At 32.7% G+C, this 72089-nt stretch overlaps 2 long non-coding RNA genes and 1 other non-coding gene across 3 annotated transcripts; 2 read left to right on the top strand and 1 right to left on the bottom strand.

Annotated features, from left to right (window-relative positions):
• The first annotated feature begins 7310 nt into the window (after window positions 1-7310).
• LOC127901684 (small nucleolar RNA R71) lies at window positions 7311-7414 on the top strand. The gene has a single exon (XR_008053928.1). It is a non-coding gene; the product is annotated as a small nucleolar RNA R71 (small nucleolar RNA).
• A 21395-nt stretch (window positions 7415-28809) lies between these two features.
• LOC102616771 (uncharacterized) lies at window positions 28810-29389 on the top strand. Its single transcript, XR_372801.2, has 2 exons — window positions 28810-28954; window positions 29041-29389. It is a non-coding gene; the product is annotated as an uncharacterized LOC102616771 (long non-coding RNA).
• A 26087-nt stretch (window positions 29390-55476) lies between these two features.
• LOC112496774 (uncharacterized) lies at window positions 55477-57614 on the bottom strand. The gene is made up of 3 exons (XR_008053271.1): window positions 57037-57614; window positions 56579-56641; window positions 55477-55691 (listed from the first exon to the last, which is right to left on the bottom strand). It is a non-coding gene; the product is annotated as an uncharacterized LOC112496774 (long non-coding RNA).
• Between the last annotated feature and the right edge of the window lie 14475 nt (window positions 57615-72089).

Below are 72089 nucleotides of genomic sequence, written 5' to 3'. Positions count from 1 at the left end.
AGTAAAAGGATATTTACAGGTAGTTGCGACTGTGGCTCACATCTTCCAATGGTTTTACGTCCAGAAACGGCTTGAACGCCCTCTATGGGTCGAGGATGGGCTTCCCATCCAGTTTTCTTATAAACTGGCAAACAAGGTCGTTTATAGTCAGATTCCCGAGACTATATCGTGCATGCTCTTTCTGAAATAATGGCCATAACTGGAGAATCGCTCCTTGCATATATCCACTAGGATGCGTTTCAAGAGACAAAAGAATATCATCCACTGACTCCTTATTCAAGCCATCCCTAATGAATTGAATCTTATCTTCCCTGTTATCAGACACCATTCCTAAAGAACATGGGTTTTTATCGCAACTCATTCTGGCACACTTATGACAAGTAATAGAAATTCTTCGAGCTCGTCGTTTTCTTGCATAATCTCCTTTACCACAACTAGGTATGTATGCAATAAATTTTGGAGGTAACTCACCTGCCAATCGTACTTTAGCCTCGATTAACCAACGGATGTCCGCAGGTATGTTATTCCTCATGAGCAATCGCATGCGTTCGGACCGAGCTTTATAGATTGTAAGGAGGGCATTCTGAAGAAGTGAAGGGAATCACTTGTGAAGCTTTGCTAGAATCTCGGTCTTGTCCATACCTTCGCCTCAGAATATCAGTTATTGTACGAAACTGAAGTAACCGACTTGATTGTCACGGAGTACCGTTATCCGCCACTTCACCGGGGTAACAAACTAAAGCACACCAACAGAAAAATAAATTAAAACACACAAAGAAAATCAAAATCGTCCTCTTATTGAATTTACCTCAAGCTCCAACTGGATGTCATAAACACTTCTCTCAATGTCTCTGAGTTGGCTTTCTAAACCCTCAACAAATGATACTAACTCTGGTGGTTGCAGAGCCCCAATACGACGTGTCTTACAAAATCGAATCTGCCTTTTGAGATGAGATTTTACACGTTGAAGTGGTTTAAGAATGTTCAGGAGGAACGGTTTAAGTATGGTACTCATGATTAACAATGATAAGAGAAAACTTAATGGTTAAATAAACACACTTATGCAAAAATAATTTCAATTAGCAAGAGAATAATAAAAAGAAAGAAAGAAAGAAAAATCAAATCACCGAAAAGAGAAAAAAAAGTCAATTCAAATCTGGTGGGTCACTCAAATTTATTTCAGTGTCTTCTCCATGTGGTTGGTTGGTACTCTAGATATGGCTTTAATCTTTGACCATTAACTTTAAACGTGACACCGTTCTTTGGGTCCTTAATTTCAATTGCCCCATGTGGAAAAACAGTATGAACAATAAAGGGACCAGACCATCGAGAGCGTAACTTACCTGGGAATAGGTGCAAGCGAGAATTGAATAAAAGCACTTTCTGACCTGGAGTGAAAGATTTTCTCATAATTTGCTTATCATGGAAGACTTTCATTCGTTGCTTGTAAATCTTGGCATTTTCGTATGCATCATTGCGAATTTCTTCAAGTTCTCTCAGCTGTAATCTTCTTTCTGAGCTGGCTTGCTGCATGTCAAAGTTGAGTTTCTTGATAGCCCAATATGCACGATGCTCGAGTTCCACAGGTAGGTGGCAAGCTTTTCCATACACTAGCCTGTAGGGTGACATCCCAATCGGGTCTTGAAAGCCGTTCTATATGCCCATAATGCATCATCAAGTCTTAATGACCTATCTTTTCTGTCTAGCCTCACCGTCTTTTCTAATATGTGCTTTATTTCTCGATTGGAGATCTCAACTTGGCCACTGGTTTACGGATGATATGGGGTTGCCACTTTGTGAGTGATTGAATACTTTGTCAAAAGAGCTTTGAATGCTTTGTTACAAAAGTGGGCACCACCATCACTGATTATCGCTCGAGGGAATCCAAAGCGTGAAACAATGTTGCTTTTCAAAAATCCTATCACCACCTTATGATCATTGGTTTTACATGGAATTGCTTCTACCCATTTCGATACGTAGTCAACAGCAACCAATATGTATTGATGGCCAAAAGAAGAGGGAAAGGGTCCCATGAAGTCGATATCCCATACGTCAAAAATCTCAACCACTAAAATTGGATTTAGTGGCATCATGTTTGTTGTGCAAATTTTAATGAACTCGCAAGCGCACAAATCTATTGTAGTATAGATCAATGGTGACGAGTGTCGATCCCACGAGGAGGTGGATTTTAATTGTGTGTAGAATTAATTTTGTAAATGGGTGATTGGATTTGTGGTGGAAATGATTTGGAATATGCTAAAACTTAAATTAAAATGGCGAGAATAAATTCTAAAACTGGAATTGCAATGGCGAGAATAAATTGAAGATAGATCTATTGAAATGAAGCACTTGGGTATCCGGATCCGTATCAACATGCATCATGGGCTAAATAATCCGTATTAATGCCAATTAAATCATGAGGGGGGAATCCACACCTCATGAACCACGCTCTAATCAATATGGTGCTAAGGGCTTATCGTGCCAAATAATAATAACCTTATACTAGAGAGCCGGTGTAACCAAGGCGGTATCTAGACAAGATTATTATTATTTGTCGACGAGAAGTCAAAACATCCACAAAAACTAGAGGGGAAGAGAAAATAAATTTACCAAATTAAGCCCATAACACATGTTGAGAGTTCACCTTCAACCCAAGCTTGAAAGAAAATTAGCTACTCATAATTGAACTAGGGGCAAAATGGAAATTTATTAAAATACGAAGAAAATAAAAGATGGAGAAGGAATTACAGAAAATGGATCCCAAAAATGGATTCAGAGATATCAAATTAGGGGGGGAGGCCCCCTTTTTATAGATACATGGAGTAAATCATGGTCATCGGATTAAAAACAGTTTGGACGCTCAGGATTGCGCCACATCATCAGTCAACAGTCCACGGTTTGACCACGCGGATGAATAGTAACACGGTTTGACTCGGATGAACAGTAATGCGGTTTGGTTGAAAATAATCCTGTGTGATGCATGCACCGTACGCGAGATTTTTCGTCCACTGATATACTGCCACGTCACCATCAACAGTACATAAGAATTTTAGTCCAACAGGATCGTGACACCTCATCAGTCAATGCCACATCATCGGTCAATGCCACGTCATCGATCCGTCTATGTGAACAGTGTCATGAACAGTAACGTAGACAGTACCGTACACGTGAATAGTACCGTACATGTGAATAGTGTCATTTTTCCTTTTATGCTCCTCCTAAGGTTTTCGACCATCCTGAGTTCAAAAGTGATGTCCGTTTTGCCGTCTGATCTCTCATTTATTGTGAAATAACTATAATGCCCCTAAAATATATAAAATACTTAATTAAAATAAAACACATGTAATTAAATCACAAGAAGGTTAAATACATAAAAGTAAGGGTTGTTAGTAAGACTTGAAATGTAAAATGACGATTTTCTCCTTTATAAATATGCATTTTCTAACACTCAACAATGTTCCTTCGTGTAATGCTCCCCATTCGTTGACACCTATCACATGAAGAACATAAAGTGTAAGCGTCTCGAAATATAGTTGGCCAATAGAAACAACATTGTAAAACTTTAGTTGCTGTTTTCTTAGTGCTGAAATGGCCTGCACAAGCTTGTTCATGGCAGAATGAAAGGATATTTTCAATTTCACTTTCTGGGACACATCGTCTAACAATTTGATCTGCACAATACTTGAACAAATACGGGTCATCCCAAAAGAAATTCTTTATTTCCGCAAAGAATTTAGCCTTGTCTTGCTTGGTCCAATGCTCTGGAAGTTGACCTGTAACAAGATAATTAACGATATCAGCATACCATGGTAATACTTCCACACTCATCAATTGTTCAGCTGGAAATGACTCATTCAATGGTAATGTTTCCATAATTGTGTCAAAATGGAGACGAGAGAGATGGTCTGCCACAACATTTTCTGTGCCTTTCTTATCTTTAAATTCCAAGTCAAATTCCTGCAAAAGTAACACCCAACGAATTAGTCTAGCTTTTGCATCTTTCTTTGTGATAAGATATTTAAGAGTAGCATGATCTGTGAATATAATTATTTTACAACCAATGAGATAAGATCGAAATTTTTCCAATGCAAACACTACTGCTAGCATTTCTTTTTCAATAGTTGAATAGTTCAACTATGCATCATTCAATGTCATACTAGCATAATAAATAACATGGGGAATTCAATCAACTCTTTGTCCTAATACTGCCCCTACTGCGTAATCAGATGCATCACACATGAGTTCAAATGGTAAGCTCCAGTTTGGGGCCTGAATAATGGGTAATGATGTCAACAATTGCTTTAATTTTTCAAAAGCCACAAGACATGAATCATTAAAGATAAAAGGTACATCCTTAGCAAGTAGATTGCATAACGGTCTAGAAACTTTGCTAAAATCTTTAATGAAACGTCTATAAAAACCAGCATGCCCAATGAAAGATCTTACTTCTCTGACTGTTTTGGGTGGAAGAAGATTAGAAATGAGATCCACCTTGGCTTTGTCAACCTCAATACCTTTGCTCGAAATGATGTGACCGAGAACAATACCTTGTTTTACCATAAAATGGCACTTCTCCCAATTCAAGACTAAGTTCTTCTCGGTACATCTCTGCAGAACTAGTGTTAGATGATGTAAACATTGATCAAACGAGTCACCAAAGACAGAAAAATCATCCATAAAGACTTCAAGGAATCGTTTAACCATATCAGAAAAAATGCTCAACATGCATCGTTGAAATGTAACAGGTACATTACATAATCCAAATGGCATTCTCCTATATGCAAATGTGCCAAAAGGGCAAGTGAAAGTAGTTTTCTCTTGATCTTTTGGTGCTATGAGAATCTGATTATAACCTGAGTAGCCATCTAGAAAGCAATAAAATTCATGGCCTACTAATCTATCAAGCATTTGATCGATAAATGGTAAAGGAAAATGGTCTTTACGTGTGACAGAATTCAACTTTCTATAATTAATGCATACACGCCATCCTGTAGTCACTCTAGTGGGTATCAATTCATTATCGGCATTCGTAACTATTGTGACTCCTGGCTTTTTGGGGACAACTTGCACAGGACTGATCCATGAACTATCAGAAATTAGTAAATGATACCTGCATCTAATAGCTTAAGAACTTCAGTTCTAATAACCTCTTTCATGTTAGGATTTAACCGACGTCGCATTTCCCTAGTAGGTTTAGCATTTTCATCAAGGTGAATGTAATGCATGCAGTCTACTGGGTTTATACCGTTTATGTCTGCTATGGTCTATCCTAATGCTCCTTTGTGCTCTTTTAAAACATTCAACAACTTACCTTTTTGTTCGTCATTTAGGGATGATGAGATGATTACTGGCAGAGTACTTTCTTCTCCCAAAAATGCATATTCCAAAGTGTTGGGCAATGGTTTGAGCTCGAGTTTCGGTGGTGATTCTGATAATGGGATGAGTTTCTTTTCTGATGGTGCTAGTTTTTCAACTCTTGACTTCTATTTATTAGTGTCCATGGATGGTGCTGAGTCAAGTAGGGCGTTGACCTCATCGACCGATCTGTCAATATTAAAATCCAAACCAAAGTGAGTTAAACATGTTTGTAAAGGATCATCACTAAGGTTTGAAAGAAAAGTATTATCAACTATTGTTTCTATTAAATCCACATCAACAATTCCATCATCTGCATTGTGAGGCTGTTTGGCAATGTTGAAGATGTTCAGCTCTATAGTCATGTTGTCGAAGGACAACTGCATATTTCCAGTCCTGCATTGAATGTGAGCATCCGTAGTTGCCAAAAAGGTCTGCCTAGAATAATGGGGATGTGCTTCCTTGAATCCTGTATTGGTTGAGTGTCAATTACAATGAAATCAACAGGAAAATAAAACTTGTCTACCTGGATAAGCACGTCCTCCGCAATACCACGAGGTATTTTTGTAGACCGATCTGCAAGCTGTAACACCACTGGAGTTGGGTGTAATTCTCAAAGTCCAAGTTTCAAAAATACTGAGTAAGGCAACATATTTACACTAGCTCCTAAATCCAACACAACATTCTCAATTGTGTGGTTCCCTATGCTACATGAGATAGTGGGGGAGCCTAGGTCTTTGCATTTTAGAGGAATTTTATGTTGGAGGATAGAACTAACGTTTTCTGTTAAAAATGCCTTCTTTTCAATATGAATGTTTCTCTTTTTAGTACAAAGGTCTTTAAGAAACTTGGCATAAGATGGAACTTACTTTATAGCATCAAGTAAAGGGATGTTAACACTTACCTGTTTGAAGATTTCAAGAATCTCACCTGTGGATTTTCCCTTCTTTCCTTTAGCTAACCTCTGAGGAAATGGAGCTTTGGGAACATATTCTCGCGGGCTGGTTTCTTCTTTCTCCTCCGATGATGAGTCTTTAACATTCACGGGTACAATTTGATTTTCTTTTGTCACCGGCATCTCCACTTTGTTGTCAACTTCTTTTCCTTTTCGCAAAGTCATGACTGCTTTGACTTCTCCATGCTGCTGTGGTGAACTGGTACTTGCTTCATGTACTCCTTTAGGATTAGACACTGGTTGACTTGGAAATTTACCTTTCTCAACAGTCATTGCTGAGGTTTGAACTGAAGAAGCAAGTTGTCCCACCATCTTCTCGAGGCTTGAAACTGATTGGGCTTGTGAGTTGAAGCCTGCTCTCAACTCATTTCGTAGTCCATCAATGGTGCGGTTCTGTTGCTCAATCGTAGAGTGAGTAACATTAATGAAATTCTGGAATGCATCCTCCCATGGTCTAGGTTGAGAGTAGTTTTGGTTATGATTGTATGGTCTAAATGATGGCTGAGAGGCTTGAGGATTTTGAGGAATTGGTGGAGCTGGAGCTGTTGGTCCATTCTATTGGAATCCTTGAGACCATGAAAAATTAGGGTGGTCTCTCCATCCAAGGTTATACGTGTTGGAGTATGGGTTGTAATTCGATGGTTTTCTCATTACACCTATGGCATTGGCTTGATCTGAGTATGAGTCATGGTCATGTGGCTCTGTTGATTTAGCAGTTGATAATGATGCTATTTGTCGAGAAAGACCTTCAATTATCGATTTGACTTCTTTAATTTCTGAACTTGACTCGCCAATGTGAACCTCATTTACTCCCCTAATTCTTCTAGTATTCCTGAGTGATCGACTCTGTTGTTGGGAATTATCCGCTTGTCGCTGGAAGAATTCCCAAATCTCTATTGCACTTTTTGACATTAGCTCTCCTCCACTTGTTGCCATTAGCCATTCTTGCACATTCGGCAATAATCCCTCAAAAAAGTATTGGCATTGGTGTCATTTCTCATACCCATGATGTGGACACTTCAAGAGTAGCTCATTGAATCGCTCCCATGTTTCGAAAAATTGGTCGTCTTCTCTCTGGGTAAACTCTGAAATTTCCCTGCGAATAGCATTGGTTTTATGCACTGGGAAATATTTATTCAAAAATTTTGTAACAATTTGTTCCCATGATGTAATGCTATTAGCAGACAATGTATTGAGCCATGAACGAGCTCTATCCTTTAAAGAAAATAGGAATAGTTTAAGTTTAACATCATCATCTGAAAAATTCTCATATTTAAATGTTTGACAAATAGCATGAAAATCATTGAAATGATTATATGGGTCCTCATTTTCTAGGCCATAGAATGTTGGGAGACAATTTAGCACACTAGGTTTTAGTTCAAAACTCCTAGCAGCTACATTTGGGTATCTTATGCATGATGTGCTCAAATTAGCTAAAGGATTGAAGTAGTCCTTAAATGGCCTCTCCTGTGGTTGCAAATCCATTTTATTTTTAACTTGTTTGTGTGTGCGAAGTGTTTTCTCAAGTTCAAGGTCTATAGGTTCAAGATTAGGTAATAATGACATTCGACCATGCATGCAAAACAAATAAAATAAAAATAAAGATGGGAACAAAACAAATAAAAATAAAGAAGAGGGAGAAATTATAATACTAACCTTATTACGCTGTTAAAACCTTTCTATAAAAATACACAAAAACAAATACGTGAAATAAATTAACTAAAAATAAATTAATAAGATAAACAAAAAAAAATTTACAAAAAAAAATAAATTACAGAATTTTAAAGAAGAGAAAAAAGAAAAGAAATACTAACCTTTAAATGTAGATTCACTTTTTTTTCGTTTTTTTAAAGAAAAATCATTAAATGGAATTATTCACAAAAATTAATTCTATGAATTAAAATTACTTACCTCCTCGGCAACAGCGCCAAAAACTTGTTGTGCAAATTTTATTGAACTCGCAAGTGCACGAATCTATTGTTGTATAGATCAATGGTGACGAGTGTCGATCCCACGAGGAGGTGGATTTTAATTATATGTAGAATTAATTTTGTATGAGGGTGGTTGGATTTGTGGTGAAAATGATTTGGATTATCCTAAAATTCGAATTAAAATGACAAGAATAAATTGAAGTGGAAATCTATTAAATTGACGTACTTGGGTATCTGGATTCGTATCAACATGCACCATGGGCTAAATATTCCTTATTAGTGCCAATTAAATCATGAGGGGGGAATCCACACCTCATGAACCACACTCTAATAAATATGGTGCTAAGGGCTTATCGTGCCAAATAATAATAACCTTATACTAGAGAGCCGGTGAAACCAAGGCGGTATCTAGACAAGATTATTATTATTTGTCGACGAGAAGTCAAATCATCCACAAAAATTAGAGGGGAAGAAAAATTAAATTTACCAAATAAAGCCCATGACACATGTTGAGAATTCACCTTCAACCCAAGCTTGAAAGAAAATTAGCTACTCATAATTGAACTAGGGGCAAAATGGGAATTTATTAAAATACGTAGAAAATACAAGATGAAGAAGGAATTACAGAAAATGGATCCCAAAAATGGATTTTGAGCTATCAAATTAGGGGGGGAGGCCCCCTTTTTATAGATACATTGAGTAAATCATGGCCATAAGATTAAAAACAGTTTGGACGCTCAGGATTGCGCCACGTCAACAGTCAACAGTACGCAGTTTGACCACGTGGGTGAACAGTAACACGGTTTGACCCGGCTTTGAACAGTAACGCTGTTTGGTTGAAAATAATCCTGTGTAATGCATGTACCGTACGCGCAAGTTTTGGTCCACTAATATGCTGCCACGTCACCATCAACAGTTCATAAGAATTTTAGACCAACAAGATCATGACACCTCATCAGTCAATGTCACATCATCGGTCAATGCCACGTCATCGATCCGTCTATGTGAACAGTGCCATTTTTCATTTTATGCTCCTCCTAAGGTTTTCGATCGTCCTGAGTTCAAAAGTGATGTCCATTTTGCCATTTGATCTCTCGTTTATTGTGAAATGACTATGATGCCCTTAAAATACACAAAATACTTAATTAAAATAAAACACACATAATTAAATTACAAGAACCTTAAATACATAAAAGTAAGGGTTGTTAGTAAGACTTAAAATGTAAAATGACGATTTTCTCCTTTATAAATATACATTTTCTAACACCCAACAATAGTGCAAACTTCCTTTGTTCAAAAAAGATTCTAATTAAAAGTAAATTACTACCGAAATACACAATAAAAGAAAAAATAAAATAAATCAATGTAGTTATGAAACAAATTAAAAGAATTGCGTAAAAAGATTTCAATGGGAATGAGGTAGTTAAGTAATCAAACTCTCTCCATGAACTTTGTCTAAATTAACACCAGTTGCTACAACAATTCCTACGACACTAGGCATAATTATTTTGCATCCTCAGCTATCGCTTATCAGATTTCTCATACCCTTAAGCACCATAATAATGACCAATTGTTAACCCACATACGGTATGATATTATGAGCATATACTCTCTCTACCATACAAGGTGAATTCCTATGTCTAGTTCTTTACAAATCTTAACTCAAATATATCCCTTTTGGGACTCAAGTAATCTTAGTCCAGGAAACTTAAATTAAGATCAAGTATTACTCTAATAATTTCCACTAAGACAGGCCCTTTTGCGGCTCTATCTTAACTTGAACCATTAAATAGGTGGTCAACCGAAATATTGATTATAATAATAGCTATTAGAGTAAAATGCTACAACAATCTTGCAGCAACTCATAAGAACAGTAAAAAACCCATTTAGATTGTTTATCACTCAATTACAATCAAATTTAGTTCATACTTAGAAAAAGAAAAATAAATAGCAAAATATCAGCCATGAAATACATCGGTTCAATCAAAGAATAAGTAAAGAAACAAGTAAAGAACGATGAAAATTGAATCCACAATAGCTCTGCTGGTTTATCTTCACTGGTGCAAACTTGCTTTCCCGTGAATTCTGATTTTGTTCTCCTTTTCCCTTTGATTTCTCCAATGTTAATTCGCGTGAATTCATATGATGCGTGCTCTTTTTATATATGAAAACTAGGGTAAACAGAAGCTTAGGGCGCGTATAAGCTAGATTAGGAAACTGCAGATATCGATTCTACATATATCCCGCGCTAAATTTTCTCTGTCGTTGTTCTAGGATTGCTACAGCAACGGTTGCTCCAGCAACGACTACAACACCACATTTTTCTAGATTTTGTTTTAATTCTTATGTAGCCATGTTCTTCCTCATTTTTGCGAGCCTGTTGCAACAACATCCCTTTCGTGAAAGATAAGCTTCTGGACACCTACAGTTAAGCACACAATTTGGGCACGAATTACTCTAAATCAAGCAAAATTTATTAAGAGTAAATTAAAATGAATGTTTATGCAAAATATAACAAAAATACAATGAAAACACCTCATTTACTCTCTAAGTATTATTGATTTAAGTCTAAAAGTGCCATGATAACTCTCATTTCATAGAGTTATCAGTACCCTGCCCAAACATCTATTGGAGACTTTCTATTATTTTAGCGACTATTTCCATGTTCTGATGTTTGGTCTGCAGAATATTAGAAATCAATGATAAAATGTAGCATTTTGCCATTTCTCATAAAGCCTCCTCTGATTTCTACTAGAATCCTCTATTGGTTTAGAAGGGCATGGTTGGGTTAAGATATATTTATAATTTTTAACAGTTAGGACTATAAATAGATTTCATTTCCAATCTATGTTGTTCTCGCCAGTGAGTTTATTTCGACTCAGAATAATGGTGAGTGGGCTTAGGGAAGACATTTTCTGAAAAATAAAATAGACATGCATAAACACTTTGAAGCAAATAATGTCCACAATAAATAATTTAAAATACAAAAAACCATAAATGCATTTTATTTTATTGTAACAATAATCTAGTACCACTTTGACAAGATAGTCGTTGGGGAAGAAATGCCTACACTTATTAGACACAATTAACCACTAGATTATTTACTTTCATGTCAAAAGCATGATAAATAATTATCGTTATCTTTTAGGGCCAAAATTTGTTAACAGAGCTTCATTAGGAAGGCTAATAACAAATTTTTGTTGAGTGTATAACCATTGTTTCAATATACGTATCTTTCATATCATGCAGCCACCGTTAGAGTGATCAACAATTTGAAAAATATTTCGATCTTATCTGTAAAGAAGTTCATCAAATAAAACGTCTAATATATATACCCTCCGTAGGGAGTAACACTATATCATGAAGTCGAGGTATATTTATATAATTTTATTATTGAACTAATAATGAAGCCCGTGGAAAAAATTATCTTGAATTTTCCTTCTCCCACTCAATATTTTGAAGGTTTTTTTTTTCCTTTCAAACATATACAGATTATATCTATATTGTTAATTGCATGCTTCCCAAAATAATATTATCTAGACGAAATATAATATTATTAAGCACATGCAAATGTCAAACAATATATATATATATATATATATATATATATATATATATCTACATTCATAATTTATAGATGCCATATATTTTAATATGATAAGCCCAAATTTATCTTCAAAAATTCTTGAGCCAAATAATTTTTATTATTGATCAACCAAATTTTCATTTATATAACCCAAATTTGAAATTCCTTAAATGGGCTTGGGACCAATATAAATAAATTTGGACAAATAATAACAATTGGGGTTATCAAATTTCTATTTATATTATCCAATTGATAGCCAATAATGGGCTTGCATCCAATATAAATAATTTTGAATTTTTCTGTCCAAAACCCAAAATACTTAGTCTGAACCGTAAAATAATGAAATTGTAGGGTGCCATGGGGTATAAACCCAAAACCCTAAATCACTTATTTTTCTTCCAGCCGCCACCAACGTATACTACTGGACTTAAATGCAACAAAATTTCAAACTTTGGCAACAAACATAAATTAGTGAGAAGTAGGGTGTCTAATGAAAAAAAATCCAAAAGAAACCCCTTATTCCTTTATGCTTTTCGCTGCCAATTCCAGAGGTGCTGCCGTCAGGGATGACAAATTTTTTTGGACCCGGCTGGGACTCGAAAATGCTTGAATGATCTGGTCCGGGTTCAACCCGTACCAGATGCATTAATAATGCGGGTCCGGTTTGTTTTTTTAAAACCCGGACATATTTGGGTTTGGTTCCGGGTTTGGGTGAACCTGAATTTTTAGAACCTAGACCCAGACTACACTGTTTTTGTAATTCATTTATTAATTAATTTTTGTTGCAAAGCTTAAAAGCAAACAAAACAAACCTAGAAACCCTAAAACAAAACAAAACAAACACACCAGTCGCCACTTTAGGGGAAAAAAATTGAGTAAAACAAGCCCTAGTCGCCACCTCAATCTTCATCTTCCTCATCCCCAACGCTCAAAATTAATTCAATGGTTCCTCAATACATCATCAATTTAAATCATCATCAGTTCATTATCCATTATTATTAAAAACAACAAACAACAACCAAGCTCCACCACCATCAAATTTGATATTGCCTCTTGCCAAAGAGCAAGCTTTGCCGCTAGCCGCTAACCCCTTCTCGTCGACGATCACATTTTTCACCGGACTTAACCACCCATTGCCGCCTTACCTACGACCTGATCAATCAAAGATAATTTTCATTCCCTTCTGTGTATTTCTTTTTAAATTTTTTACTTTTGCTTATTTTTTGTAATTATTAATTTTTGTTGTTGTTGTGAATAGCCAAATGTAGCATAACACATAATGTCGATATAATTGTAAATTTTATTATTGAAGCAAGCAAATTTAGTTGAAATCCATGAATTTGACCTACTATTTTGTTGCTTCTGCAATTCCAAAGAGGCGAAAGTGGCAAGCACTAACTTTGCCTTCATCCAAGTACCGGGTTTAGAACTCGCAATTCAAAAACCAGGATTTTTCCGATTTAAACCCGGTCTGGACCTGCAGTTAAATAATATGGGTTTATATCCGGATCCGAGAAGATAAATTGTCATCCGAGCCTGGAACCAAAAAGGCAAACTCGGACCCGAATTTTACCATCCCTACCTACCGTTTCTTCTTCTGTTTGCCACCGTCAACTTTTCTTTGTTTTCTTGGGTTCTTTGCATTATTTTATAATAAAAATGATATTTACAATAACTCCTATACCATAAATGGCTTACAAAGAATCTGAGCACACCGGGCTTGAGGATTTCATTATCCAAGCCTTCCAAGGTTTCAAACGCTTACAATTGACTTCTAAGGTGTCAATGGACTTTTACAACAAGAGATTATCCCCAATCTCTTAACCCAAGTGTATCCCAACACTTACAACCTCTTAATTTGATTTTACAAAAAGGATTACAAAAATTTCTCTCATACAATGTGTTTGAATACAAATGAAAGCTCAATATATGTGAATAAATGAAATAAATACATAAAGTTTATTCTCTTAGATTTGTAGAGAAAATGCTCAAAATATCAATGGTTGCACCATCTTGAATGAGTTTGATTTGAGCCAATTTATAGGTGAGGAAGAAAACTAGCCGTTATTGACTTTCTGGTGATAACCGGCTAGCCGCTTTTGTGAATTCGGTTAGCCGCTTCAAGTTACCTTTATGTTCAAAAATTTAAATTTTTGCAATTTAAATTTAAAATTAAAATTACAGTTTGCCCCAAATCTTTATAAAATTATATTATGGCTCAAAAAGTCATAAAACTTTACAAAAATGTCCAATTTCAAAATTTCTAAATATTGCTTGTCATTCCCAAAACTTTATGAAATTATGATATGACCTAAAACACTATGAAACTTTTCAAATAAGTTCCTTCTCCAAAATTCCAAGCAATACTTGTTGATTTTAAAGTTTTTAAAACTCTTTTAATTAAACCATAAACTTCAAAAACAACCAATTTCATAAAATCATTTTTCTATTAAATATAAAACTTTTATTATGTGAAAATAATGATTTATTAAAAATATATAAAAAATAATTTGAGCTTTTAAAAACTTAATCATTCTTAATCTTGTTTGTTATCATCAAAATCAACATTATGGAAACATATATGTTAACAATCTCCCCCTTTTTTATTATGACAAACCTTTCATGTATTTAAAGAATGATTCCACAAATTGCTCCCCCTAAATGTAAGCTTCTCTTACAATTTGCCAATTAGCTAAATTAACAAATTTAAATACATGTATTCTTCTCCTCCTTCATCATCAAAAAGAAAACTTAGTAGAAAAGAAAAAGAGTAGCAAATTTATTACCCATGTTGTCCGAGTAGAAATTTGGATAGAATCTCCCCCTAACAACAAGCATCACCTCAAATACAAGTTTAGTAATATTACTCTCAAATTATTATAAATCATGATACAAGTCAACTCCATATACAAATCATTGCACAATCCATTAACCATAAAAAGATCATGAACCATTATTCTATCAATTACCAAATCAACAACTCATAACATAAAATTATCATATAAAACAACCGTGTAATCAAATCATCATCACATCCCAAAATCATCAAAATCATCACCATAATCACATATCAATCATCAAAACAATATTCAAAGTGCATATTATTCTTCTCCTTTTGACAACATCGAAATGATATATTACTTTGTCTCCCCATTTGAACAACAAAAAAGTTCAAAATGCATATTATCCAAAATCATATTGTATGCTCCCCCTAAATATATGGCCAATTTAAAATTTTAATCAAAATAATTTTATCCAAAAAAATCATATTTATCTCTCCTTTCATCATAAAAAAAAAGAAGAAAAGATAGATAGATGCAATCGAAACAAGATCATAAAAAATAATTCGATGAAGATATTACCCATTTTGTGCGAGCAAAAATTTTGGCAGAGTCTCCGCTTAAAAATGAACAAATCCTCAAATATACAACATGGTTAAAAACACTTCCATATAAGTTTAAAAAATTACAACAAACCAACAACTCCATCAATTTATCAAGGAACACACATATAATCATCAATCATCAAAATCATTAAGAAATCAATTTTAATAGTATTAATAACATGATTAGATATATTAGTAAATTTTATCATCCCAAGTTCATGCCGAATTTTTGAAAATTGTTATTAGCAAAGAGGTTTTGATTTTTTTACCAAACTGGCATGCAAAAGTTATAAGAACATATTATCAACTATCCAAGCTCCATACTTACTAATCACGTTTTAGAAATCAAGACAACTAAACTCATCAAGACCTAATGTGCCATTTCAATATAACTTAAAATATCTTATATGCTTAAAATTCTTGAAGTATATGTATTTTTCCTCCTTTCGGCATCATTTAAAACAAGTAATGCATAATCAATAATACATCGATAAAAGACAAAAAATACATCCATTCACCAATCATAGATTGCATAAGATCAAATTTCATCAAATACAATGTAATCATCAAAGCATATTATTTATCATCAAAACTTAAGTAAAACATAAGTACATAATGGTAATATATAGATCATCAAAATCAACATATGGCAATATATAGATCATCAAAATCAACATAACTATTAAGAAAAACCATCATTATGAGCTAAAGAACAAGTGGTCAAATCCATTATTACAAATGTTCACATAGGCCAATTTAATGAATGATGATATAATACAATATATGACATATGCATATATACATAAGTGATGAACAAATAAGGAAAATGAATAAATGACATAAAACATGATGATAGACAATTAAAAAGCTGAAATCAAAGATCATACAATTATCAAAATCAAACAAAGGCATCATGATAAGTTGACATGCTATCATCATATATATCTATCCATACATCATGATTACACACAATAATAATTCAATTATGTAAACATACTAGCATGCTTTCGCAAATTCAAGCTATTATCCATTCATCATGATCCATCCAACAAAATCAATATGGCAAAATTGTCACCAAAGTAATTAAATCATCTTACTCATCATTTTCTCTTAGATCATGATCAAGTGATTATCCTCATAAGCTTTTATCAAGGAACTCTCTACCATTCCTTGATTGTGGTACCTACAAAGAAAACATTCACGTTGTGCCCTTTGGTATCCAAATGCTCTTGGGTCCTTGAGTGTTAGTAATGGTTCCTTTTGGAACCCAAACATATTTTATTCCATAATATGCATTTTTTTTAACTGGACATCTATTCTTCATGTGACCATCTTGATTGCAATGGTGGCATACGACTTGATTGTTAATGAAGCTACTCTTCACAAAATAATTCTTATAATATTTTTGTTTCAAATTTGACTTATAGCCAATACATTCTTTGTCAATCACACATTTTTTGTGAATTAAGCAAGTTATCCAATATCTTTTTCCCATTTGTGAATTTTAACATAACATCACTAAGTTCAATGTTCGTTTTCTTGAGCATTTCATTTTCTTTTTTCAAATCATTTACATGTGGCTCTAGATGCTCATGTGAAATGTTTGGTTTCTCATATGATAATGCAACTCTATTATGCAAAGTTTTATTCTCTAATTCTAGTCCTTTAACCTTTTCATTTAATGAATCATTGTATTTTCGTAAAGTATCATTTTCATTTTTCAAGTCTTCTACATGTGATTTTAGATGCTCGTGTGAAGTGCCAAGTTTCTTATTTGATAATACAACTTTACCATGCAATGTTTTATTCTCTAATTCTAGGCATGTAATCTTTGCACTTAAATATTTATTTTCATTTTTGAGCTCTACCATTTTCTTTTTAAGACATACATTCTTTTTACCAATTTTCATCAACTCATCATACAATTCTTTGAAAGCATTATGTAATTCATCATATGTAGGAAGATCACTTACCTCATCATGTTCATCATCCGATTCATCTCCAATTGCCATAAGTGCCAAATTTGACACTTCATGAGATTCCTCCTCATTTGTAGTCTCCTCATACAAAACTTCAAGTTTTCTCCAAATTTCATAAGCATTAGAACAATTTGAAACTTTATGAAATTTCTTTTTATCTAAGGCACAAAATAAAGCATTCATTGCCTTGGAATTTAAAGACATATTTTTCCTATCCGACTCACTTAAACCATTCTTCCTAGGAATGAATGAACCATCACAAACTATTTCCCACATTTCATAGTCTAAGGCTTTTAAAAAGACTCTCATCCTAGTTTTCCAATAAGGATAGTCATTACCATCAAAGAATAGAGGTCTAGTGGTAGATTGGCCTTCCATGAAGGTAAAACTAATTTCGGTTGCTATGAATCTTTAACTCTAGACGGTTAAGTCTACACAAGAGCACTTTGCTATGATACCAAATGAAATATAAGTTATGCAACCCAAGAGGGGGAGAATTGGGTTTTTAAAATTTAAGTTAAGCAAATCACACAATAATTCAATCTAATGCCTTAATGAAATCGAAAGCAATAAATTCAATAAATCACAAAAATAATAGGGTAAGAGAAGAGAAAACAAACACAAGGATTTTTACGTGATTCGGCAATCTCCGCCTATGTCCACGCCTCCAAGCACACCGGGCATGAGGATTTCATGATCCAAGCCTTCCAAGGTTTCAAATGCTTACAATTGACTTTCAAGGTATCAATGGACCTTTACAACAAGAGATTATCTCCAATCTCTTAACCCAAATGTATCCCAACACTTACAACCTCTCAATTTGATTTTATAAAAAGGATTACAAAAATTTCTCTCACATAATGTGTTTGAATACAAATGAAAGCCCAATAAGTGTGAATAAATGAAATGAATACACAAAGTTTATACTTTTAGATTTGCAGAGAAAATGAATACACAACTTCCACAAATTTTGAATTTCACGTTGAACATATCTGCTCGGATGCGTCTCAAGAGATCGTAAGATATCATCCAACGATTCTTTACTCATGCCATCCTTAACGAATTTGATTTTATCTTCACGATTTACAGAAATCATTCCTAAAGCTTTACAACGTGGATTTTTGCAAGCAAGTCTTACATAGTGAGAACATTAAGAGCCAAGTCACTTACCTCTTCTTTTCTTAGCAAATGTACTTTTACCAAAACCAGGCATGTAGGAAATGAATGGATCAGAAAACTCACCTGCCAATCGGAACTTTGCTTCAATTAACCAGCGAATGTCAGCAGGAATGCCATTGATCATTAACAAACGCAGTCGTTCACAACGAGCTTTGTAAATCTTCTTAAGAGCATTTTGAGGGAGAGAAGGAAAATATTGATGCAAATTTTGTTGTATTGCTTCCATGCTTGACATTGAGGTTTCAGTTATTGTGGGAAACTGAGAATACCGACTTAAAAAGTCACGGAGTACCGTTATCCGCCATTTATACGGAAGAGTAATATCAAAACAAAACGAATCAAATCTGCAAAATCAAATCAAATCAAAAGTGAAAAAGAACAATAAAACAAAAACACACAAGGAATATAACTCACCTTCGTCCTTTTATTGAATCCAGTTCCAATTGCAGATTATAAATACCATCCTCTATTTTCTTGAGTTGTCTTTCTAGATCTTTCACGTGAGATACTAACTCTGGTGGTTGCAGATCCCAAATGGGATGTAATTTATAAAATCGGAGCAATTTCCTCAGGTGAAATTTTACATGAAAAAGCGTTTTAAGATGATCGAGAAGGAAATTTCTCATGGAGGTACTCATGACAAGTATAAAAATTTGGTGAGCTAAATCAAAATTGTCAAACAATACATAATTAAAACAATGCAATGCACTCCATTCAAGACATAGGGAAAAGGAAAAAAAATTAAATTATTCAAACGATAAAGTGACGGTAAATCAAATTCACAAAACGTTAAAATGAAAAGGCTTAATCAAAATTTTGGTGGGTCACTCAACTGGATTTCGGTATCTGCTTCATGTAGTTGGTATTCCAGATATGGTTTCAATCTTTGGCCATTAACTTTAAATGTGACACCATCCTTTGGATTCTCAATTTCTACGGCTCCATATGGATACACATTTTTTACAACAAATGGACCATTCCACTTTGACTTTAACTTCCCTGGAAATAAATGAAGACGAGAATTATAAAGCAACACTTTTTGACTAATTTCAAATGTTTTCTGAAAAATTCTTTTGTCATGAAAAAATTTAGTTCTTGCCTTAATAATTTTGGAATTCTCATATGCATCATTCCTTAATTCCTCAAGTTCATTTATTTGCAATTTACGCACATTGTCAGCATTATCAAGATTTGAATTAAAAGCTTTAATGGCCCAAAATGATTTATGTTCAAGTTCTACTAGTAAGTGGCAAGATTTTCCATAAACAAGCCGATAGGGTGACATTCCTAAAGATGTTGTAAAAGCAGTACGATATGCCCAAAGTGCATCAATTAGTCGAAGAGACCAATCTTTACGGTTTGGATTAACTGTCTTTTCTAAAATTTTTTTATCTCCCTATTTGCTAATTCAACTTGACCACTTGTTTGAGGGTGATAAGGGGTAGCAACCTTATGTGTAATTTCATATTTCTTCATTAAGGACTCAAATGGCTTATTACAAAAATGCTTACCTCCATCACTGATAATGGCTTGAGGTATTCCAAATCTGCTCAAAATATTTTCTTTTAAAAAGCGGATCACAATCTTGTGATCATTGTGTCAACAAGGAATCGCCTTGATCCATTTTGAAACATAATCAACAGCAACCAAAATGTATATAAATCCAAATGATGATGGAAAAGGGCCCATAAAATCAATTCCCCAACAATCAAATATTTCAATGACAAGGATGGGGTTTAAAGGCATCATGTTTCGCTTTGAAATAGATCATACCATTTGACAATTCTTACACATTTTACAGAATGCATGTGAATCTTTAAATAATGTAGGCCAATAAAATCCACACTGTAATATTTTTGCAGTTGTCTTTTTTGAAGAAAAATGGCCACCGCATGTTTCAGAATGACAAAATTTAATAACCCTACTTACCTCGTCGTCTGGTATGCATATTCGAAAAATTTGATCAGAGCAGTACTTGAACATGTATGGTTTATCCCAGTAAAAGTTTTTTACTTCTATTAAGAATTTCTTCTTGTCTTGGGAACTCCAGTCACATGGCATTTCACCTGTTGCAAGATAATTAACAATATTAGCATACCAAGGCATTTTGTTTATAGAAAACAAAAATTCATCAGGGAAAGAATTATTGATGGGTGTTGTTTCAATTGAAGACTCATTTGTAAGTCTTGAAAGATGATCTGCAACAACATTTTCAGCGCCCTTTTTGTCCTCAATTATCAAATTAAATTCTTGAAGTAGCAAAATCCATCGTATCAACCTTGGTTTGGCATCGTGTTTTGACATTAAATATTTCACAGCAGCATGATCAGAATAAACAACAGTAGATGAACCAATTAAATACGAACGAAATTTATCCAATGCAAATATTACAGTAAGTAGTTCTTTCTTAGTTGTAGTGTAATTCATTTGAACACTATTCAAAGTTCTACTTGCATAATAGATGACAAAGGGCTTACTTTCCTTTCTTTGACCCAAAACAGCGCCAACGGCATAATCACTAGCATCACACATTAGCTCAAAAGGTAAAGACCAATCAGGGGGTTGTATTATTAGGGCTGATGTCAAAAGACTAATTATCTTTTCAAAAGCTTGTTGACAATATTTAGTCCATTCAAATTGTGTATATTTTATTAGGAGGTTACAAATTGGTCTAGATAAGGCACTAAAATCTTTTATAAACCTCCTATAAAACCCTGCATGTCCTAAAAAAGAACGGACTTCTCTAATTGTCTTTGGTGAGGGTAATTTCGAAATGACTTCAACTTTGGCTTTATTAACTTCGATTCCTTTTAAAGATACAATATGGCCTAAGACAATTCCAGAAGTGGTCATGAAATGACAATTTTCCCAATTTAAAACTAGTCCTTTTTCTTTGCACCTTTTCCAAAACGTTTTCTAGATTATCAAGACATGTATCAAAAGAATTACCAAATACAGTTAAATCATCCATAAAAACCTCTAGACAATTTTCAACCACGTCACTAAAAATGCTTAGCATGCACCTTTGAAATGTTGTAGGAGCATTACAAAGTCCAAAGGGCATTCTCCTAAATGCAAATGTTCCAAATGCGCATGTGAATGTGGTATTTTCCTAGTCTTCTAAGGCTATAGGGATTTGATAATAGACAGAGTAGCCATCAAGAAAGCAGTAGTAGGGATGTCCAACTACTCTTTCGAGAATTTGGTCTAGAAATGGAAAGGGAAAATTATCTTTTCTAGTGGCATAATTTAATTTTCTGTAATCAATGCACATGCGCCAACTAGATGGAATTCGTATTGGGATTGGTTCACCTTTTTCATTTTTTACAACAGTTATTCCAGATTTCTTTGGTACTACTTGAATTTGACTTACCTATTTACTATCAGAGATAAGGTGGATACTTCTTACATCTAGTAGTTTAAGGACCTCATTCTTTACCACTTCTTTCTTATGAGGGTTTAGTCTTCTTTGTGGTTGACGAGTTGTTTTGGCATTTTCCTCTAAGTGTATTCGGTGTGTGCAAATTAAAGAATTAATGCCTTTTATGTCTTTTAAGGTCCAACCAAATGTAGTTTTATGCCTTTTTAGTACAGATAACAACTTACCTTCTTGATCATGCGTGAGCTGAGAAGAAATTACCACTGGATATATCTGCTGCTCTCCAAGATAAGCATACTTCAATTCTTCTGGTAAGGGCTTTAATTCGAGCTCTGGTGCTTCCTCTTCGTTTGGTTCTTCAGGTTGCACCGTATCTTCAAAGTTCGATTGGTAATCGTCACCTATAGGTACCTGCATATAATCAAGTGTAGGACATGTGTTAGCAGTATCATAATTTAATTCTTTACTTGATTCAAAAGAACTAGCAAAACAAATTTCAACAGAGTTTGTAAAATTCTCATCCTGAATGTGTTCCTCAATGATTGGCTTGATGAGATCAATTTCCTCATTCTCATGATCATCATCTTCTTGGTGGTGAGGTTGTTTACACATGTTGAACACATTGAGTTCCAGTGTCATGTTGCCGAAAGATAAGTTCATTAATCCATTCATGCGAGTTATCAAAGCATTAGCAGTAGCTAAAAATGGTCGACCCAAAATAACAGGAATTTGTTTGCATTCATTAGCAATTGGTTCCGTTTCCAGAACAATTAAATCCATAGGATATTGAATTTATCAACCTGGACTAATACATCTTCAATTATTCCTTTTGGAACCTTAATCGATCTATCAGCAAGTAAAAGAGTGGTAGAAGTTGGTTTAAACTCACCGAGATTGAGTTATTGGTACACTGAGTGAGGAAGCAAATTAACACTAGCACCAAGATCAAGTAAAGCATGTCCAATTTTATGATCCTCAATAGTGCAAGAAATAGTTGGACAACCAGGATCCTTGTATTTCAAAGCACTATTGGTTGAGAGAATATAACTTACCTGTTCTGCTAGAAAAGCTCTCTTTTGCACCTTATGTTTCCTTTTCACTGTGCACAGATCTTTCAGAAATTTAGCATAAGAAGGCACCTGTTAATGACATCCAGTAGAGGAATGTTGACCTTAACTTGTTTAAAAACTTCATAAATTTCTAGACCGTGGTTTGATTTCTTTGGCTTGATCAGTGCTTGAGGAAATGGGGGTACAAGAGGAGAGTTGGTTATTTCTTCATAGTTTAAAGGTTCGACAGACTCTTCCCTATTTTCTGAAATTGAATCTTTACTAGTTTCACGAGGGTCCACAATGTGTTTTTCGACTACTTTACCACCACGAAGGGTTATAACCGATTTGACTTAACTCATATCTTGGTTTCCTGAATTTCCCATTTGAGGATGTTGTTGACTCTTGGGGTTTGGTTAAGGTTGAGCATGAAACTTTCCTTTTTCATGTATGGTCAGAACAGATGTAAGTTTGGAGATAGTTTCTGTCAAATTGGTTAAGGTTTGCATCGTTTGGTTATTGATCGACTCTTGTTTTTCAATAAACGAATGCAATGCGTCTTCTAGAGTTTTTCTTGGTGGTGGGACCTATGGTGGGTAACTCTGGGAGTTTTGAAAATTTTGACGTGGAGGAACTGATTGTGAAGGTTGTGCATGATTGTCATTTCTCCAACCAAAATTTGGGCGGTTTCTCCAACCAAAGTTGTAAGTTTGGGAGTATGGATTTGGATTTGGCCTTTTGAAATTGTCAATGACATTTACTTGTTCATGCAGACTTTATCTCAGAGCTAGTAAAGTTGGACAGTCTTGCGTAGAATGGTCAGTAGAATCGCAAACATAACATGAAATATTTTGAACAGACTTTACATGATCATTTTTTTTCGACTCTAATGCTTTAACTTTTCTAGCTAATGATGCAAATTTGGCTTGAAAATCATGGTCTTCCTTAAGGTTATGCATGCCTCCACCAGATGGAGATGACTTGGGTTTACTTGACGACTCATAAGAACCAACTGTATCCTAGTGTTGTGCATTTTCTGCTATATAGTCAAGATAGTCTAATGCATCTTCAGGACTTTTATCCCTAAACTCACCATTACACATCATTTCAATTACTTGTCTACCTTGGGATGTTAATCCCTCGTAGAAATAAGACACTAATCTCCATGTTTCAAAACTGTGATGTGGGCAAATGTTAAGTAGTTCTTTAAACCTATCCCAACATTGGTAGAGAGTTTCTCCTGGTTTTTGAGTGAAAGTGGTGATTTTTCTTTTGAAAGAATTTGTTCTGTGGGGTGGGAAGAATTTTTTTTAAAAATTGTGCTTGCAAGGCTTGGTCATTTTCGTGCTCTGAAAAATTTTCAACTCCTATGTCAGCCATATTTAAGGGTGGTGAAGGTGATTTTCTAATTAATCTACCACTATTTGTACGAGACCAACGACGCATGCAATGCTAATGATGTGTGCTAAACTAATGATGCAAAAATGCTAAAAGAAAATTACATAAATAAAAATAAACTGGAAATTAAATAAGCAAAAAAAATGCGAAATAAAAATAAACAAACTGAAAATTAAATAAATAAATTAGGCGGTGAAACCAACCATTAAAAGAAACAGTTTAGGCGGTATTTTAAAACCAGCCATATAATAAAACATAAAATTAAATTAATTAATGTACAAAAATAAATAAACTGAAATTAAAATGCTAGGCGGTAGAACCGATCGTATAAATAAAAATACATAAATTAACAAAATTTAAATAACAGTTAGGCGGTAGAACCGACCATTTAAAATAAATGCGGAAAGTAAATTGCAGAAATTTAAAGAAATAAATTTGATTTGGGGACTGATTTGCAAGGGTTTTTGGGCTAAGATGAAGTTTCTCACAAATTTTATGGATAATGTTAAGGTTTGAAAAGAAGAGGGGTGCTAACTGAAGTTTTACAAAAAGAGAATAAAATAGAATTACGGAAAGAAGGTAATGACAAAACAAAAAAAATATATTAAAAAAATAAAAATAAAGTAAAGACAAACTAATACCAAATTTAGAAAACTCCTTGGCAACGGCGCTAAAAATTTGACACGACTCAAAAGTGTATTATTCTCAAGTATAAGAGTGTCTAGTTATAATATAATCCGGTGAGACCGGGGTCAAACCACATGGAGTTTTAAATCTAGTAAAACTAAGAAAATTAATTGTGGGGAAAAGAAATTATTTGAAATCAATTTAAAAATAAGCTAAGGTTTAGGATCCACTCTCTGTATTCAAACTATAATTTTAATACTCTGTCATTTATATTTTGCCTCACTTTTACCAATTAATTATTATATCATTTAATTTTATGTATGTGGATAAATATAGAATAAAGTACTTAATGTGTCACACTATATTAATGTGTCGATATTATGTCAAAATACTATAAAATCCAGTGAGATTTATAAATTAATATGATATAAAATAATTCGAAAAGAATTTAAAAAACTCCTTTGAGAAAATAATAATAATTAATAGTTTGAAACATTGAGCTTCACCCTTCACCTCAGCTTAATAAAATTAGTTACTCATATTGAAAGAAAGCACAACACTCTTTTTATTTGATAAACTTTTTGAAATATATTACAAAGAAAATTGATACAAATAGAAACAAGGAAAGAAAGAAAATCTTCAGTCTCGGCTTCCGCTTTCCAAAATTTGCTCTCTCGGCTTTTTGAAAAAGATCCCCCTCTGGCTTGCATCCCCTTGCCTTTTATAGGTAAGGGAATCGTCTTCTTTTCTTTTATTTTATTAATATTAATATTTTATTTTATTTTTATATTATATTATATATATATATATATATATATATTGAATTGTGTGATGGTCAGGAGGCGTGATGGCCTCCTGACCATCACCAACATGCTTTTGTTCTTTTTTTATTTTTTATTTTTTATTTTTTTATTTTATTTATTATTTATTATTACATCTCTTTAATTGTGTTCCAGTAGTTCTTCTTTGTTCCCGCTTTCAATTCTAATTCCATCTTTATTCCTGAAAAATATTTACAACATAAAAATTAACAAATTACGAATTAATTTAACATAAAATATATTTGGGGAGTATTAAAATAATTTAGAAATAAGGAACGCATTAATCGACACAATAAGTAAAAAATTAATAATTTTATCCTTATTAAATGTACACTTTTTAGTGTCAATCAGTAGTGTCAATCACAAAAAGTTGATTTAGCGACGATAACAATTTCGCCGCCATAGTGTGCTTTTTGCGATGGCTCTTTTTTTCGTCGCTATAAAATTTAATTCAAATCCATAATTAGCTACGAAGTGGTTCATTGCTAAAACTATGTTTGCAACATATGGTTTTTCATCACTATAGGTGTCTTTAGCGATGAAATAGATCATCGCTATAGAGTGATTTTCATCGCTAAATATGTACTTTTTGCGACAAAAATATTTATCGCAGTCTGTCAAAATTTTGTCACTAAAGATTTGGGCACCAAAATATTTTTTACCACTAAAATGTTTTGGTGACGAAAAAAATTTTGGTTGCAATCTGTTCTCTTTAGCAATGAATCTTTTATCGTTAAAAATGACAATTAAAAATCTTTTGTCACTAAACACCAACATTGTTGTAGTTTAATAAGAAGACGTCTCTATTTATAATAGAGCAAACCTATTTCCCTATATTAACTTAAACAAAAAATCTAAATGAGAATTATATTAGAAATAAAAGATTAAAACATAAACAACAATTGTCCCTAATTAAAATAAAAAATCCTAAAATAATAAAAATGCTAAAATCCTAAAATAACATCCTACATCAATGGATGGATATGATTACATTGATTTAATAACATAGATTTTTAATAATAATTTATTAATTGTATATAATCAGTCATTCTTAATTAACATTTCTCTTTCCTACTTATTTACTTATCCCTCCATAGTTTTTATTTTATTCTTTTAACTTATCTCTTACCTCGTTTCTATTTCAACTTCTCATTAGTTGTTTCACTTCCAACCTATTGACAGTATTTTCAAGCATTTGTAATAGAATTCCTACTTTCTATTTTTCTGAAGCACATATGCAATGTTCGGTCTTCAAAGTGTACTAATGGGAAAAAATTATTGATTTTTATTCAAGCTAATATTAATTGATTCACAGTTCCTCAACTAAAATTATAGATCAATAATGAAGCTTTTATCTTCGAAAGCTTCATTGTGTTTAATTTTATAATAATAGAGATTGAAAATAAATATTTTTTCTTCGAAAAAGAAAAGGAATAACAGATTATTGACTTTTGAAGCATTCTGCAGCTTTTCTATTTTTCAATGCAACAAGCTTTTGTTATACTGTGAAATCATGAAGAAGATGACAAAGAGAGAATAAAGAAAATGAATTAAGGAATGAGTAAATTGGAGAGAGAAAATATAGGCCTAAAAATCTATATTATTAACTATTTATAAATGTAGTCAGCATAATTAATTACATCTAATCCTGACCATTGATTAATCATTTATCCAAGGTTGAAAAAATCAGTTAAAATTAAGTGTAAGTTTATCTCATATATATATAATATTATATTTGGAAGCAGTAGCCCGAAACGAGATTACAAGAAATGGTAAGAAAGTACCCAATAGAGCCAACAAAAATTGCATGCACAATCACTAGCGATCTTCTAACTTTCTTAATTTGAATTTATAAATCAGGAAATCTGATTTGGTGCTCCCTGTCATGTACGTTATTGTGCACATTAGGCCATGTGTCACTTGATCATTGATCAAACTATTAGATGCTAATTAATAATTAATTGACACATGGCTTAATGTGTACAATAACATACACGACTGTGCGCACCAAATCAAAACCTATAAATAAGTAATTAAAACAATTATACATTAACAATGTTGAGATTAACAAATTAATTTGGTGAAAACAGTATTTCAGCTGAGGCATAAAATACAATTAAGTCTGCTACGAATATTCCATGGCCTATTGTAATAATTAAAGAGATTTCATGTTTACCTTCCTAATTAATAATCACTGAATTCATTTCATTGGCATTTAATGACTTTATAACCCCACACTATTTTATTTGCTTACCTAAGCGTTCCTTCAAAATATATCTACCCTTCCCTTTTAAATATATAATTATCTTTTGGCTATCATGAGATCTTTTATAGGGTGGGAATTTGCCCTATATAATAATATTCTTTATATTATATATATCTATATAACCTTAGATACTATATTCAATTAATGTATATATAAGATGAGTAGTTCAATTAAATATAACTATCAATTATATAGTTATTTTTCAAAATAATATGTTTATAACATACATACATTAATTAAGTGATTATTAATTAATTAATCATGTTTTTCAAAATAATTTTGGGAATCATGTTTTGTTGCAGTAAAGTAATGATCGTTTATCATCAATTGCTTTGTTTGTCTTCTTTTTGACAATTATAATTTTGGGAACATCAGATCATGTGTTTCACACTTGTCGCAATCATTTAAACAGCATATAAATATCTAAAAACTTTATTTTAAATTGCATCTCGAATGGTATGGGAAATAATGTGTCATATATTTACCAATTACTTAATATTTGTTTATAATTTTAGTTACATTATCTTATTATTTAATTAATTAATGTCATATCATTTGAGATGAAATTTTGTATTGTGATCATACCCGTTAATCTTACTCAATTATTTTGCGAAAAAACTTCAACCGTTGGTCCGTTGTCTATACATGCACTATTGCTTCCCTTCTTTTTGGTAGTTGATAATGGTATTTAATCAACGAGTTCAATGGTATTTATAACTTTGTCCGTCTTTTTTATTCCAATTATTTGTTTTGTGGACCATGTTGCGCACATGCAATAACTCTAGCCGTTAATCTTACCTACTTATTGTAGGATGAAAACTGAGCCGTTGATCCATTATCTAGAGTCTTCCATGGATTATATATATATATATGCTACGTTGGCAGTGCAGTGTCGGCTACTTGATCTATATATAAGATCAAACCAGAAATTAGAAATCGCTCAAACTCAACTACTTACCTTTTGAGTTTTGAATACGGTTCACCCGAAGCTAGCAAAGATCTTTTCTCTTTCTGACTTGAAGATCATGGAAACTCCTTGCGCAGGTTTATATATAGGCCATGCATTTTTAATTGAACATCATTTATAATTTTTATTTTAATACGTGTATTTTATAATATGAACTTTTCAGGTAATAACGATTGGACTGAAAGTTGGGGTGACCCATATCTTGGAAGTGTTGCTGATGATGAGGTTGTGGATCACAATCTTGATTTTCTTCTGATTTCTCAATATAGAGGGAACCCTAATCACGCTGGTTAAATATAAACAGAGTTACTCTTTTGGATGTGTTATATGTAATAATTGAATAAATGGTGGGCACCGTTCGTTGTCATTACCAGTCGATGGTTTCGCGTGAATGCCAGTTTGTTTTAGTTTAATTAGTAAGATCTCTTGAGATATGCAAGAGATTTTCTTTGTTTGTATTCATGCAATTTGTCTTTCTTAATAAATAAAATTATTGTGCATAGTATGTAATATTTTGTTTGTGCCATATCTTTTTAATTATGCTTTCTCTTTTCTTGAATATTTTTGTGAAACAAACTCTGGATATTTATTAGTAATCAACTAATGTTGTAGGTCGCAGCGGACAAGATCTTTATAATTAACGAAGAATGTTTTATTAGTTTAAATAGCACGTATCATCGTAAAAAAAAATGGCATTACAACTTTTTCTCCCATTTTTAAGAAGCATGTCCCTAATGACAACTTCCTCTCTGCTAAAATACAATTTCATCAAGGAATACTTTCTCTCTACTATCTAATAAAATTAGTGAAGACATCAGTAATATTTCAGGCTACGACTATTGGGAAAATATATTCTTTAAAAGCATATGTGTTTATTTAATTGTAATAAATATTTTTTTTCTGATTAATAAAATTAATGGGGTATTTTATTCAAATATCTTAATTGCATTAATATTTTTATTAAAGTCCAATTAATCATATTATATGTATTTATGTGATCACCATGTGGATTCACAGAAGACATAAATACAAGTTATCTTATGATTAAATAAATTTAGTTCGCAGTTGAATAATAAAGTTGGACACTTTATTTAGGTATAGACTGTAATAAATTTATTGAATGATTTATCTTAATCATGTATGAATTTATTGATGTAGTACGACTACATTGAACAGGATCACATATGAAATTTAATTAACTTTATAATAACTGTCAGACTTATTAAATCTCATAGGCATTGATTTTACTGTAATCTTAATCTTGAGTTAATTGTGATTTCATGATTGTAATTGTTATTCCATTTGAGTTACCAATGGGCACGACACATACTTATGATCAAGATTACCTGGTATCTTGGTGGGAGCAATTATGAGTATTGGAGTTATGGATTAACAATATAGAATTTGTACAACACATCTCTTGATGGGTTTTCAGCACTTGATCATAGAATTCTCTGGCCAGAGTGTGTCAACATATTTAGTATGTTGAAAATGATCATTAGAGAAAACCAGTAAGTATCAAGGAACAAGATGTAATTAAATTGATTGGACAGTTAAGATATCGATTTAATTAATGATGTGGTATAAAGGATTGTGCAGTAAAGAAATTAATGTGGCTTAGGACGAATTATTAGTCGAGCATACAATTATGGAGGTCAATTCCAATCTTTTAGTAGAGTAGATTTGGAATTAAATAATTAGGCTAGTTTAATTACAGGCCTAATTGTTATAGCCACTATTGTATGTTCACAATTGATCCCCGAGTTAGCTTATTTAATTGACTGCACCACTACTGGATTAATAAGTAAGATAACTAGTTATTTGGGTCAAAAGCCTAATTATATCATTTAGTGGGAGGCTCTATTTAATTAGCTTATGTGTAAGGGGCCTTATGTTATTTTATATGGTGGGTCCCCTATAGAAAAAATAAGTAACGTGAGTTTTTTGGAGCCTAGAGTTTTCACTAAAGGGAGATATAAAAGACTTATTTTCTCTAAAGAAAAAGAAAGTAGCCACTTTATACAGATCAGAGAAAAATATTTTTCTCTCTATTGTTGAGAGAAAAAATTTTCTCGTGCTAGTTGCTTTGGTAGTGATAAAGGCACCCACACGTCAAGTGCAGATCGAACCTGAGTCATAACCTGGAAGATCATTGGTGACAATTCGTAATCTAACAAGTGTGGTGTTGACGGATTGTGATCTAACAAGCATGGTGTTGACGGATCGTGATCTAGGAGCCTAAATCACTTCAGCGGAAAAAACCAAATCGGATTTTCAAGGTACGATTTCTAGATTATAAATTCTTATATATTATCTGAGAACGATCTTAAAAGGTTTTATAAAAATTTAAAAACTCGATTTTTTCCCAACAACGACATCAATTAATCCCCCGAATTAAGATTTTCGGGGCGGAAAGGAAAGCAAGTCACGACTAATACAGGCACGAGCAGCTACTAAAATGTGAATGCACAATTTTTTTTTTTTAATTTGCAGATACTCATCGTTAGAAAACGAAAGGTTTACTCTTGACTAATGAATTATGCAGTAGAGGTGTGCGTTACAGAAAGCTAAACTAGAAAATTAAATATATACGATTATGCCATAAATCTAGGGATTATGGAATTAGTTATTTGCTGTTTTGCTTCTTGATCTATATTACTTATTATGGGATTAATTATGGAATTACATGAATGGGAAGAAATCACGAAATAGAGCCAACAAAAATTGCATGGACAATCAGGAGCGATCTTCTAATTTTCTTAATTTGCATTTATAAATAACGAAATCTGATTTGGTGTTTGCCATCGCATATGTACTTGTGCGTGTCTGGCCATGTGTCACTTGATCATTAGTCAGACTTTTAGATGCCAACTGATAATCAGATGACACGTGGCCTAACGTGCAAAATAACATACACGACTATGCATACCTGCCCAGAGAGTTATAAATAAATAATTAAAACAATTATATATTAACAAGATTGAGATTAACGAATTAATTTGGTGATAACAGTATTTTAGCTGAGGAAGAAAATAGAATTAAGTCCGCTACGAATATTCAATAGCCTATTTTAATAATAAAAAATGTTGATCGAAAAAAGTGATCTCATGTTTACCAACCTAATTATTAATCGCTAAATTCATTCCATTTGACATTTATTGACTTTATAAACACACACTATTTATTTCCATATCTAATTCGTTCTTTCAAAATACATCTACCCTTTCTTTTAAATATATAATTATTTTTTGGCTATGATGAGATCTTTTATAGGGTGGGAATTTTTGCCATATAATAATCATGTTTATAGGAGAATTTTTAAAGTACATTAAAAATACTTTATTCAAAATATATATGTATATATAACATGCCTAATTTAATTGTATGACAAATGCTATGTTACATGAAATGTAACATACACACTCCACAACAACCACACAAATTATAAATAATGAATTGTTGTCGAATAATAAACTACTGTAGAATGTATATGTTACATTTAATGTAATATAGGAACTCCCTAATTATATACAACCATCAATTATGTAGTGATTTTTTATATTTTTTAATTAAATACAGTAACACTGGTGCACTCTAAAAACTCTTTTCTTTAAATACTGATTGCAAAAAGTGTGAATCATGCTGTGCAGCAATAAAGTACAAGATGGATAAGTGTGAATCATGCTGTACTGCAATAAAGTACAAGATGGTTTATCATCAATTACTTTATCCGTCTTCTTTTTGACAATTATATATTTTGTGGACCATCAAACCATGTGTTTCACACTTGTTGCAATCATTTAAAAAGCGGATAAATATCTAAAAATTTTATTTCGATTTTGTTTCTTTCGTGGTGAATAATGTGTCATATATTTATTAAATACTTGACGATTGTTTATAATTTTAATAACATTATCTCACTATTTAATTGATTCATGTCATATCTATGGGTGTTTTGAATTTAATTTAATCTATCTAATCCATTAAAAATTTCATTTATGGATTGATGGATTGGATTCAATTGATAATTTAAAAATTAACAGATAGTGGATTAGATATGGATTTACTTATGTAAATCCACAAACAAAAATATTAAATTAAAAAATAAAAATTGTAAATGTGGCATTACTACTTACTAATGAATAAATCAATTAAAATATAATTACATTAATACCATATTATATCTTATCCAATAATAATAAAAAAATTTAATAATCAAATATTTAAATAAACAAATATAACTTCTTAAATAGTTAATTTTAATAATTTTAGTTAATTTTTATATTTTAATCTAAACAAATGTGATCTTTTCTCTTTGCTGTGTTATATTTTGAAACTTTAAATGTATTATTCTGGTTTTATTTAAACAATTAATTTATTTAAATATTATTCAATTTTGAATTTAATTAGTAATAAAATTATTTTTATATTAGATTTTCTTATTTAATGAATTCATGGATTGGACAAAATTAAAAATTGTTAATTCACAAATCAATCAATAAAATGGTGATTGAATATGGATTAGGTCAAATTTATGTCTGATCCACAAACTTATTGATTGGATTTGAATTAAATTTCACCAATTTGTGAATTGGATTGAATTGAAAATTTATAATTCGTAAATTCGTGAATTAGATATGAATTTATATCCAATATGCAAAATTTCATCCGCGAACACCCCTAGTCATATCATTTAAAATGATATTTTGAGTTGTGTTCACAGCCGTTAAACTTAATTATTTTGCGAAAAACCGTCAACTGTTGATTCGTTGTCTATGCCATGCATTTTGCTTCGCTTTTGTTCGATAGTTGATAATGGTATTTAATCATTTTCTTTGTCTTCCTTTTTACAGTTACTGATATTATTGTGGACTAGACCTTGCATATTTCGCACTTATCACAATCTTTTGACCATGGCCCTTAATCTTGACAATTTATGTATTATAACAAAACTTCAGCCGTTGATCCGTAATTAATGAATACCATGGCACTGTTGACTACTTGATTAGGATCCCTGACTTTATTAAAATCTGAAAAAGTTATTAAATTGTGTAGTTTAATAGTATTGTGTAATTATGCCATTAAACTTCATAATTTAATAATTTTCTTAGATTTTTATAAAATTCTAGATTTTGGATACATACATATATGTATGTATGTGTGTGTGTATCATATCATATCAAACCAGCAGAAATGGAAACTCGTTCAAGTCTACAACTTTCTTTTGATTACAGTTCACCAAAAGCTAGCAGAGAACTTTCCCTTTCTGATTTGAAGAATATATGGAAACTCGTTGCGCAGGTTGTTTTTTAAGCCAAGTTCATTTGAATATCACTTATAATTCATGTTTTAATTTATGTACATGTGAATAAGCATTGTTGTTGACAAAGACTTAAAAAATGACAATTTTAATCTTCTTGTGGTTCTCAAATGAAACGACCTGCCCCGCAACCTCCCCCAGGGCGAGTCTATCTAAACTCGTAAAATCGAATTAATAACAAATCTATAAAAATTTCGGCAGAGTCTCCCTTATAAATAAAACATATCCAACCCTGCAAATGACAAAATAACACTCCCGAAATAATTTAATAACCAAACATCCTCCATAACCAACTTCTCAAACCAACTTCTCGAATATCACCAAAATCATCCGAATATTAAAATACAACGATTATCCTTAATAACATAAAATAATAACACAAAATTCGAATATAATAATAAAATCCACGACTTCTAGCACCATCACGTGACCACAATATCAAACTAACGTTCACTACTGGGTTGACTGATGTACCTGTAAATCTCCTGTGGGGGGAAAAAATATAATAAAAGAGGGGTGAGTATAAAACTCAGTGAGCTCAGTGAGTGGATAGTAGGTGCTGATACTTTAATAAATTATTCAAAATCATTTAATCTTTCTCAAATCTTTTCTTAAATCAGTTTCAATTTCGTAAATCAATTCTCAAATCAATTTCTCAAAATATCATAAACTCATTTAATTCAAATTGAATAACTGCAATAATAAATCTGCATAAAATCGATGGAATCACCATACTCATATTAAATACTGAATACTAAAAACTGTCATCAAACAAGTACCCAGGGGATAATCTGATCATATCCGGGCTACAACGGCCAGGCAATGACGCACTATCTGGGTAACGTCACGCCCCGGAGCCACAACGGATAGATGAGGACGATCTCATCTCATATCTCATATCTCTTATCTCATATCTCTTATCTCATATATCTGTACTGTGCATGCATAAGCCCCCAAAAGGCAAAAGCGCCCGAACACACGGCCCAAAGCCTCTATGTGTGTCCCGACGGGCCCTAAAGGCCTCTATCTCATCTTATCTGTATCTCTTTTCTGTATCTCTTTTTATCTATATCTCTGTATCTGGAGGGAAGGGTACTGTCTAATGATTTCAAAACTGATAGTAAACATATGATCCCATCTGAAATCTCATTTTCTTTCTATTCAACATATCTCAAGTCTGCTCAATTCTAATATCATGCTTTTACTCAAAAACGCTAATAAAATCATAAATCGAACTCATTCTCAATCATAATAAATATCAACACATAAATAAAAGTCAATTCGCTGGAAAATCATTAAATCAACGCATTAAACATTTATTTCTCAAACATACTGTACTATATAAGAAAATCAGCATATACTATGAAAATAGGTTTTGTATATTCCACTCACAGTGATGATGTCTAGACTCAGTATCAACAACGTCCGCGGGTAGATTCTCGTTCGCGGATGCGGATCCTCCTAATCACGGAAAACACCATAATTATTCTCCGTAAAAACCAATTAATATAATAAATCTCGAAACAAATATCTATTAACGATAAACTAGTCCCGCATGTATAAAATTACCAAAATGCCCCTATAGGCCAAAATTGCCAAAATACCCCCAACATCAATATTTTACCAACTTATCCTCAAACTTCATGATTTTACCAAATTATCCTCATATTCGTTAATACCCATATTGTCCTCAATTCAGATTACATAAATTAATCACATTGTCCGAAATTACGAAATTACCCTCGGTTCGTAAAATTACCGAAATGTCCTTAACGAGTTAAATCACCGAATTACCCTTAAAATCACAAATTACTTCACTGCCTTCAACCAACATTACCAAAATGTCCATTATTTACATAAAATTACACAATCACCCCCAAAAGTCCATGAATTTACCGAATTGCCCCTCGCCGGTCAACGGTGACCGGACTTCAGTCAACGACGATGGGGAACTTAGGTCTGCTAGTTCCGGCCTCGGTGAATCCAACGGTGGTGGCAGTGAGTCGCCACGCGCGCTACCGGCGGCGGATCGAAGTTCCAAAGTTCTGCAAATTTTCGGAGATCATTCGGCGAGTTCCGGGCGTCCCCGGCGGTCGTGGCTGGTCGGGAAATGTTGCTGGGGATGTGAGGAACCAGTTCCAAGTGGTGGCGCGTCACAACTCCGGCGGGATCAACGGCAACGAAAACGGGTCGAAGCCGCGACTTTTCGAGCTCGATCACCGGCGTTCTGGCCAGTTTCCGGCGACGATAACGGCAGGGATACGACGGTCTGCTTCCAAGCTTCAGATCAGTACCAAGCACGGCCGGTAAAGTGGCTGGAGTTGGGAGAAATCGTCGGGTCAATCCGCGGGTTACTGGGTCGGGTTCTCGGGTCTACGGGTCTGACTTCTCTCTCTATCTTTCTCTCTCTTCTCGGGTTCTTTCTCTCTAAAATGGAAAACCCGTTTCCCTCTTTCCAGTTATACAATTCTACCCCTCTTTTTCTTTTTTCTTTTTTTTTTTAAGCTTAATACAAATTAAGCGAATTTCAGACCCGTTACGAAAATAAAATCCGACCATCGGCGCGTATAATCGAGCTCAATTTATCCCAATTAAACTATAGTGACGAAATTAAAAATTAATAGAGAAGAGGAAAATAAAAATCTGCACTTTATTAAGAAAGTCCAAGTGCGTATATTACACCAAATCTAGAAAAATAATTTATTGGGGGCTAAATAACAACAAAATATAAAAACTTAAACTTGAATATATAAAATTTTTTATAACACATTTACAATTGTTCTCTACGCGATTTCATATTCTGAAAACATTATGCAATAGATTCATTATCAACACTATTAAATACATCCTTTATTACATAAACAATTAAATTATTATTTATCCATTCATCTCTCATCCGATTACGAAGTTTATTCTTCACAAATTTCATTGTTAAAAATATTCTCTCTTATGTGGTTGTAGAAACTGAAAGAACGGGGTTATTTGATAATCTGACAGGGATTATTTAAAAATTTATTAACTTTTCTTTTAAACAAAAAGGATTTTTTTTTTCATTTTTTTCAGTGGGAGCTTGAGCCCCCACTAGTCCTACACTACATCCGCTTCTGAACTGGTTCCTTAATACAGGAGGAACCCTAACCATATTGGTTAGGTGCATGTTGTGTTCTCTTTTGTCTTATGTTTAATTGAATAAAAATATGAGTATTGTTGTTGTCTGTCATATTATAATATTATATGAGTGTAGATTTGTTTTCAGTTGACATAAAATTGTATGACTTTGCTCGACTTTGTTCATATTAGTTTAGCTATTTATGCTCCAGTTCTTCTTCAATATTTTTATTAAACAGACTCTACATGTTTATTAGTTAGCTAATTTTTGCAACTTACAGAGAACTGAGACCTTAATAACTCATTAACAATGTTTATGTTTTATAAATAGTGCTTATCATCGTGATAATGGCAAGAAAACTTCCTCTCTGCTAAAACCAATACATCAAGGAATATTATCAAAGTCACAAAAAATAAATTCACTACAAGGAAAAGTGATTTATATGACCGTTATTTTGCAGTTACATATGACCTTTTGTGATGCCTTTGTAACTGTAAAGAGGAGTTAGAGTATCTCCAAAAAAAAGTCTATTAATTTTACTTTTCAATTATTTTATTTGGTTAATTATGTGACAAAGAGGGGAGTGAAAAAATATATTATTTTTTAAAAGACTCTTCAAATAGAAATAAGTTAATATTATTTTAATCAAATAAATATTTTTTCAAAGGAAAAATAAATTCTCTCTCTCCAATAAAAGGTAATAAAATATAAATTGAAGAGAAAGAAAACAACACTACAAGTTTGAAGAGAGAATTATTTTTCATTTGAAAAATCTTAATTGGAGTGTATTTTGGGGTCTTAAATGCTGATGTGACTCTTCAAATAAGTAATAAAATCTTATTTGGAACGCGGTTAGTCAACTTTTAGATTTGAAATGGCAAGTAGTGTTGTTATCTGAGGAATCGCTCCGGCTTAGTTATTTTAAAGCCGATATTTAATAGCGCTTTGGACCAGTAGCCCTCATCCTCAAGTGTCCAGCTGATATACCAAATCAATTTTTCTTTACCATATAAAAAATTAAATTCTTTAAACGCGGTTGTTCAATTTTAACAATATTTTACCAAATATTAATTAGATTCTTTAACAAGCCTAGCAACAAACATACATCTAAAGGCTTGGGTACAAACACAGTACCAGATCCGGTTCCCGGAAATGGTGCTCTGAAGGGATGGAGGGAGAAGAGAAGATTTACAACTGAGGATCGAGATCTGGTCTCTTTGCCTCAGAGGAATGTACAATTTGTATGGCAGATCTGATACAGATCAGTCTGCAATGTATGCATAAAATTAAAATTGCTTTAAGTAAATGCTTTAAAAATAAATTGCTGAAATTTAAATGTACATAAAATTAAATTGCAGGAAAGTAAATTGCAGAAAATAAAAGGACGGAAATTTAAATGTACATGAAATTGAAAAATTGCTTTAAATTATATGCTTTACATTTATTTCTTTTGATTCGACAGCTTTATGAATGGAAAATCGAAAAATAGTCTGAAAACAAGGAACTTAGGGAAAATTCCTTGAATACAGAAGATTTTCTTTAATCCCGAGAAGAAGAAGAAGAAGAGAGAGAAGGGTGTTTAGAGAGAAGGGAGAGAAGAATAGAGAGAAGTTCTAAATCTAGAAATGAAAAACCTGAGGAGTCTAAGTCTTCCTCTCGGTTTATATACAAAATTTTTGAAACTGTTCACTGTAGCGGAGCTTTGAGTGCACAGTAATCTTTGGAACTCTGCACTGTTCACTGTAGCGGAGCTTTGAGTGCACAGTAAACTTTGGAACTCTGTACTGTAGCAGGGCTGTTGCTTTATACAAAATACAAAATACAAAATACAAGATACAAGATACACTCCGGGTGAAGAGACATGTGCGCTCTCACTTGTGTCCAGAGGACCACCTGAATTTTTTTTTTTTTAAGTACAAAATTGTACACACATACAAATAAGTAAGACTTTAATTTGGCTTTAATATACCTTTAATGCTTTATAGGAGAGAAAATGCCAAAGCAATCATCTTCATTTTCATCACCAAGAGAAATAAAAAGTTCTTCATCGCCTGAAGTGCTTGAAGAGGAACTTGCAACAGAAGTCTCTGATCTTGTGGCGAGAAGCTGCTGCATAACATTGAAGTATTCTTCTTCAGTTTTAGCACTGGCCAAGAGAGATTAGGCTTTAGACTTTTGAGTCAGAAAGGTCTGTTGGGCTTTGGAGTTTTTTATGTTGGGTTGAAGGAGTCCTTTGGCAGAGAGCCAAGTTTGGACCAAGGCTTCAGTCAATTTTGACTGTTCATCGAACTTTGACCACCATTTGACTTTAAATGTTCTTTGTATGATAAGCTGGGCATCTTGGGTATGATATCGGAGATTCCACATCCATACCCATGGGAGGAAGAAATTTGTACAGAAACAGAGAAAGGGAGGAAACCTTTTCTCGGAATCAGAAGGAGTATAATGGGCTTTGAATAAGTTTAAACAGTTAATGGCATTTAGTGTCAAGATATCGGGGATAGGGCCAAAATGAGTCCACCAATGTTTAAACCAATTGGGAAGGCTTTTAACGGTTATTTTTGAATTGAAGAAAAATAACCATGAATGGGACATTTTAGGATTTTGTAAGAAAAATGTGTTATACTAGGCTTGTTGATAATCCCAGCAGGAGAAAGTCAAACAATGTGGTAAACGCATTTGGAAATTGGAGGGAAATCTTTTTTTATTATGGAGTAGGTCACCCCATTGTTTTGGGTTCAAAACTTTTAATATGGTGGCTGTGGAATAAGCCGGATCAGAATGGGAATCACTGAGATAAAAATGTTTAAATTTAATTGATTCAGTGGCTTCCAAAATGCTTTGATAATAAGGCTGGGGTTTTGTTAAATCCCATGGTTTAAAAAACTAGCCTTGAGGAAAAAACTTTGCAAGTGTTTGAAAAGGATCAGAATGGTAAAACCCATCTTCTATAGTTAAAACATTTTGGAAATGGGTGTTATCAAACCAAGCCGAAGTTGTCTTTGAAAGAGTTGGCTGGGAAAGTACAATCTGAGAAGATGAACTTTCACCAGATAAAACAATATTTTGACTTTGGGAAGAAGGTTTTGTAGTGATTTGTTTCTCGGGGATTTGAGAAAGGGCTTTGGATTGTAAAATGCCTTGTAAGGAAAGCATAAGTTCAGGGGATTTTGAAATGGATTCCATCCACTCTTTTACTTGTTGTTGCGAGGAGGTTGCTTTGTATTGGGTTTCTTGTGTTTCTTCGACCATTTCAATCCAGGATTTAATAGGCACGGCTGAAGAAAGTAACTTGTCTTTAGAAGGAGTAGATTGAGGCTCAATGGGGGTCTTTGTAGGTTCGGTATCTTTAAGAACAACAGCTTTACCTTTGTCTCTTCTCTTTGGTGGCATTATCTGTTTTGCAAAAATTCCCTGGTTAGAAAATCAGGAATAAAATTTGTATCACCTTTAATATATTCAATATCAAAATCAAAAACACTTAAAATGGCTTGCCATCGTGCAAAAATCTGTTTTGATGCAATGTTTTGAACATCTTTTTCTAAAACATGTTTTGCAGCTTTGCAATCTATTCTAAGTAAAAATTTTTGATTTAATAAGTCACTTTGAAATTTAAATATGCATAAGACAATGGAAAGAATTTCTTTTTTGATGGTCGAATAATTCTTTTGACATTCATTCCAATGTGCAGAAACATATTGAACTATTTGTTCTTTATCATTTTCCTTTTGCTTTAGTATGCCTCCATAACCTAAATCAGATGCATCAGTTTCAACAATTTTAGGTAATGCAGGGTTTGCAAGAAATAAACATGGAATGTTTTTTACAGAATGCTTTATTAATCTAACAACTTTTGTATGTTCATCTGTCCATGGGGCAGGATTCTTTTTTAACCTATCATGCAAAGGTTTAGACATCCTATTTATGTTAGGACAAAAATCAAGAACATAATTTAAACTTCCAAGAAATCTTTGTAATTGGGTTTTGTCAAGAATTTTATCGGGAAATTTATCAGCAAACAAAAGGGATCGCTCTATTGGGGTGATCGTTCCTTTAGAAATATGATGACCAAGGAATCTGACTTTTGTTTGAAATAAAGAAACTTTAGAACTAGAAATTGCCAATCCAGCCTTTCTGGTGGCAAAATAAAAAGTCTTTAAATGTTTGAAATGTTGATCAATTGAATTTGAAAATATCAATACGTCATCAATATAAACAATGCAAAAATCAGAATAAGGATTATAAATATCATTCATCATTCTTTGAAATTCTGAGGGTGCGTTCTTTAAACCAAAGGGCATAACAGTCCACTTATACTGTCCAAATGGAACAGTAAAGGCAGTTTTGTAACGGTCTTTTGGATGAATTTGAATTTGCCAAAAACCAGATTTCATGTCGAATTTTGAAAAAATAAGAGCAGAACATAGTTTTTGAAGCAAATCCTTTTTATTAGGTATGGGATACCTAATCCATTTTAAAGCTTTGTTTAAAGGTTTGTAATTTATTACAAGTCTTGGTATGCCTCTTTCAATTTCAGAGTTTTTATTCACGTAAAAAGCAGCACAAGACCACGGGGATTTGGACTTTACAATGAGTCCCTTTGACTCTAAATCTTTTATTTCATTTTTGCAATATTGTTCCAATTCCATATTCATCTGGATTGGACGGGCTTTAGTGGGTATTTGCTTTTCATCAAAAGAGTTTTCATAAGGTAAATCAACTAAGTGTTGTTTCCTATCCGAAAAAGCAGAAGATAAATCAGCACAAATTTCCTTTTCAATAAGGGTTTTGAAATCAGAAATCTTTCTTTTAATGAAATCATTTTGTAAATGGGTCTCAATTCTTTTTAAATTCAAATCCTTTTGTAAAAACATTAAATCATTTTGTCTTGATCTAATAAGATTATTAATTTGATTATGATAAACAGAACAAGCTTTAACAATATTTAAATTCCTCGTTTTTGGCTTTTCAATAAATGGGAAAATTTTTTTTTCATTTTTTGCTTTGAAAGATATACTATCATAGTTGACAGTATATGGGGTTACAAGATTTATAAAAGGGGTTCCCAAAATGATAGCATGATGAATATCATTTGTAAGAACAAAAGAAGTTCTAAATTCGAATCCATTATTATGAACAGAAGCCTCAACTTTAGAAGCCTCAAGTTCTAAATTCTAAATTCGAATCCATTTTTTTTTCTTTTAAATCCTTAATCTCAAGTTTAATGTCTTTGATTTCTTTTTGAAGATCTTGGATAGTGGGTGTTGACTTTTTTGTTTTCTTTTTATCTAAAATCTGAATAAGATCATAAGAACTCCTTTTAACAATTGGGACTTTAGAAGTCTCTGCTTTGTTAAAATCCAAAGTTTTCAAAAGTTTATCAAGATATTCTTTTTGAAGATTTGGATCGGAAATATGCTTTACAAGTTCAAGAAAAGTTTCTTGGTCTTTAGTCAAAACATTGATTTTCTTTAAAAACGAATCAGATTCAGATTCACTACTGCTAGATGCAGAATCCTCTGAATCAATTAGCTCATCAACTTGGTAGGGGTCCACTGTCTCCCGACATGGAAGACTCAGAATCAGAAGACTCAATAAGAAGAGGGGCCAATTTGGAAAGGACCTCTTCATCAAGGTCAAGCTCATGAAGCCTTTTGTTCATTCTGCAATATTTTGCAGTATGACCTTTTATGCCACACTTGTGACATATAGCTTCTTTGTAATTGAAAGGAGTCTTTGGTTTGGTTCTAACTTCTTTCTTTTTAGAGAAATTAGGCTTCTTATAAGGCTTCGAGGGTTTCTTATAAGAATGTTCTCTAAAATCACGAAAAGGTTTCCTATAGCTTTTAGAATTGTAATGTTTCCTGCGAGGTTTAGAAGAACACTCACCATCACAATCTTTAGAGGTAGAAGTTTTAAAGGGGTCATAATTGAATTGTTTACAGAAACTGCCTAACTCTTGTTTAGACCTTTTAAGCTCCCATTTGAGCCGTTTCTGTAATTTCAAATCTTGACAAATCTTTAAACCTTCCTTATTGACAAAACTGACTAGTTCACCATAGGTGTGTTCATCATAAGAAATACGATTATTATAAAGGGCTTTAATAGAATTTCTTACTTTTTCACCTAGAAGGGTAGGTAATCCAGCAAGAAATTTTTCTTTTCAAGTAGTATGATTTGCATCATCTCTTAGAAAGAGTCTAGTGAAGAAGGAGGTTTTGTAGCTTTGAAATTCACTAAGTTTCCTACACCTCAAATTGTATAGTAACTCAGCATTTTTATCACAGAGGTGTGAAGGGTCACCAATGAAATGGAGAGAAATGGTTAAAATAAGAGTAGCAACAGCATCCTGAATCGGATTGTTGAACTCATCAAGAATAGGTGCTCCATTTTCATCAACTTGAATGGAATTTAGAATGTCTAATTGTTGCTGAGTAGTGAGAAGATGATCCCACCAACCTTTTAGTTGACCAGTAAAACCGGCAATGAGAATTTCTGCAATAGCTTTGTCAGAAGTTCCCGCTTGTGTTTTATAGGCATTGGCTGCCATAGTCATCTGTTGCAACAATCCTAGAATATTGTATTCGGACATACCATCAATATTCCACTCATAGACTGAAGATGCATTAAATCGAGATTGATTTAAGACACTTGGTCTATTATCTATTGCTAGATCCGGTGGAGTCTTGACAGTGGGAAGGGCTAATTCCCAATGAACTTTGTTGGCTTTAGGAGTAGGTGGTTCTTCTTTGAAGGCCTCTATGTTAGAAGAGGATATAGACATTTGGTCTTGTTTTAATACTCCAATCTTGCTAGATTGGGGAGTATCAGGGGCTATTTGGACTTTGCTAGATGAGGAAGAAGCAGCTTCTATCCTATCTAGTTGTTCTCTAATGGCTTTAGCAAAATCTGATTTTGACTATTGGACAAGCTTTTGGCTAGTTTTCGAGACCTGAAAAGGTTTGAAAATAAGTTCCTTAAGCTTTTTGTCAGAATCTGACTTTGATGGAACAGGAGAAATAGACGAAACAGTAATGGTTGACTTTTGGAATTGGTTTTTGATTCTAGTCAACTGCTTTCCGATCGTATTTAAGTTAGTATTACAGAAATTATTCTGTTGGATAATACTACTTAAATTCGAATCAGAATCATTAGGTTTTGGAATTTTGTAAGGCGAAGCTCTAATTTGGACAGGAGGTTCACCGTGGTCAACAGTTATACTCCGAAGAGGTGGGTATTCAGACTCTATGGTTCTATCATTATCATAAAATCTTATTTGAAGAGCATTTTAGAGATACTTTTATATGCACCGCGTTCCAAATTAAATGTTGTGTAACCGTCTCTTTTGACAGGGAAATTGCAGTTGCAAAACCTAGTAACAGCCACCAAAATAGAAGATCGCAGAATAAGATGAAGAAGAAGATCGTCGGCATTTTCCATTTACTGGCGACATGTTAGTGTTGGGATTAGGATTTTGGTTTTCAAAATGGACAGGAGCAGCGAATTTGGGATTTGGTTTTCAAATGGAAATAGTTATTTTTTTTTGAATTATTGTTAATATTTTTCTAATTAAAAACAAATTAACAATTTTATTATTAACAATTTTCAAGAATATTTTCATTATTATGGTATAAAATGATTTAGTAACTTTACTAATTGACACATAGTTAGTATATATGTGACGGCTGTCTGACCGTCATATAAGAGGCCACAAAAGCCGTATACGGTCACGAATCACTCTGTAAAAAGCCGCTTTTGCGGTCACATATATCCAAATTTCTTGTAGTGAAAAACAAAAGTTAAAAAGACATTAATGAGATATAATTTTCAGCATCATATATGTAAACATAGAAATTTGACGTTTTAACTATGAAATATGAAATGATATTTTTTTTTAATAATGCAATAAAATATTATTAAAGGAAGAAAGGGGAAAAGAAAAATAACAAGTCAGTTAATGTGTAACGATCTTTCGAAAGCCTCCGTAACCTCTCTTACTTTGATTACGTAAACACATGAACAGTGGCGGACCCATAAATTTTATCTAGGAGGGGCTTAGTATAATACAATTAAAAAAAATTCACTAACAAGTGCTAATATTAACCGGCATGCGGCTGTTTTAACTTAACAAAGGTACTCAGTTCGAGATTTGGGAATGCAATTACGTTAAATACTTGTTGGGAGAATTTTACCGCCTTAGTGGTTGTACCCGGCTCGAATATAAATTAGTCAGGGCTCAATGTGGTCTTTAGATACCAGATGATTTAATAAACTGAAAAAAAATTCAAACAAAAACAAGTGCCAAATTATTGAACTTCATTGAATTAATAATTTTCAACACATTAATGACTATCCTCGACTCATTTTCAGTTTTTAAAAAATTACATACTATAATAATTTCATTATCAGCTTAATCAACAATTTGAAATTTTGTTGTTTTCATGCAATGACTTAAATTAGAACAATTATTTGAGGCAAAAAAAAAAGGTTACCACAAATAGTAAGAAATTTAGTTGATCAAATAACTCTAACTCAACTAGTCGTGTTTAATTCATATGAGAAAATCTTAATACTTCATTCGTTTTTTATTTGAATGTGATAAAAAGACCGTGCAATTTTATTTTTGAAAGAGTGATGAAACCAGTTGGCTAATTAAAAAGCTAAAAACCAATGAATTTTACCTTGATATTTTTGAAAATTTAAAGTTATAAGATGACACTTATGTCAATCAATTAAATATTCACTTAAACACTCCTTTCAAGTCTAGTACATATATAACAAACTAAAAAATGAGCCAAACATAAAAAATATTTTCAAAGGAAATTTTTTAAATCAACCACTTATAATATATATTTAAATAAATTTCAAAGCTCAGGAGGGGCTGAAGCCCCTCCTGGGCCTACACTAGGTCCGCCCATGCACATGAATGTGATAATTAATCATGAGTTCACACGTGAATCACGTTTAACTTCCATTGCAATAATGTTTACACGTGAATCGCGTTTCAAAGATGCATCGCCCAAAGAAAAATTAAAGATAATTAATGAGTTCAATTGAATATTGGTAGACAATTATTTATATAGCTAGCTACACAAATTCCTATATATACTTGGAAGCAATAGCCGGTCGAGAATGGAAAGAAATCACCAAACAGAGCCAAAGATTGCATGGACAATCACTGGAGATGTAATTTCTTTGTTTACGGTTATAAATAAGTAAAACAATTAATTATTGACAAGATTATTGTTATGGGATTAACAAATTAATTCGGTATTTAATTGTATTTTAGCAGGGGATCAATAAATAGAAGTGTGCTACGTATATTTAATAGTCTTCTGTAATAATAAAAAAAGAAAAAGGTTGATTGAAAAATTAAAGAGATTTGATGTGTATTTATCTAATTATCAATCATTAAATTCATTCCATTTTACGTTTAACAGACTTTCACAGAATTTTATTTCCACACCCAACTCTTTCCTATATATAAATCCTCCATTCCGTTCTTTTGTTAATCCCAAAATCCTTCGCACCTCTCCAACTCCAAGGCTCCACGAGTGCGTCATCTCCAAAATACTGAAACAAGTTAAATATTTTATTTTACTCGATATCACTGCTTTAAAAATAGAGTTGATTTTTTTTTTCAATAATAAGCGTATATCTGTTTATTTATGCTCAACGACCAAAAAAACAATGACAAGTTCCAGAAAAAGGAGTCCCTAACAAGGCAAGCAACGAAAAAAAAGGTTAAAAAGCTGAACTAAAACATTTATGTTATAAATATAAATAAATAACAGAAAAATTTTGAATTAAACAAAGTACTTAAAAAGTACCTTATTGCTAAGCTTATTAGTGATAAGCTTTTGAATTTTATTATCACCAAGACGAATGAATACGTTACATATATATAGAATTGGAAAGCTGAGGGGTAAATAATGATTTACCAATGTGGGATAAATGGTGGAAGTTCATCATTATGTTTGTAATCATCACTTGCCGATGTGGGACATTTTTCACTTACAAAATGGTGAAAGTTCACCTACTAGTTTATAACACTCCCCCTTGAACTTTACCATTTATGTACTTAATTAGGTTTGTTTAATACTACCTCGTTAAAACTTCGCCAGTAAAATTCAATGGGACAAAACCTGGTCGAAGGAAAAAGAGTATAGTACACATTTGTCTATATAGATGCAAGAACTCCTATCTTCAAAATATGCTCCCCCAGATGAAATATCTCCTCAACTATCAAGTATCAGTTTGATAATATGTTGAGTCGACGCATGCCAATATTGTGAACTAACTTCTTGAACGTCGATGTGGGAAAAACTTTAGTGAAAAGATCATCAAGATTATTAATGGAGTGTCTTTACTTTACATCAATTTTCTTGTCCTGCTATAGCTCATTAGTGTAGAAAAACTTTGGTGAGATATGCTTAGTTCTATCTCCCTTTATGTATCCTTCTCTAATTTGAGCAATATAGGTAGCCTTGTCTTTGTGTATAATTGTTGGAACATCTGTTGCGAAGGCCAAATTGCATGTGCTTTGAATATGATGGATAATAGACCGCATCCAAATACACTCTCTACTTGCTTCATACAATGTACGGATCTTTGAGTGATTAGAAGAGGTGGCAACGAAAGTTTGCTTTGTAGATCGCCACGAAATTGTTGTTCCATCGTAAGTGAAAACATATCCTATTTGTGAGCGGGCTTTATGGGGATCAAATAGGTAACTTGTGTCTGCATAATCGATAAGACTAGGATTCTCTGTTGGCTCGTTTGAAAGAACCCAAGTTTGACGTTCCATGAAGGTATTGAAACATATGTTTGATGTCATTTAAATGTCAATGTGTGGATGCTAAGCTAAATCTCTCCAATAAGTTCACAAAGAATGCAATGTCTGGTTTGGTGTATTGAGCTAGATATAATAAAGCGTGCCGATTGCATTTAAATATGGCACTTCTGGACCAAGTATCTTTTCGTCATCCTCTTTGGGCTGGAATGGATCCTTTTTAAGATCGAGAGATCGAACAACCATAGGAGTGCTTATTGGATGAACATTATCCATATTGAATCGTTTTAATATTTTCTCAATATTAGTTGATTGATGACTAAGTACTCCGTTTGTTTTATGCTCGATCTATAGGTCGAGACAATATTTTATTTTTCCTAAATATTTAATTTCAAATTCTCTCTTTAAATATTCAGTAGTTTTTAGTAGCTCTTCAAGATTTCTATTTAAATTCATGTAATCAACATAGACTGCTACAATTGCAAATTTAGATTCTGATTTTCTAATGAATACACATGGGTAAATCGAATCATTTTTGTATCATTCTTTAATCGAATATTCACTCAAATGATTGTACCACATGCATCTAGATTGTTTTAATCTGTATAATAACCATGGTAATTTGCCTGAACATAGATTATGATCTTTTTATTTAAATGCTTCAAGCATTTTGAATCCTTTAGGGATTTTCATAAAAAAAAAAAATGTCGAGTGACCCATACGTATATACGGTCACTACATCCATGAGACGCATGTCAAGTCTTTCAGAGACTACTAAGCTGATTAGAAATTGAAACATAATAGCATCTGAGAATATGTATCCTCATAATCAATACCAGGTCTCTAGGAGAAACCTTGTGTGACTAGTCGCGCTTTATATATGGTAATTTCATTATGCTCATTACGTTTCCTTAAAAATACTCATTTGTATCCAACGGGTTTGACATCTTTAGGTGTCTGAACTACAAGTCCAAAGACTTTATGTTTAGCCAGAGAACTTAATTTTGCTTGAATCGCATCTTTCCATTGAGGCCAATCATGCCTTTGCCTACATTCATTGTCAATTTTATGCTCGAAATCCTTTGTAATTTCAATAGCTACTGTGAATGAAAACACACTGTCGATGTTTATTTTATTATGATCCCATATTTCCTTTGTATAAGTAAAATTTACGGATTTTTCCTCATTTTTGTATTCTCCTACCTCTTCATGGGTTACTGTCTCTTTAGGAACATGTGCCTCTTAAGGAACCATCAGTTCTTCTAGTAGTTAGATAATGTGGGTATGTCTATAGCTCGAGCTTTATTTTCAACAAGATCCTGATTTTTTATTCTCTTCTTTCAGGGAGCACTGTCTTTGGAACCAAGTGGTCTACCACGTTTTTGTAGCCTAATAAATAAGTTACCACTTTTACACTTGATTATTCAACAGGAACAACCACCCGGACTGACATATTAGCAGTTGGAATGTATGACTTGGTTGCCTTCGCTATATATGTAAAGGCATCTGACAATTATTTGTAATTTATTGTAAATGTACTATCCTTCGCACTGCATTTTCACATTGATTGGTACGAGAATCTAGGTGAGACAAAGTGGAAACTTTCCAAGAGAATTCATGCCTTACTTGAGGAGGCTTTCCATTTCTCAATGATAGAAAAATTGTCTCATCAAAGTGACAATCCGCAAAATGTGTGGTGAAAAGATCACCCATCAAGGATTCAAGATATCTGATAATTAAAGGTGATTTAAAGCCAACATAAATATAAGAACATACACAACACAACCAAAAATGCGTAGATGGGAAATTGTTAGAGTGCAATTTATGCACTAGTTTTGCATTGTTTACTTCCCTTAATATCGATATTTTGCACTTAATAATAATGATTTACTTATGTTTTACTTTTGTAGGTGCAATTGTATTGATTTGTGATAAAATTGAGCTATAAGATGATGTTTAAAGATGATTATTCTCTTGGAAAAATTATGAGCGTCAGAAGAACTTTGTTGATAAGGCGTGGGCCCGTGCTGTCAACTACGGACCTACAGTTTTTAGTTTATGAAAAATGTCATTTTATGGTAGATCAAGGCATTATTTTGGGTCATGTAGTCTTTGCTAGAGGAATTGAGGTAGATAAAGCTAAGATGGATGTTATTAAATCTTTACCTTATCCCACATGTGTGCGGGAGGTTCGTTCTTTCCTTGGTCACGCAGGATTCTATCAACGATTTATCAAGGATTTTTCGAAGATAGCTCAGCCTTTGTGCAAGCTTCTTCAGAAAGATGTGATGTTTGATTTTAATGAAGCATGCAAGGTAGCATTTGATAAGCTTAAGGAGTTATTGACTTCAGCTCCAATTATACAGCCACCCGACTGGATCTTCCCTTTCGAGATAATGTGCGACGCCAATAATTATGCTGTTGGTGCTGTTCTCGGACAAAGGGTTGGAAGAGCTGCTCACGTGATATATTACGCATTAAGAACACTTGATAATGCTCAGTGCAATTACTTAACAACGGAAAAAGAACTTTTAGCTATTATTTTTGCTTTAGAAAAATTCCGTTCATATTTATTGGGTACTAAAGTGATTGTTTTTTTCTGACCATGCAGCTCTCAGATATTTGCTCGCCAAGAAGGAAGTGAAACCGAGACTTATCCGCTGGATCCTACTGCTTCAAGAATTCAACTTGGAGATCCGTGACAAGAAATGAACAGAAAACTTAGTTGCAGACCACCTTAGTAGATTGACCACGAGTGAAGAAGCAGCATCTTTGAAGGATGATTTTCCAGATGAACATCTCTTTGTAACTCAAGGTATGGTTCCTTGGTACGCTGACATTGTCAATTACTTAATTACAAGAACACTACCTAGTGATCTGACGAGGGCTCAAAAAGATAAAATTAAGAGAGATGCTAAATACTATGTTTGGGATGACCCTTACTTGTGGAAACATTGCTCTGACCAAGTCATCAGAAGGTGCGTATCTGAGTTTGAAATTCCTTCTATTCTTCAGTTTTGTCACTCATATGCATGTGGTGGTCATTTTGGTCCCAAAAGGACAGCATCCAAGGTGTTAGAATGTGGTTTATTTTGGCCTACTTTATTTCGTGATTCATACATGTTTTGTAAGTCATGTGAGAATTGTCAAAAGACTGGTAATTTAAGTCATAGAAATCAAATGCCACTTACCCCTATTCTTGTATGTGAAATATTCGATGTGTGGGGCATTGATTTTATGGGACCTTTTCCCTCATCTTTTGGCAATGCTTACATTCTTTTAGCAGTGGATAACGTTTCTAAGTGGGTAGAGGCTAAGGCCACCCGGACTGACAATGCTAAAGTTGTTGTAGATTTTGTCAAGTCTAATATTTTTGCCAGGTTTGGCGTACTGAGAGCGGTGATAAGTGATAAAGGCACTCATTTCTGTAATCGAGTGGTGGAGGCTTTGTTCAAGAGATATCATGTTACCCACCGAGTGTCTACCGCCTATCATCCACAGACAAGTGGACAAGCTGAGATATCAAACAGAGAAATCAAGTCTATTCTTGAAAAGACAGTTAGTCCAAATCGAAAGGATTGGAGTTTGCGATTAGATGATGCATTATGGGCGTATCGCACTGCTTACAAAACTCCCATAGGTATGTCTCCTTATCGTTTAGTATTTGGTAAGCCTTGCCATTTACCTGTAGAACTTGAGCACAGAGCATACTGGGTGGTTAAGCAATGCAATATGCGGATGGATGAAGTGGGAAAGCAGAGGAAGTTGCAACTGCAAGAGTTGGAGGAGATTAGAAATAAATCCTACGAGAGTTCGCGATTTTACAAGGAAAAGACGAAGACATTTCATGACAGAATGATTTTGAGAAAGGAGTTCTCTGTTGGTCAAAAAGTTCTTCTTTTTCATTCTAAACTTAAACTTTTTCCTGGTAAATTACGTTCTCATTGGGTAGGATCTTTTATTTTTACTAATGTTTTTCCTCATGGTGCAGTTGAGATTCGGAGTCCAACCTCTGATAAAGCCTTTAAGGTTAATGGTCATCGTTTAAAACCTTTTTATGAAGGTTTTTCGGTGAATATTGTGGAGGAAATGACTCTCGAGAGTCCTATTTATGGAGATTGATGCATAAATATGTCTAGCCAAAGACATAAAACAAAGGCGCTTTTTGGGAGGCAACCCAAATGATTTGTTTATTTTGGTTTTTGTTTTATCTTCTTTTAGTTTTGATTCAGATCCCAAATCCTAATCAACACATACGATGATTCATTTAAATTAGATTGTTTATTCTCACAACACAACTCTCTGCTATGTTATTTGTCACAAACATTAAATTCTTCATACGATGAATCCTTTAATTGACAATAGATTAAGTTGATAATTAAATAGTGGCCAATTACCTAATTAACAAACATAATCATGAAAATAATTCAGAGAATAAACAAATACCCAAAAAATAATAAAACAATTAAAGCATAAGAAAGATCTCACAGTAGTGATGAATCAAAGCTTCATTAACCTTCAACCAGAAAAATAGGTTTAGTTCTTCATAGAGAGAAGAGAAAAGTTTAGATCTAGGGTTTCTTTCTTTTCTCCAAATGTCCCCTTTTTCACAATAGATTCCTCTCTTAAATACTCTCTCTCTCTTCTCCTCTAGAATTCTATTTAAAATAAAATACTAATATCTGAAATATTAAATTCGTAATTACAAAAATAACCAAAAATACAAAACACGTTAAACTAAAAACTGTAGGTCCGTAGTTGACAGCATGCGCCCACGCCTTATCAACAAAGTTCTTATGACGCTCATAATTTCTCCAAGAGAATAATCATCTTTAAACACCATCTTATAGCTCAATTTTATCACAAATCAATAGAATTGCACCTACAAAAGTAAAACACAAGTAAATCATTATTATTAAGTGCAAAATATCGATATTAAGGGAAGTAAACAATGCAAAACTAGTACATAAATTGCACTCTAACAATTTCCCATCTACACATTTTTTGTTGTGTTGTGTATGTTCTTATATTTATGTTGGCTTTAAATCACCTTTAATTATCAGATATCTTGAATCCTTGATGGGTGATTTTTTCACTACACGTTTTGCGGATTGTCACTTTGATGAGACAATTTTTCTATCATTGAGAAAAGGAAAGCCTCCTGAAGTAAGGCATGAATTCTCTTGGAAAGTTTCCACTTTGTCTCACCTAGATTCTCATACCAATCAATGTGAAAATGCAATGCGAAGGATAGTACATTTACAATAAATTACAAATAATTGTTAGATGCCTTTACATATATAGCGAAGGCAACCAAGTCATACATTCCAACTGCTAATACGTCAGTCCAGGTGGTTGTTCCTGTTGAATAATCAAGTGTAAAAGTGGTAACTTATTTATTAGGCTACAAAAACGTGGTAGACCATTTGGTTCCAAAGACAATGCTCCCTGAAAGAAGAGAATAAAAAATCAGGATCCTGTTGAAAATAAAGCAAACATGTGACCACCATGCAGATGCATCAATTAACACCATAAAGTAACAAAACAGTCCACTAGGTGGATGGATTGGCCCACATATATATCCTTGAACTCTTTGTAGAAACATTAGAGATTCATAAGCAACCTTAGAAGAGAATGGTTTAACTATAGATTTTCCTTGTGAATAAGTGATACAAACAATCTCATTGGACAATAGAACCTTCTCTGGTTCTTTAATGGATGTCCATAAAAATTTTCAATAATTCTACACATTATTGTATATCCAGGATGTTCGAGACGATCGTGCTGCAACATAAATATCTTGGATCTGTGAACTTCTAATTCATCACTGCATGACTTTCAATTGCATTTATGATTATGTAATACAATCCGGGAATGCTTTGTGTTTTTCCAGTATATATTTCTTTCCTAAGACATTTTTAGTAATGTAGAGATATTTCACATTATTTTCATTGGAACTCTCAATATGATATCCATTTCAGTGGATATCTTTAAAGCTCAGTAGATTTCTTTTAGATTTTGCTGAATATAAAACATTATGAATTATTAGTTTTGTTCCACTTGCCAACAAAAGTATAGCACTTCTAGAGCCTTTTATCAGGTCTGCATGACCAGATATAGTATTTACTTTTCTTTCAAGTAATTTTAGTTTACAAGATTAGATATCATATTTATTTTTCCTTCAAGTAATTTTATCTCTAAGAAATATTTTTTATCTTGAAGAATAGTGTGTGTGGTTGCACTGTCAGCCAAGCAAACATCTTAAGCTTTTTATTCTAAAATAGATAATTGATTTCTAAAATCCATAACCTTACATTAAACAAAAGTGTTAGACATCAAAATAAACATTGAGTACAATTGATAAAACTACAAACAGATACAAAAGTTAGCATATTAGCAACTAGCATAAAAGTCTGGACATTTCTATTATTACTTAATTTATCATTTTTCCCTCTATGTCTTCAAAAAAATCAAAGGCATCCGGATGAGTCAAATCGACAAGATCTGAGTTCTCGACTAAATTTGTCTCAATTTTTCCCTTTCCTTTCTTGGATGCCTGTTAAAGGTCCACCAAATTTTTTCAGTCCGACAAGTTTGTGACCAATGTCCTTCTGCTACGTCGATAACATATTTCTCCATTATCATTTCTAACATTATTCTTTCTTGCATCATTGGATTTAGGTCTCTCATAAACATTTAACTTTCATCCATTTTTTTTGTTTTGTTGTCCTTCATGCATATAACCACCACGATGGTAGTGACCAAGATCTCTTTTACCTCCTTGATTACGCTCACGATTGCTACATGTATTCACATTCGCTTCTAGGAATGGTTAAGATCCTATTGGGCATAACTCATGGTTTTTCATCAGGAGGTCATTGTTTTTCTCAACAATTAAAAGAGTTATTATCAGTTCAGAATATTTGCTATATCTACGCTCCCGGTATTATTGTTGTAAGACAATGTTTGATGCATGAAAAGTAATGAGTGTCTTTTCAAGCATATCTTTATCTGTAACTTCTACACCACACAGTTGTAGTTCTAGGCTTACGCGGAACAAAAGAGAGTCGTAATCAAAGACTCTTGCATAATCTTGGAATCTCAAGTTTAACCACTCGTGTTTGGCATTTGGTAGGGAAATATCCCTCTGATAGTCAAATCTTTCCTTGAGGTTACTCTATAAAATTAGTTGAAACGACCCGTCCCGCACCCCCAGGGCGAGTCTATCTAAACTCGTATAATCGAATCGATAATAATTATCATATTTAAGAATTCTATCAAAAATTCGGCAAAATCTCCCCTATAAATAAAATATCCCCAAACCTGCAATTTACAAAACAATACTTCAAAAAATAACTCAATATCCATCCATCCTTCATAACCAACTTATCAAGTCAACATATCAAATATCACCCAAATCATTCTAATATTAAAATACAATGGTTATCCTTAATTACAAAATATAATAAATAAATACAATCCACAATATCCCAAATATCAAACTATTAAATCTACGACTCCTAGCACCATCACGTGGCCACAATTTCAAATCTAACTATTGTTGCTGGGTCGACTGATGTACTTGCAAATCTCCTGTGGCGGGGGAAAATATAATAAAAATAAGGTGAGTATAAAACTCAGTGAACTCAGTGAGTGGATAGTAGTTTTTGAAAAATAAATTTATTTAAAATAATTTAATCTTTCTCAAATCGATTTCATCAAAATATCATAAGAACTTATATAAACATATTCAATTCAAATCATGCACTGAAATAACAACATTACATAAATCTGCATAAAATCAATGAAATTATAATACTTATAATATCAAATACTGAATACCAAAAACTATCATCAAACAAGTACCCAGGGGAATGATCTCATCATATTCGGACTTTGACGGACGGGCAATCAGGGAACCATCATGCCCCGGAGCTACAACGGATAGATGGGGAAATCTCATCTCATATCACATGTATCTCAACATCTGTATCTTTGTAATCATCATACTGCATGCATAAGCCCCCAAAAGGCAAAAGCGCCCAAACACACAGCCCAAAGCATCTATGTGTGTTTAGACGGGCCCCAAAGGCCTCTATCTCATATCATCTGTATCTCTGCATTCATCTCGTATTATCTATATCTCTGTATCTGGAAGGGAAGGGTACTGTCCAATGATTTTCCAAACAACATTTATACACATGTACATAAACATATAATAACATCTGAAATCTCAGTTTCTTTTTATTCAACATATCTCAAATCCACTCAATTCTAATATCACGCGTTTACTCAAAAACGATAATAAAATCATTAATCAAACTTATTCTTAATAACAATAAATATCAATACATAGATAAAAATCAATTTTCTAGAAAATCATTAAATCAAAGCATCAAATACTTATTCATCAAAACATATTGCACTGTATCATAAAATCAGCATATACTATAAAAATAGATTTTGTATATTCCACTCACAGTGACAAAGTCCAGACTCGGTATCAACAACGTCCGCAGGTTGATTCTCGTTCGCGGATCCTCCTAATTAAGGAAACGACATAATCATTCTCCATAAATTTGAAATACAACTAATCTTACATAATAATTCTCGAAACGAATATCTATCAACAATAAACTATTCCTGCATGCACAAAATTACTGAAATACCCCTACATGCCAAAATTCATCATTTTACCAAAATTATCCTTAGAATCTTCAATTACTAAATTGTCCTCAATTCAAATCACGAAAATAACCACAATGTCAAAAATTACGAAATTACCCTTGGCACGTAAAATTACCAAAATGTCCTTAACGACTTAAATTACCGAATTACCCTCGTAATTTCAAATTACCTCACTGCCCTAGCCTAAAATTAGCACATTATCCACTGATTCCATAAATTACAAATTCACCCTAAAGGTTTATGAATTTACCGAATTACCCCTGCCGGACAACGGTGACTAGACTTTAGTCAACGACGACGAGAAGCTTAGATGTGATAGTTCAGACCTCGGTGAGTCCAATGGTCTCGCCGGTGACCTCCCACGCGCGGCGATGGCGGTGGATCGAGCTCCCAAAGCCGCGTGCTTTCCAAGTGGCCGATCGTCGACAATCCGGCCGTTTCAGGTGACAAGGTTGGTTGAAAATGATGCTGGTGACGTGAGGAGTAGAACCCAGCTGGAGGTGTGCCCAAACTCCGGCGAAATCGACGGTGATGGTGATGGGTTTTTGGCCGTGAATTTTTTAGGCTCAAACGGCAGCGTTCCAGTCGTTTTCCAGCAACGAGGACGGCTGGGTTATGACGGCCGGCTTCCAAGCTTCAGATCGGTACCAAGCTCGGCCGGTGAGGTGGCTGGAATCGCAAGATCCGTCCGGGTCAAGGTCGATGGTCGCATCGAATCCGGGTCAAAATTGGGTCAACTCTCTTTCTCTCTCTCTCTCTCACGTGCCCCTCTTTCTTTCCTTTTTTGGAAACCAGCTTCCCCTTTCCATTTATAGAAACTGGCTTCTTTTTCTTTTCTTTTCTTTTTTTTGCACTTAAGCTTAATCCAAATTAAGCTTATACCGGACCCGTGACGAAAATAAAATCCGACTACTCTAGCTTTTAATCGCGCTCAATTTATCTCGATTTAATGTTGTGACAATTTTAAAATTAATATCGAAGAGAAAAAATTAAATCATACACTTAATTAAGAAAAATCAAAGTGCATATGCTACATTAGTGGATCCTCCAATATTAGATATTGAGCTTTCAAGCTCTTATATATATGGCGGCGGAGGAAAACCATGGCCTTTGATTTTTCCCAGAGAGATGGCTTGTTTCCTTCTACTATAGTGCCTTCCAGGCTCATAGCTTGCAAATGCATTTTGGCGTCCAATACCCAAAAAAGATAGTTTCCTCCACAAACTTCAAGAGCAGGGATTTGCATATTTGTGAGAGTTGCCATTTCTCTAGTACCCTTATTATTAATGATTAAAGAAAATAGAAATAAGTGTCACAATATAAATATTTAAGTATAAAAAAACAGAAATGATAGAATATGTAGAAACTTTATGTAGCTGTTTAGAACTTCAAGTTCTTACCACCTCATTTGTGTTGTAGACTTCAGAATATTACAATAATATTCAAAGACAAGTACATGCAAGAACAAATTATAATTTATTGAAATTAAAATAACTTAATAGGTAATTAAACCAGCCATATGAGCAAATAAATTAAATAGGGTAGGCGGTTGAACAAGTCATACAAGTAGAAAAGTTAAAATAAGACAGGCGGTTGAACCAACCATGTAAATCAATATTAGAATAATAACATATTAATATAAAGATAATAACAATATAGGCGGTATTATAGAACCAGCCATAAAAAATTTCATAAAAAATAAACAATATAACAAACTCATAATAATGGTGATAAAACATAAAAGAAATAAACATAAATAAACACAAGTAACAACTCATAATAATGATGACAAAACATAAAAGAAATAAACATAAATAAACACAAGTAATAAAAATTCAACTACTCACGTCAAATCAGCCATTGTGTTGATAGCATGTTATAAAATAAATAGATAACAGAAAAATTTTGAATTAAACAAAGTACTTAAAAGTACCTTATTACTAAGCTTATTATTGATAAGCTTTCGAATTTTATTGTTAACAATGCGAATGAATACATTACATATATAGAGTTGGAAAGCTAAGGGGTAAATGATGATTTACCAATTTGAGATAAATGGTGAAAGTTCACCTATTAGTTTATAACAATTTACTTTTTTTTTTTTTAAGAATTGGTCATTTATATAGAATGACGGTCTGAGTGCCCAGAAGAGGGCCCGAGGAAGGAGCCGAAGGGCACAGCAGTAAGAACTTTTCATTTTCCTGAAAATAAAACTCAAGAATATAATATTAATCCAAAAATAATAAGCCCTTAATTAAAAAGAAAAGAACAATACCATATGATTAATTTTCTGTTGTAAGATAATAAGGATTAAGGAGCTTAACTAGTTAATTACCTTGCGACTTGTTTTCCTTTTGGTTGATATACTTATATCAATATTGTCATTTTCCTCTTCACAAACATAACGCCTATTTTTTAAATGTATAAATGATCACCAAAAAATAAAATTAAAAAGAAAGAGAGATGAATTAAATTTTTGAAACGACAATATTAAGTACTAGAGTACAGCTATAAACTCAAGCCTGACAAAAGGATGACAAAAATATAATCAAAATAACATCATTTTGAGTGAGTTTAATTTAAAAAAAAAAACTAAAACAACGTTGTTTTGAGTGTGTTTTTGCCAGCTTTTTGTCAAACTTTAGTTCCTCAATCATTTTTCTAGGTGTTAACTCATCATCATATTTTAATTTATCAAAAAATAAAATAAAATCTTACATCCCCGTAGTTACCTTAATAACTGCTCCAAAATGCTTGAATTTGACATTCTCAATCTCTATTTCAAAAGGAAGTTTCGTCCATCGATTATTAACTTTCATCCTTATAGCAGGCACTGAAGAAGGAAGGCTCATATTCTAGTGGCAATTGCATTTTAACTCTAAGTGCAAATGTAGTTAATTAATTCCAAGTACTAATGGTGAAAATTAATTAAGAGGTAAGTAAGACATCAGTGCTACCCTGTTCTTTTTATCAATCGGTACACCTGGTAAGTCCCTAAAATTTGCACCTTACTAACAACAAGTAGCCACAATTAGCCATGAAAACCAAAGACTCCGCGCAGCATGTGCAAAATGGAACATGTCTATCACATCGTTTATGTAAGTAATCAAATCTTCCCATAAATATATCTAATTTTAAAATTAACCAATCATTATTGTGATTAACTAGTATGATTTCATTAAAGATTAAACGATCGCACTAAAATGTCTAATGAACATATAAAGCACTACATATAATCTTAACTTTCTAAAGTTATACTCTAAAGTTTATTTTGAGTACTCTATTACTCTGCGCACTTATTTAATAAATTTTAAAATATAATTTTTACTAGCACACTTTTCAAATACTAAAACAGTCCTTTATTAAACCCATACTAATAATTAATTGTTTATTTTTTATACACCCACAAATTATTTCATCATTCTCTAAGTTATAACACATAATGCCCAAGAATGTTATAATCGATTGACTCAGCTTTTCTTCGTATTTGATGTTCTTCTATATAAATGGTGCAATTTGTTTCATTGAAGAGAAGAGTATGCGTCTTGCTTGATGACTTCCTAGATCACGTAGAATTTAAGGCCAATTTGGTAATACTGTGGCTTCTAAAATAATTACTATTAGCTGTTCTGTAGAAATAATAAGTTGTGAAGAGAATTAGTTAAACATCTAATGAAATTTATTTTTGAAAGATCTATAAGTTTAAAAAGCAGTTGTACATGTTCGGCAAAGCTTACTGTCGAACAATTGTAAGAATGTAAATGATTGAATTAAACACAACGTTGAATAAAATTTACTTATACATTTATAAACACACACACACACAATATTTTTAATTGTGTATATAAGATAATTAATAACGAAAATAAATACTTTATATTATTTATCTTATTTTTTATTTTGTTATCTCAATATAATTAGTATTAATAATAATCTCTTTAAAGTTAATGATTTTATTTTCTCATTAATAAGAATAATTGTGGATTTTAATAATATATATGAGGATATATGTGTAATTGTTTTGAGTATAAAAGCGACTCTCAAAATCTGATTTTGAAAAGTTACTCTTTTTTTATGTTCCAAATTTGCTGTAGGATAGGGCGATTTTGCCAAAAGTAATTTCTAAAAAAATTTACCAAATACGAAAATTAAAATTTACCTTTTCAAAATCACTTTTGAACCTTCCAAAAGAAATCCTAAATGGACCCTAAATATTTTGTTTTTACAATTGATTAAATTCAATAATGACAAAAACCTTATATTTAATGTTTTTACTTGCAATAATATGTATAAATGAGTTTTAAGGGTATTAAAATTTTCTTAAAATATATTAATGTTCTTAATAGTAAATTATATTATATTTTAGTGATATAAAATTTTATTAGAATTAGAGTATTGAAAATATAATAACTGTAAATAGCAGTACCTTTTTCTAACTTTTTTTCCCTTTTGGGTGTCATGAGATCTTTAATAGGGTGAGAATTTGCAAAAATACATTCACAAAATTCTTAACTAGAAATCTCTTGGTGTTGTGCAATAAGCCTATATCGTTGTCGACAAGCAAAATGTCATTGACATATAAAACTAGAAAAGTATACTACTCTTACAGGGCTTATGATATATGCCCTCTTCGACCAAACTCGCCTCAAAACCAAATAAGATCACTTGATGAAACTTGAAATACTATTGTCAAGATGCTTACTTAAGTCTATAGATGGATTTCTTAAATTCGTAAACCATATTTTTTGAGTCACTACAAGAAAACATGCAATAAATGATAGGAAATAACTGTTATAAAAGAGAGTTCATGATAGACGATTCATATGTCATCTATGTCACTGTCATTAATTTATGACAGAATATTTGCCGTCATGAATTAACGATGGTATTTTACAGTCATATATCCGTCAAACAATACTTTAATGTGAAAATATAATTAAATTAAAATTTGAATTTATTTAAAATTTCGCGCCAAATTTTTAAATTTTGGTGGGAAATTTTATTGTCATTGGTAAATTTATTATTAAGGTTTGGCGGGAAATTATGTTATCATTTGTTAATTTATTATTATTTTTTTTGGCGGGAAATTGTTATGACAGACTTTATGATGGGAATTTCCCATCATAAAGTTAAATTTTTTAAAAAAATTACGATTATAATTAATTTTTGTATTCATGTTTACAAATTTAATTAATTAATAAAAATGAGCATCATGAAAAAAATAAAAACAATTAATATTAATTAACATTCATTCATTCCAATAAGTTAATTTCAAAATAAATACATCTAGTATCTAATATTGTCATCACTACCAATACATATATAATCAACATCCCAAATTAAAAAAATAAAAACACATTCATCCAATTAAACTACAAGAAAAGCAAGTCAAATTCCAACCACCAAGCCAACAAAACCTCCAACAGTAATACATCTTCTAACGGCAATATTCCAATATCCACTTACCCAACAACTCTCCCAACACACATTCAGCAGCAACCCAACATCTTCCAACTCAGCATCTTTCCACACCACTGGTATTCCAGCCACATACCTAGCAACACTCCAACCCAAACCTAGCAAACCAATCTATTCAGAATCAATCAAAATACCCAATGTTATCGAATGCAAAACATGCACACTACAATCGGTAACAGTAACCATTATAATTTGACACTATAACTTTAATTTCAACAAATTTTTACAACTAATATTTATAGTTTCATACTCATACTAACCATTTTACTGATGCAACAAGGGTGTATTTTGTTTTGACATATAAAACTAGAAAAGTCATTGACATATAAAACTAGAAAAGTATACTACTCTTACAGGGCTTATGATATATGCCCTCTTCGACCAAACTCGCCTCAAAACCAAATAAGATCACTTGATGAAACTTGAAATACTATTGTCAAGATGCTTACTTAAGTCTGTAGATGGATTTCTTAAATTCGTAAACCATATTTTTTGGGTCACTACAAGAAAACATGCAATAAATGATAGGAAATAACTGTTATAAAAGAGAGTTCATGATAGACGATTCATATGTCATCTATGTCACTGTCATTAATTTATGACAGAATATTTGCCGTCATGAATTAACGATGGTATTTTACAGTCATATATCCGTCAAACAATACTTTAATGTGAAAATATAATTAAATTAAAATTTGAATTTATTTAAAATTTCGCGCCAAATTTTTAAATTTTGGTGGGAAATTTTATTGTCATTGGTAAATTTATTATTAAGGTTTGGCGGGAAATTATGTTATCATTTGTTAATTTATTATTATTTTTTTTGGCGGGAAATTGTTATGACAGACTTTATGATGGGAATTTCCCATCATAAAGTTAAATTTTTTAAAAAAATTACGATTATAATTAATTTTTGTATTCATGTTTACAAATTTAATTAATTAATAAAAATGAGCATCATGAAAAAAATAAAAACAATTAATATTAATTAACATTCATTCATTCCAATAAGTTAATTTCAAAATAAATACATCTAGTATCTAATATTGTCATCACTACCAATACATATATAATCAACATCCCAAATTAAAAAAATAAAAACACATTCATCCAATTAAACTACAAGAAAAGCAAGTCAAATTCCAACCACCAAGCCAACAAAACCTCCAACAGTAATACATCTTCTAACGGCAATATTCCAATATCCACTTACCCAACAACTCTCCCAACACACATTCAGCAGCAACCCAACATCTTCCAACTCAGCATCTTTCCACACCACTGGTATTCCAGCCACATACCTAGCAACACTCCAACCCAAACCTAGCAAACCAATCTATTCAGAATCAATCAAAATACCCAATGTTATCGAATGCAAAACATGCACACTACAATCGGTAACAGTAACCATTATAATTTGACACTATAACTTTAATTTCAACAAATTTTTACAACTAATATTTATAGTTTCATACTCATACTAACCATTTTACTCCAGCCACACTGCAATTTTAATGTATTTTGTTTCGGAGCTTGTTCATGCCACACAAAAAAAAAAAACTTACAAAATCTCATCCATTTTAGTTATGTAATCGATAGCGCATATAGTTTCTGTAGGGTTACTTTTTTTTATACCTTCACAATTCTCATCTTAGAATTATAATTCCATTTTTTCTTACTATCCTCTGTTGTGAAGAGGGTCATGGTGCTATAAAAAAAAAAGTAAACTGTTATCTCTTAATTATATTGAAAAAAACTTAAAATATCAATTGCATGAAATAGATTGGCATACATACATTTTAAGGAGTTGTTCTAAATCAATATAAGGACTTGACTGCACAGGATCCACATAAAACACTTCCTTTCTCACCACGTCAAACACAACTAAAACCCAATGGTAGCTACAAGACAGAGAAGGCAGTTGGAAAAAAAGCAGAAAACAAAACCATGAATTAACAAACAATTGTAAAAGTACTATAAATTCAGAAACAACTGTAAAAGTTTTAAATGAAAATTCAAACTTATGAAGGATTGTATGGCATGAGAATGAGTTGTCCATTTTTGGCTTTTTTCAAGCAGTCGTGAATATGCTCAACTCTCTTTGAGCGAAATTTTTCTACAGCCTTTGGATTTGTTGGGCAAACCAAACTTGGACACATGAATCCAAATGGTTTTATTCATTTTCTGGTTGGTAGAATGGTGGAATCCAACATCCTAAATAGAAAATCAGTGCATCAATAAAAAAATATACTAAGTTGATATAAAATAGTGTAAAGAAAATCCATTAAACCACTTACGCCATATATACTTTAATAGCATTTACTCCTAGTGCTTGCATTGACAATAGTTCATTGCAATCTTTCTTCCCAGTATAAGCACAAGCATGTCTTTGGAATACATTATCATCAATCATATATGTCAGAACACCATCATTTTCATCAGGCATGTATTTCTCACACAATTTCTCAAATAGTTGCAGCATAGGATCACTGTTCTAGTGCTTGAATATTGCACTCCTTGTGTTCCTCATAGGCTACACTACAACTTTTTTACTTTATCCTTTTTCAAAAGTGGGTTTTTTGTTGGGCTGTCAGGATGCATCTCCTGTATACCATCAGTTGTACCATCAACACAGTCAAAATCCAATTGCTTGTTACTGCTTTCAACTATTTTCCTCTCATCATTTGCATAATCCTTTGGGATTGAAGGATTAAGTCTTGGACTTTTCCTCAAAATGGCAGCAGTAGTGTTTTTTGGTGGCTTCCCCAAATCATCTGGCTCCTGTGGATGTTAATGATATGAAATTGTAAGTAAATATAAGTTTCTTTTCACTCCTAAGAATAATTCAAGCATTAATGCCAATGATTATTTTTTTTAAATGGGCCACGCACATTTCACTGGGTGATTTGCAATTGCATTTTTAAAATTAATTCTAATAAGACGCGCACACACATATATATAGTATGCAGCAATATATATATATATATATAGAAAGAGAGAGAGAGAGAGAGAGAGAGTATGCAACAATATATATAAATATGTTGTGGCTGCAAAGCTAGCTTGTGCAACTTGGCCCTTGTTTTAAACATTGTACTTGACTTGTATAGTTATATTAATTAAAACAATTAGGCAGAAAAAAAAAAGAAATCTCACATACAAAGACAAAAAAAACTTAAATATAGTTAATTTTATTAACTAATCTTGTGCACATCTCTTTGACTGCCTTCATTTTTTGTTCACTTCAACGGAATGGTAGCAGCGATATTTGCTGGTGGCTTGCCCAAATTATCTACCTCCTATGAAGATTAATTATATGAAATAGTAAGTATATTAAACTAGATTGAATAGTAAATATACAAGACAATAAATCATAATCTAGGAAAAATACAACCATTTATTATGAATAAACTAACCTTATGTGCATCTCTTTCACTGTCATTTTCACTGTCATCATTTTTGGCTTCATCGGAATGACAGTAGTTTTAGTTTTTAGTGTCTCTTCTTTCTTCCGAACTTCTTCCTTCTTTCTTAGTGTTGATACTTTAGGATGTTCGTCCCTTTGACCAGACATCCATTTCCTCTTCTTCACAGCTGACTTCCCTAAATTATCCAGTTCCTGTCAGCATTATCGACAAATAGTAAATAAATTAAACTCTAATGAGTGGAAGATATACAAGGAAAAATACTTAAACTATGAAATATTTGGGTAACATAGATAACTAAAGCACCTTATGAACATCTCCCTCACTGTCATCATCGACCATATTATGTGGGAAAGTGGAACTTCAAATATCTAAATGGCGAGGTGTCCTCTTCAATTCTTTGGAAATTTCTAACAACTGTTCATCTACTGATTTTTTCCAAGCATCCAGCTCCCCCTCTCTCTCATTTTGGATGGGTCCACGCAGGCAGTGAAAGTACATAGAAGGATAAATAAATTTGCCCAAGCCTTGCATATGACCAGTTCAAGGAAGCTTTCCCAATGCTTGTGCAAGTAAGTCATTTCTTGCATCGGAATTGAATGAGTCTTTTTTGTCCTCCCTTCTCTAGCATTTCCTAATAGCCCACCATAAAGAAACTAATATTATTAAATGAGCATAGATCTAATGTCATAACAATGTTTGTTCTAGTTAAACTTGATTACCATTTTCTTAATGATCTGTTTGGTTTCAAAGTCGTATCCTCCATTCTTTGGTATCCGAGCTCTCTTCTATAGTTCACTCTTGTCAGTTAACTCTTCCAAAAGACCTGATTCTGCACATTACTTTGACAAAGAAATTAGACTAGTTAACTGTTAAAAAATTTAATAGTTAACTAAACCTTTAATAAATATTTAACAAAGCAAAAAATTTACACACTTAACTGATATATAAATTATTTCATTAACAATTTAAATATTTAACACAATTACAATTTCTTTCATTAATCCAATGTATCTTTTTCGACTAAGGTGGTGATTGCACTTGTTCAAAGCTCTCGTGTTCTTATTGACACAACTCATTTTCTGCATAATTAAATTAGTTATAACACAAGGTAAATATAATGTAACTACTAACATATTACTTGTCCTAACTTGAAAATGTTGGTCGACAAACTTTATCCATACAGGATGCTTTAATATATATCTATATATATATATATTTCTGGTATCAGAGCCAGGGGGAGGATAGTGTTATATAGAATAAAGTTTTGTGCATGATGGAGTAATTTTTTGTTGAAACTTTGCTTGAATGGTGATGGTGTGACCTTCTTGGTGCCTTGGTAGTTTTTGGTCATAAGTCCCGATTTGGTTGAAGGGCAATAAAACCAATTCTTAGCCTAGGATTGATTTGCCATTCCTGTAAAACTAAGTCATTTTTATTTCTGCATACATGGACTCTTTATTTCATAGAACATCTTCCTTTTCTAGCTCTTCTTCCGGGAAGACTAAAGATTCTAAGAATGTTGTAAATTCAGAAGAATTTGTTATTGAAGATTTTAATAAAGCAATTGATAATTGGGAATTACCAAAGATTTCTAAAGAAATGATTTATAAGACCAAAAAACTTGATTTTCTAAAGAATGATTATGTTATAAAAACTGAAGAATGTGATATAACCCTTTCAAAGCCTTTTGAAACTATCCACTTATTTTCAGAAAATTCCTTAAAGAAATTAAAAGATAAAAATTTTAATTATGTTCATATCGGTTTAATACAAGTCGGAATAAAACCCTTAACTAAAGAAGGACTTGACACATCTATTCTCGCTATCTTAAGAGATAGACGATTCATCTCTTTTGATGATTCTTTACTAAGTAGTATAGAATCAAGTCTCTGTAAAGGACCAATATCATTTGACTGTTACCCGAACATAACAGTTTCCTTAAAAGACAAGAACATACTGAAAAGCATGATCTTACAGATCAAAACCCATAATTACAATATGATTGAGGGATCTGTCCCAGTTGCTCTAATTTTTAAAATCTCATACAAAGCGATGATTTCCGCGTTCAGTACGCAACATAAATTCCAGTCAAAAAGAGAAGAGACTCTTCTCTTACAGACTGATCTGTCTAAAGCCAACACTGTTATTCCAAAACCAATCCATTGGAAAGATGTAAATCTTCCAGACGAATGGATTCTTGAAGGAGCCACTGCCCCAGTAATTCCAAAACAACTTGAGCTTAATACAGAGTTGCAAAATATGACTCAGTATTCTGATGGTAAAGTAAAATTATCCTTTAGGAGATCTACTTCATCCAGATTCTCCGATAAAGACTCATCCTCAAGTATTCCTTCCTTGGAAAGGAAATTTTCAAAAATTCCTTCCATAATAAATCTTCCTTTTCAAAGTCAACCTAAGTTTCCAACTTCGGATATACCTAGTTCCTTTATACACTCTGCTAACTATACCACTAGTGTTCCACACCATGTGTACACTAGCCGTCAACATGAACAAAGACAAGGAGAGAAGGAGCCTTCTCCTCCAACTTCTCCTACATTTTCGGCAATCAAAGAAAATGTTATTAATGTCCTTAAAAAAGATTTTGAATTAGATAAAACTCTTCTAACACCAATAAAGAAAAAAGACTTTGGTTTTTTAAAAATTTTTTAAACCAAAGAAAAGAAATACAACAAGTTTATTACGAATTTGTAAACTTACATCAAATTCATATATTATTTTTTGATTGGTTTGATATTTATGCCTCGGAAAATAACATTTCCTACCCTTTTAAAGAATCAAACCCTATCACAATTCGTAAAAAAATTACTGGATGGAATCTATCAGACTCTGATAGAACCATTGAATCTGAGCATCCTCCTCTAAGGAGTATTACCATTGATCATGGTGAACCACCCGTTCAAATGAAAGCCTCACCTTATAAGATTAAAAAACCAAACGATATTGAGAAAAATTTAGATAGTATTATCCAGCAGAATAATTTCTGTAATACTAATCTAAATACAATAGGAAAATAATTGACTCGTATAGAAAATCAATTCCAGAAGTCAACCGTTATTGTCCCTACTTCTACGCAATCAAAGTCTAATTCCTTGTAAAAGCTTAAAGAACCTATTTTCAAACCTTTTCAGGTTTCGAAACATAGTCAAAAGCTTGTTCAAGAATCCAAATCATATTTTGCACAAGCTATTAAAGAACAACTTGATAGAATAGAAGCATCTTCTTCTTTCGCTTCTACTTCTAAACTCCAAATTGCTCCTGATAGTGCTCAATCTAGCAAGATTGGTGTACTAGAACATGATCAATCTTCTATAGCCTCCTCAGAAATAGAAGCTTTCAAAGATGAGTCTATACCTAAAGCTAATAAAATCCATTGGGAACTAGCTCTCCCAACTACAAAAACTCCTCCAGACATTGCCATCGATAATAGACCTAGTGCATTAAACCAATCTCGTTTTAATGCATCCTCTGTCTATGAATCGAATATTGATGGTATGTTTGAGTACAATATCTTAGGTCTGTTGCAACAAATGACCATGGCAGCTAATGCCTACAAAACTCAACAAGGAACCTCTGACAAAGCCATTGCAGAGATTCTCATTACTGGGTTTACTAGTCAACTTAAAGGATGGTGGGATCATCTTCTCACAAAACAGAAACAGCTTGACATTCTAAATTCAATCCAAACTGAAGAAGATGGAATACCTATTCTTGATGAGGTCAAAAATCCGATTCAAGATGCTGTTGCTACCCTCATTCTCACCATATCTCTTCACTTCATAGGTGATCCTTCTCACCTCCGGGATAAAAACGCTGAGTTACTACATTAATTTGAGATGTAGGAAACTTAGTGAATTTCAAAATTATAAAACTACTTTCTTTACTAGACTTTTTCTTAGAGATGATGCAAATCATGTAACTTGGAAGGAAAAATTCCTTGCAGGTTTACCTACCCTTTTAGGAGAAAAAGTCAGAAATTCTATTAAAGCTCTTTATGACAATCGAATTCCTTATGACGACCTCACCTATGGTGAACTAGTCAGTTTTGTCAATAAAGAAGGTTTAAAGATCTGTCAAGACTTAAAATTACAGAAACGTCTAAAATGGGAGCTTAAGAAGTCTAAGCAAGAATTATGCAGTTTCTGTAAACAATTCAACTACGAACCCTTTAAAACCTCCACTTCAAAAGACTGTAATGGTAAGTGTTCCTCTAAACCTTACAAAAAACATTACAAGTCCAACAGTCAAAATTACAAACAATTTTCAAAACATTTTAGAGAACCTTTTTATAAGAAGTCTTCGAGACCTTATAAGAAGTCTCATCTCTCTAAAAGAAAGGATTTTAAATCCAAGCCCTTTTTCTCTTCTAAACCAAAAACTTTTTTTAATTACAAAGAAGCACCATGTTTTAAATATGGAAGAAAAGGCCATACTGTAAAATTCTGTAGAATGAACAGAAAGATCCATGAACTTGGCCTTGATGACGAAACACTTTCTAAAATAGCCCCTTTGCTCATTGAATCTTCTGACTCTGATCCAGAATTAGAAACCTCCTTGACAGGAGACAGTGACCCTTTACAGGTTGATGAATTGATTGACTCAGATACATCTATATCAAGTGATTCTGATTCAGAAACCTTTCTAAAGAAGATTAATGTTTTGACTAGAGAACAAGAAACTTTTCTTGAACTTGTAAAACATATTTCGGACCCAATCCTCCAAAAGGAATATCTTGATAAACTTTTAAAGACTCTAGATCTAAAAGACAAACCAGAAACCTCTAAAACTCCCATCATAAAGAAGAATGCTTATGATCTTACAGAAATTTTGGATAAAAAGAAAACAAAGAAAATAACTCCAAATATCCAAGATCTTCAAAAAGAGATTAAAGAAATTAAAATTGAGATTAAAGAATTAAAAGAAAAACAGAAGAATGACTCAGAGACTATCCAACTTTTGTTACAAAAGCAAATGGAAGACAATTCTGATAAAGAATCAAACTCTGGTGAAGAGAATGAACAACAACTCGAAAACATTGAAGCAATCCCCAATGATTTTCTTTTTGTTTTAAAGCAAATTACAACTAGAAAATATTTGATTAAAATCACCTTAAAATTTTCAAAAGACTTCGAAATTGATACCATTGCCCTTTTCGACACTGGTGCTGATTTAAATTGTATCAAAGAAGTTATCGTTCCAAAGAAATTCCATGAAAAGACTAATGAAAGGCTCTCTGTCGCAAATAATTCAAAATTAAACATTAAATCCAAAGTTGATGCCTCAATTCACAATGAAGGTTTTGAATTCAGGACTTCCTTTCTTCTAACAAATGATATTCATCATGCTGTTATTTTAGGCACTCCTTTCATAAACCTCATTACTCCTTATACTGTCAATTACGATAGTATATCTTTTAAAGCAAAAAAGAAAAAATTAATTTTTCCTTTTTTAGAAAAACCTAAAACCAGGAATTTGAATATTGTTAAAGCCTGTTCTGTTTACCAGAACCAAATAAATGTTTTGCTCAAAACAAAACAAACAAATTTAGCTTGTTTACAAAAAGATTTAAGCTTACAAAAAATTGAAATCCAATTGAATAATGATTTCATACAAAGAAAAATTTCTGATTTTCAAACTTTAATCGAAAAAGAAATATGTGATGATCTACCAAGTGCTTTTTGGAACCGAAAACAACATCTAGTTGATCTGCCGTATGAAAACTCCTTTGATAAAAGACAAATCCCCACAAAAGCCCGTCCTATTCAAATGAATATGGATCTCGAACAACATTGTAAAATAGAAATCAAAGATTTGGAATCTAAATGACTCATTGTCAAATCTAGGTCTCCCTGGTCTTGTGCTGCTTTTTATGTCAATAAAAATTCAGAAATCAAAAGAGGAACACCTAGATTGGTAATAAACTATAAACCTCTTAATAAAGCATTAAAATGGATTAGGTATCCTATACCTAATAAAAAAGATTTGCTTCAAAAACTACATTCTGCATTCATATTTTCCAAATTTGATATGAAATCTGGTATTTGGCAAATCCAAATACATCCTAAAGATCGTTACAAAACTGCTTTCACTGTTCCATTTGGGCAGTACGAATGGACAATAATGCCATTTGGTTTAAAAAATGCACCCTCAGAATTTCAAATAATTATGAATGACATTTATAATCCTTTTTCTGCATTTTGCATTGTTTATATTGATGATGTGTTGATTTTTTCTTAATCAATTGAGCAACATTTCAAACATTTAAAAACCTTTTATTTTGCAACTAGAAAAGCTGGCCTAGCCATTTCTAGTTCAAAAATTTCTTTATTCTAAACTAAAATCAGGTTTCTTGGTCACTACATTTCAAAAGGAACCATTACTC

The sequence above is a fragment of the Citrus sinensis genome, chromosome 3 (genome assembly GCF_022201045.2).
Source record: "Citrus sinensis cultivar Valencia sweet orange chromosome 3, DVS_A1.0, whole genome shotgun sequence".
Classification (NCBI taxonomy): Eukaryota; Viridiplantae; Streptophyta; class Magnoliopsida; order Sapindales; family Rutaceae; genus Citrus; species Citrus sinensis.
This window is presented reverse-complemented; position numbering and strand designations above follow the sequence as displayed.